At 38.9% G+C, this 72,089-nt stretch overlaps 2 protein-coding genes across 6 annotated transcripts; both read left to right on the plus strand.

Annotated features, from left to right (window-relative positions):
• The first annotated feature begins 12,584 nt into the window (after positions 1-12,584).
• On the plus strand, positions 12,585-24,485 carry IBSP (integrin binding sialoprotein). Of its 2 annotated transcripts, none has more exons than XM_081144855.1 (7): positions 12,585-12,672; positions 15,307-15,374; positions 15,469-15,519; positions 15,616-15,693; positions 18,696-18,758; positions 22,854-23,009; positions 23,474-24,485. In XM_081144855.1, the coding sequence occupies exons 2-7, from the start codon at positions 15,321-15,323 to the stop codon at positions 23,963-23,965; spliced, it is 894 nt and encodes a 297-aa protein (XP_081000981.1). In that variant the 5' UTR covers positions 12,585-12,672; positions 15,307-15,320; the 3' UTR covers positions 23,966-24,485. The 2 variants fall into 2 exon arrangements, with proteins under 2 accessions (XP_081000981.1, XP_081000982.1); XM_081144856.1 differs by having other exon boundaries at positions 12,599-12,672; positions 15,310-15,374.
• A 12,022-nt stretch (positions 24,486-36,507) lies between these two features.
• MEPE (matrix extracellular phosphoglycoprotein) lies at positions 36,508-48,635 on the plus strand. Of its 4 annotated transcripts, none has more exons than XM_081140774.1 (5): positions 36,508-36,626; positions 38,619-38,684; positions 43,779-43,832; positions 44,791-44,883; positions 46,831-48,635. In XM_081140774.1, the coding sequence occupies exons 2-5, from the start codon at positions 38,631-38,633 to the stop codon at positions 48,244-48,246; spliced, it is 1,617 nt and encodes a 538-aa protein (XP_080996900.1). In that variant the 5' UTR covers positions 36,508-36,626; positions 38,619-38,630; the 3' UTR covers positions 48,247-48,635. The 4 variants fall into 4 exon arrangements, with proteins under 4 accessions (XP_080996900.1, XP_080996901.1, XP_080996902.1 ...); XM_081140775.1 differs by having other exon boundaries at positions 36,583-36,626; positions 46,834-48,629; XM_081140776.1 differs by lacking the exon at positions 43,779-43,832 and having other exon boundaries at positions 36,592-36,626; positions 46,831-48,629.
• Positions 48,636-72,089: the final 23,454 nt, after the last annotated feature.

The following is a 72,089-nucleotide window of genomic DNA, read 5'->3' on the forward strand; positions in this document are numbered from 1 at the left end:
CAGTTATTGACATGTATAGATTACTTTTTGAGTTTTTAAAATGTCCTTTGCATATTGTAAAAGTAAATGTAAATTGACAAATTAGCCAACGTTAAATCCAGTTATAAATTAAATTAAATAGTTATAGCAAGTATATGTAAAAGGGCATGGAGAGTGATGAAGAGGCAGTAATGGAATATTATTGCTTAGCAAGAATGTTTTAGAAAATCGTAATTTTTTTTCAAGTTTTGGGACAAATGGCTAGATTATGTTAACCAAATGACAGAAATATGAATTTTACTTTAGGAAACACATGAGAAAAAGATTTTTCTCCCACTAGTGTCATGGAAGAACTCTGTCAAGCTCTGAATTTTGTGTGCCTTTCTTATGATTAGGCACAGTAAGATGCTTAATTTTTCCATCAAATCCATCTTTTTCTGTCACCATCTCTACTCCTACCTCCACCCCTGCCACCCCAGCTGGCCCGGGCACTATGCCTGTAACTTCCCCATGGGCTCCTCAGCAGGACGGCGGGTCCTTGTAATCCAGTGCTTCATTTGATACACCTGCTGCCTTCTCTGCACTCAGATCTAAATTTGATTGTTCTAAACTAACCTGCTCTTTTGTGAGATTCCCCTCTAGTCTCGAATATAATCTACTACCAAAGTTAAAATATTCAAATCCATAGGGACTTCTGTCTCTCATGGTGGCCAACACTCCTTCCACCACAAAGACCAGTTTTGGTTTCTCATGGGTGGTGGCTCCTCACGGTTTGACACTGTAGCACCAACAGAAGCAAAGACTGTGCCCATTTACCTTTATAAAGTATGAACTTGAATATGGAGCAGGAGCTTTTGAGCTATTACAGGAAAACATAATTACAAGGAAGACTTGAATCTGGTTTTGAATAAGCCTAAAATTTAGGCAAGTCCCTTGATATTCCCCCTCCCCCAATGTAAAGCCACAAGACCAAGGGAGGGTATCACCTCCTGATGCCAGCTCATCAGATTTAAAGAAACATAAGGAGTTCCATGTGTTTTAAAGATTTTTCTGACATTGTAGAGTTAAATGACAAAACCTGAATTTTAATGGGCTCTCCAGTCTACCATCCCACAGTTGTACTAACTACTTTCCTTATATAACTATGAAAATACTGAATCTGGCCTATTTTGGCTGTTATGTAATTTTATATTTATGTTAAGAAAAACTGTTTCTAGGTTTTTAGATATTTCTATCTAAAAGTGCAACCCTCTCCCATTTTTTACATATAAAGATTTTTCTTCCAAAAGAGAGACTTTGCCAGCCATCAGGAAAATGTAGGCATTTCAACATTTTTGATGGTGATAGGGATGATAGTGACAAAAGGTTATGTTTTCCAGAGCTGTAAAATTTCTTGCTAATCTGATTTACTTCTGACTTGTCCTATCATTTGACTTGTCATCACTTTATTCCATCTGATTTTATTATAAATTGTTTAATTTTTTTTTTTAGATTTTAAAAAACTGAGGAGAGACATGTCATCTCATCTTTTGGCTTTGAGCATGGAGAGCCATCTTGAGTTTAAAAATCCATCTAACAAATGCATTTCCTAGGCACTGAAAAATTTGAATCTACCTGCAACTAATATAATATTGTATGTCAACTATAATTAAAAACAAAAATTTATTTTAAAGAGAAAATAAAAATTTGAAACTAAATAACTGACATTTTATTTTTTGGGGCGGTGGGCAGGATTAGGAGGAGAAAGAAACTTATGCCCTAGCTCAAATTCTGGTCTCGAAGGAAGACTTCATCCTCAGTAACAGGGTCATATACAAGAAAATTAGTCATTCAGTCAGTTACTCAATATTTAATAAGTTCTTTCTAAATGTGCAGTACCATGAAAGCAACACAGAGTCATTTGGGAATAGAGAAAAGCAATGAATTAACTAGAATATATCAAAAGAAAAACACACACCTAAAACTAGAACTTTTTAAGACAGAGGATCTAGATGAAAGCCTAATTGGGAGTGGGGTGGGGGGCAGGGTGGGGATGGTGTTATGGGAATCAGCTGCAATAAAATGACACTTACATGTAGAGATTATTCCTCAAAAAGACTGAAACTTGTTTGGAATGTGCTAGGTCAAAAGTATCCCTAAGAATCCACACTAGATACATTAAAGCAGAAATAAACAAACTGAATCCAACAAATGTCCACTAAGTGACCAGCTGGCCTCAGATGTCCAATGACTATTGTAACTTTACAGCTGGTGCAATGGAGTGAGCCATATCACACAGAATTACAACAGACCACAAGTAAAGACTGGCAGTGATTTGTTTTTGTGGAATCACACACTGTTATTATTGCAGGTCATTGCAGAAGGTCCAAGGCAATGGAAAACCTAAGGAACACCAAAAATATAACCCCAGCTAGTAACTAAAAGACTATATTTGTCAGTTGTGGAATCCCTAAAATGATGATTTCTGAGAACACATTTCTCAGTTCTTCACTAAAGAATGTGCTGATTTGATAAAAATATTAGGCATTTTAACACCACAAAGTAAACACTCATGAAAGGTTAGGATTATTCACAAACTAACTGAATAATTAGGTAATAGCATGAAATAGAAAGATCTCTGTTACTGTATTCTGGTAAGTAAAAATTTGTTTTTAGCTGAAAACACAGAAAGTGTTAAAGAAAATCATTGAATAATGGGCAAGATAAAAATTGTCCTTTAGTCTATCCAGACCTCAACTGTGGCTGGTATAGATATGAACATGACAGCCTTCCCTTCCCAATTCATAGATATTACAATGGCTTGTGGCCCTTCAAAGCTCAATTATGTCCAACAAAATCTTATTCCATAGTATTAAATTTATCTCCTTAGGGAGATATTAAATTTAATTTAATTTTTCTCCTTAGTGGGCAATAATGAGAAAAAAAAAAAAAGGTTAAGAAACACTGTGATAGATGGCCTTTTACTCATTCATTCTTTTTTAAAAAGAAAATTTATCTTTATTGTTGAAAGTATTACAGATGTCCCCTTTTTCCCCCTTTAACCCCCTCCCCCCTGCACCCTTCCCCCCAGGCCTTCACCACACTGTTGTCTGTGTCCATGGGTTATGCATATGTGTATATAAGTTCTTAGGCTAATCTCTCCCCACCCACCCCGCCTTCCCTCTGAGATCCCTCAGTCTGTTCCATGCTTCTATGTCTCTGGATCTATTTTGTTCTTCAGTTTATTTTATTCATTAGATTCCATATATGAGTGTTACTCATTCGTTCTTAAGTCAACTATTATTTCAAGAATATTTATTGATTAAATGCCCTATGTCAGGTGCTGTGGTGAGTGACTGGAGATACAATGATAACTAAGACCCTGTCTTTCTGCTCAACAACTCCTAATCTATCAAGAGGGCATGAGAGACAGGCAGCCAGCCACAACAGAGAAGAATCGGTGTTATCATAGGGAGTGCTTTGGAAATATATAGAAGGTAGGAATCAGGACAGGCTTCCTGAAGGGTGTGACTTCAGAATTGAGACATGAATGGCAGAGCAGAGTTAGAAAAACAACGAAAGCATGTACAAAGGCTCTGAGAAAAAGATACAGGGCTCAGGGAAGGAAATTAACTATTTTAGTATGACTTGAACTTAGTGTGAGGCAGGAAGTGTAAGAGGTAGGGCTGGGGTCATATGTAAGAGCCAGATTCTGAAGAACTTTCTATGCAACTCTGAAAAGTTTAATTTTTATCCTGAAGGTATTAGAGTGATGGAGGATTTTAAGCAGAGATTAAAAATATATTATTGGTGTTTTAGAAAGTTTATTTTGACCATGGTGTGAAAAACCGACTGGAGAGAAAGACAGTAAAGATGTTCTTGTAAATAACCTTGAGACAACAGTGGTCTCAAGTAAGGAACAGTGGTAGTAGGGGTGGATAGACATAAGATTCGAGGAGTGTAGGACTGACAGTCCTACACTGATGTGGGGGTGGTAAGGGACAGATAGATGATAAGAATGATAGATGATAAGAAATGATCCAGATTTCTATCATGAGCAACAAAACAAAACAAACAAACAAACAAACAAAAAGCAACAAAAAAAGTAGAAAGGGCAATTGGGAAACTGAGATAATTTTGGAACTTCCAAGTGGAGATATCTACAGTAAGTTTGATATACAACCCTGAAGCACAGGAGGAAAGTCTGTATTAAAAAAAAAAAGAAAAGATAAGTAAGTGAAGTCATGGGAATCAAAGACATCATCCAGAGAGACTCTAAAGAGTAAGGACAGATCCCTGAAAACATAAACATGAAAAAGACAGCTGGAGACTTCTCAGTCTATATCCAAAGAAACCCAAAATACTAATTTGAAAGAATATATGCACCCCTATGTTCATTGCAGCATTATTTACAATAGCCAAGCTATGGAAGCAACCCAAATACCCATCAATAAATGAGTGGGTAAAAAAGCTGTGGTACATATACACAATAGATTATATTACTTGGGCATGAAAAAGAACCAAATCTTACCATTTGTGACAGCAAAGGTGGGGCTTATTTCATGCTAAGTGAAATAAGTCAGTCAGAGAAAGACAAATACCATATGATTTCACTTATATGTGGAATGTAAAGGACAATATAAATGAACAAACAAGACAGAAAGACTCATAGATAGAGAACAGACTGATGGTTGTCAGAAGGGAGAGGAATTAGGAGACTGAGTGAAAAAAGTGAAGGGATTGAGAAGCACAGACTGGTAGTTACAAAACAGTCATGAGGATGTAAAGCACAGCATAGGGAATATAGTCAATAACACTGTAATAACTGTGTACGGTGCCAGGTGGGTACTGGAAATATCAGGGAGAACACTTTGTAAAGTATATGATTGTTAAACCACTATGCTGTATACCTGAAACTAATACTAAATATTGAATGTAAACTGTAATTGAAAAAAAAATAAATTAAAAAAAAAATCAAAAGACAGCTGGAGAAATAGTAGTACATAAAAGCAATTGAGAAACAGCAGGCAGGGAGGGAAGAGAAAATCAGAGAATATAGTACCATGCACATGGTAGGAAGGTAGAGTTTTGGGGAGGAAACAGTCCATGGCACCAAGTGCTATAAACACCACCTAGGAAAGTGACTGAAAAGTGTTCATTCCAGTTAATAAGCAAGATCTCATGGCTTAACCAGAATGAAGTCATAGGTAACCTTTATGAGACAAGTTTCCACAGAGTTATAGGGCGAAAGGCCATATTTCAGTGGGCTGAGAAATGAGTAGAAGGTGAAGAAATTGGGTCATTAAGTATTGACAGCTCTCAAGAAACTTGGCTGTGAAGAGCCAGAAAGAAATATATGAGTAGCTGGGTGGGAAATGGATAAAGCGGAGTGTGTATTGTTTCTTTGTTTTGTGAAAGAGACCTGAAAATTAAATGCCAATGAAAGAAGCCAACAGGGAGAAGTAGACGATAATGTAGAGAAAGAAAGTATCTGGGGAGGCTAGAGAGAGATCCAACCAGGCTTAACCTTTATTTAGTCCTTCCAAATCTTCTGTATTTGAGGTTTGAATAAAGATTTGGAAAGAGAAAAGCAAATTGAGGATCTTTCCCTTGGAGACAGGGATCACATTACAGAGAATAGTCTATATGTGCTCTGCTCTTAGATCTGCTAACAGCAGTGTATCGTCACCTTTGCCTTCTCTTTCAGAAAGAGTAAAAAAAAATCACTTGATACATCTTACTGTTGTTCACCTGATGTCAGATTCTATGAGAAGGTCCAGTCTCATGTAAATAACTACAGATGTGGTTTTCCTGACTCCATATACAGTAATTTAAATAGATACAGTCCTTGCCTTCCAGAAACTCACAATAAAAAACAGATGACATGGACACCCATCCACCACCACCATTACCACACGAGGACACAATATTATAGTAAGAGAACATGATGGTTCTTAAATAGGAACTTATATTAGATACAAGTTTGGTATGTGTTATTTCTGGCTATGGAACACATGAAAGTTTTGCTGGGAAATTGGGTAGGGTTAGGAAAAGTGTTACTTGACTCTCATATAAACAGGAGAGGCCTGCGAGGGAAGAGAGGAGTGAGAGCTTGACTTGATTATAAACTCGGGGGCGGGGGGGATCTCTCTCTTTTAAAAAAAATCTTTATTTTTCTTTTTTTCCTTTTTATTGAATTTATTGGAGTGACACTGTTTAACAAAACTATCCTGGTTTCAGGTGCACAATTCCACAGCACATCATCTGTACACTGTATTGTGAGTTCACCACCCCAAGTCAAGTCTCCAAGGGACTACTACTCAGCTACAAAAAAGAAGGAAATCCTACCCTTCGCATCAGCATGGATGGACCTGGAAAGCATTATACTAAGTGAAATAAGCCAGTCAGAGAAAGACAAGTATCACATGATCTCACTCATATGTGGAATCTAATAAACAAAAGAAACACGCAAAATAGTGAAAGACTCACAGATAGGGAGCAGGCTGACAGATTTGGGCTGGAGAGTGGGGGAAGTGGAGGGATTGAACAGAAAAGAAAAAAAAAGAGTGACAAGACTCTTGGACACCAACAACAGTGTGGAATGCAAATTGGTGCAGCCACTGTGGAAAGCGGTATGGAGTTACCTCAAAAAATTAAAAATGGGACTGCCTTATGACCCAGCAATTCCACTTCTGGGGATTTATCTGAAGAAACCCCAAACACTAATTCGAAAGAATATATGCACCCCGATGTTCACTGCAGTGTTATTTATAATTGCCAAGATTTGGAAGCAGCCCAGGTGTCCATCACTAGATGAGTGAATACAAAAGCTGTCTCTTGTATTCTCTACCACCCAGGCCTACGAGAACTTAATCTGTAACAGCAATTGACTGACTGTGCACAGTCCTAGATCCAGAGACTTATTGATGGAAAAACTAGGCCAACATTGACCAGGTAAGCCTGGATGCAAGGCAGAATGTACTTGAACTCGGAGTAGGGGTATAAAACCTTAGACTAGCTAGAAAAAGTTTCCAGTGATGGACTTATCAAAGAGCAACCAGGTTGATGGTGAAACATCTCAGGAGAATACTGTACAGGTGAGGATTGGTGTCCATACCTTTTCAGAGAGAAAAAGTTTCAGAGAGAAAAAGTGGATGTAGAATACATGGAAGAAACTGTATAAGTGTTTAGTAATAAATAGAATGTTGGCATAGCAAAATTTTAGCATTTTTCTGATAAAGGAGAAAGTTTTTTTGTCATTTATTCCATAAAATTCTAGATCATTGAGCTTTCAATAAGAGCTGCAAAGAGAATTCACGTGAAAATGTTTTAAAGTATCTACATTTTAGATTTGGCTATTCATAAGTCTTACATAGAGCATATTCAAATGTATTCTAGTAGGCAGAAAGTAATAAATGATATTGGAAAGGAAAGTGGGGTCAGTCAGACTTTTTAGGTTGAGAAAATTTTACCCAAGGTCCAAAGCGAGGAGACAGCACCAGGACTTCACCTCAATATTTGATTCCAAATCCTGTGGTCACAGAATTGTTTGGAAAGGAAGATAGGCAACATGCCCCTGGTTGTAACATTACTACTATAACCTGGCAAGAAGTAATGAGGACTGTAACAAAGACAGAGGCAACAAGGAAGGAGGGAGAAGGTTGGATTCCAAAGAAACTGTGGAAGTAGTGTTCATAGGGTTTGACAATTGAATATATGTGGCAGGTAAGAAAGAGGGATACGTCACAAGTGTGACTGTTCTCCCCAGAAATAACATCACAAAGTGCAACTTGGCTGTGGCATTCCAGTGAGATGAACGTGTGTTCATGTGCCATCTAGGAGAATCAACCTATGACAACATGCTTGAATGGACAAGACCATTACGAGAATGAGATTGCAACAAAAAATGTTGGGACAGCCTTTGGTTATAGAACAAGCAAAATCAGTAAACATCTCTGACTTTCTGTCTCTAGCACTGCTCCTTAGAAATAATCTTTCAATGAGCATGCATGAATAAATCTAGTCAATTTAGAGGTAGAGTTTGATTGGATTAGCTAGAGGGTTGTTGGAAAGGATATATCAGGCTTAAATAACAATAAAAATAAGAGATTATAGAATATTAACAATTGAAAAACTTTTAGAGATCACTTAGTTCAATCGTTTACATTTTAAAAACTTTATAAACTATTTTAAACATATACAAAGCTAAGAGCATAGTATCATGAGTTCCCATTAAACTATCACCACTTCAATGATTATTAACTTATGGTCAACCTTGCTTCATTTTTCCCCACCCCAGATAACCATTTCATCCATAAATATTATAGTATGAATCTCTAAAAGATAAAAATTGTCCTAAAACACAATAATACCATAATACCTGCAAAATTAACATAATTTATTAATACTATAAAATATGTGGTTAGCATTCAACATTTGTCCAATTGTTTCATAACTTCTCCAGCTATGTCTCTCAGATTATTTTAATCTATTGTTTCACACACACCCCCTTTTTTTCCCTGCTAATAAAATGGAAGCCACATACCATATCTTAGAAAGTTTCCCACATTCTGGATTCTGCTGAATGCATCCCAGTGTTGTCATTTTGCACATTCTTGTGTTCCCTGTATTTCCTCTACGCAGGTAGATATAGAGACTTCATCAGATTCAAGTTTGATTGTTTGGCAAGAAATGCATCAGGTGATGGAGGCACACAGCTGCTTCTTTTTTTGGTGTGAAAACCCCTTATTTTTAAAATATGGGTTAAATTGAAGCCTCAGGGTTGTTAAGTGGTTATAGAATCACACAGCAATAGAATCAAGTCTTTCGATACTCAGTTTGCTACTTCTTTCATTCTTTAATAAGCTGTTAACAACTTGCTGAGTGATTAGAGTACACCAATTACTCTGCTAGGTATTGCATGAGATAGGGTCCCAGCACTCACAGAATCACCCAAGCTATAAATCCAGAAGTCATCCTAGGCTTCTCCACTTTTCTTACTACTACTATGTCCTACTAATTTTACTTATTTTTTAACATCTCTCTCATTTGTTCCATACTTTCCACCCCCATTGCTACTGCTTTAGTTCAGACCTTTATCATTGCTTTCTAAAATGATAAAGGTCTGAATAGCTTCTGGAAGCTCCTCTCTTCCATAATAATATTGCCTTCTTTAGCCCAGCTCTGCCTTGTAAACAAAATATTTTTTTTAATTGCAAATTTAAATATATTATTTTTCTGCTTTAACTCTTTGGTATTCCTCATTTACATGATGGAGTCAATGCTACTTAGTGCAACCTATAGCCCCTCCATCCTCTGGTCTTCGCCTATCCAATCACCCTCATTTGTCACTACTCCCACTCCTCTGTTCCAATCTACTGAATCCGTGAAGTTTCCTAAATGTGCCCACAAGGATATATAGTGATTAAAAGTAGACTCTAGAATTAGACAGACTTGACTTTGATCCCCAGATTCCCCCACTTATTAGCCATGCAACCCAGGGTATACTTACCATCACTGTGCCTCACTTACTTCACCTACAAAATGGGAATGATTTCATAGACATATTCTGTGTGTGTGAAGGATGACTGAAATAGCCCAAGTGAAGAACTAGCATGAGAATACCCAGCAAATACTAAATGGTGTTTATACTGTTCATACGTTTCCATGTCTTTTAAACCCATTCCAAAGAATGCTTTCCTTTCCCTTCTTGATAACCTCCCTCCTATTGATAACCTAGAAAATTCCTATTCTGAAGCTGTGACCCAGCTTCACTGCTCTTTTGTCATTTAGAACTAAACCTCCCTATTTCTGCAGCACTCTAAACCTTGTAGATATATATATTTTTAATTTTTTAATTTTATTTTTGTTTAAAATATTACAGATGTCCCTTTTTCTCCCCAATGACCCGTTCTACCCCATCCCATCCCCCTCTCCAAGTCCCTCTCCCTACCATTGTCTGTGTCCTTGGGTTGTGCATATACGCATATAAATTCTTTGTAAACCTTGTAGATATTTTGATAGTTGTGCCCTAGGGCTGTAAGTCTGTCTTTCTGTACAACGGTAATAATTTTAAATACAGGGACCAGATCTTTCTTATATTTGGCTATCTATGTCCTGGTACATTGGTTCTCCATTGCCCTGGTTCAGGACAGTAAGTGGAGAGCTTAATAATTTAAAGTTTGGTAAACTGACCAAAATGGATGGGGTTGAATTAAATCAAAAGGGCCTATCTAAATTCTCTTTTTATGAGTCTGTATTTTCCAGGCAACTCTTCTGAAATAAAAGATAATTTATTAAAAACATCTGTAGCAGGTTAGTAAGAAGCTAGGAAATTCCCTGGCAAGTGGAATGGGGAAATTGAGACAGATAGTTAAACAAACGGTTGAGCAATTAACAGACAGCTAATAAATTGCAAGATTTTATCTTCTTTAACCAAGGACACTTAGGAGCAAATGGTTTACATTTCTCCTCTCCAACCAGAGAGTGAGTAGCTCAAACCACTCTAAGAAGGGAGGTAGATAACAGAGGCCCAGTTGGTGCCATTAATGCCAGCCAGACCCCAGAATGGATGAAGTCAGGGGAACAAATAACACAAAAACCAATTAGAGCTAGACAGATTCAAGATAAAAGTAAAGCTGACCCGAAAATGATCCCCCACGCCACACACACACTCATTTTGATGCATCAGCATATTAAAAAGCCCATCTGGACAGCTGATGAATATTCTGTTGAGACCTTCCCATAAGACTTCCCCTAAAACTCCTGTCTTTAGGAAACAGATAAAAACCCTTGAGACAAAGGATGCTCTCCCTTGAGCATTCCTGTGCCCCTGTTTCTTTGCTTTCTTTCTCCTAAGCTCTAAGGATTCCCAGGAGACTTAGAACCAGGTAAGCAGCATGCAGGGGCAGCTCATCCCAGGCTAAACCCCTGATCCTGTTTCCAAGGGCCCTCCTTTTGCCTCAGTAGCTTGTTTCCTGAGTCTATGCAGCCCAGTGTGGTTCACTTCTTCTGCTTCTGTGACTTTCATTCTAAAAGAGCCAAGACAGGCCATGGTCAGTGTGGCTTAGTTGGTTGGAGAGTCATCCTGTATGTCAAAAGTTTGAGGGTTTGATTCCCCATCAGGGCATGTACAGAGGGTAGACAATCAGTATCCTCTCTCACATCAATGTTTACCGCCCCCCCCCCCAAATCAATAAGCATGTCCTTGGGTGGGGATTAAAAAGAGCCAAGGCAGCTCCACCTGGGCTCACTCCTGCTGCGGTGGTCTCGCCTCTTCTATCCTAAGCCCTTCCTTTATTTCACTGTCCTCAGCTTTAATAAACGTTCTCTCAAAACCACCTGTACTCATGTCTTGAAATCTTTCCTGCACCAAGTCAAGAACCCATGTGTGCCAGACTGTGCCAGGGCAGGCCTGCCTCATCCCAGTCCCTTTCTGGTGATACATCTAACAAGGTGATAGGCACACACACTTAAAAATGGTATTTATTGTCTGCCTGGAGTGAATCAGTTGGTTGAGTTTTGTCCTGTGCACCAAAAGGATGTCAGTTCAATCCCCGGTCAGGGCAAGTATGGAAGGCAACCAAACAGTCGATGTTTCTTTCTCACATTGATGTTCTCCTCTCTCCCCGCCCCCCCCCTTCGTCTCTCTAAGCATGTCCTTGGGTAAGAATTTAAAAACAAATATATTTATTAATTTTTGGTTTCTCAGGTAGAATATAATTACTTGGGGAAGATTAAAGTTACCGGACAAGGAGAATATACACACTATTAAGTTAAATTTCTCTTTGTAAATGAAAAAATTTAGCACTTTAGTTTATCAATCAGTCCCTTGTAAGTTTGGTTTTCATGAATCATTTCAGTAACAACAGATCACACTTGCCAGCTCTAATCATATTTTTCTATATACATAAAATATTAAATGTGAAAATGAACAGAAAAGAGGTATATAGAAACCTCTAGGGAAAAAAATAGGTTACATCACTTCTGCAACAAGAAAGGACTATATATATATCTAACCTAAAGAGGTTTATTTTACAAAACAAAAAATGAAGCCTTCCTATCAGTAGCATGATCCTCAAAAGTTCTAACTTTTATACTTAGTGATATGTTTTAGCGAATATATCTTATAAATCCTGATATTTAATAATATCAATTTTACCTCATGAGGCACTAAAGCATATTTCAGGAAAAATATAAGATAATTGATATTAAATATTAATTGTTATTCAGCTCCTTATTATTTAGTTAATATTTTTACTAGATTAATAATGTAGAACTGTATTTGATGACTAAATTTTTCTTCCTTTCAACATAGTAAACACTTGTATAATTATGACATTTTTAAATGGTTAAATCTTCTGCTATTTATTTTAATTCAAATCCAGTACATTATATATATTCAGAACACAAACTATTCATCTTCTTCTAAACCTTCAATTAAATTCCACAATGCAAACTTCTTGGCACTAGAACTGTTTCATGTTTATTCAACTGAGCCTGTGTCTTGAAAAAGTGTTGATGTTTGGGGGTTTTCTGGTGAGAATCCACATTCTGACATCACCTTGACTGTGACAGTGATTGGCTGTTGGAAGGCAAAGAAGAGTTTATAGCCAGCAAGAGCAAGTGAATGAGTGAGTGAGAGAGCAGGGGAAATACTCAATCTGTGTCACTCACTCCTGTGAGCCTGCCTCCTCATTCCAGGACTGCAAACGGGTAAGATTTAACATGACAGTTTCATTATCTTAAAATCAAACACTCCATGTTTTACATCTATGGACTTGGCTTTAAATTTCTAAAATTTAAATGTGGATATTATTGCACTGTATAGAATGGCTGTGTAATTTAATACTTGTTTAGCATTACACTAGTACCTCAGATTTTAGATTCGTTCCAAAAGGTTAAGCTTATTAACCCATGCATGTAAATTCTTAATATTATGCATATAAACTAGAAAATTATGCTTTCTACTTTCTATCTCTGCATCTCATAGATAACTGCTTATTTCCTCATTCTGAGGCATTCAAGATAACCTGACTGAAATACTATTTTGCATTTGCAAATCTGCCTCCGATATATGCAGAGCTCTCCATAAAGTATGCCTAATTAGTATTTCCATTATGTACAATATCTTTTCATTATGTTATACTTTCAGTTTCAAAGTGTTACTATTCTATAGTTCTGAAACCAGTTTGGAAAAATATGTAGTACTAGAGAAATCAATGATATTGGTAGTTCATAATACTTTCCCCAATAAAAACTTGTAATGAGAGTGGCAAAACTATTCTTTAAGAATATTTAAATTGTTGTTTGGGTTATTATGGTTAATATAGAGGTTTTTGCTTTTGCTGAATCACAAAGTAAATAAAATGAGATTTATGTAGGAAGCCAATTGCTGCCTACCTGAATCCTTGGTTCTTTTTATACTACCCCCCTTTTGTTTTCATCTAGTTGTTTTTATGGTTTGTTATAAGAAATGTATGTAATAAAAACTCTTTCTACAGTTCTATGTATTTAAGTTTTTAGGTCTTTAAGATGTTATAAATACCCCAACTCTTTTTCATAAAGCTACAGAGCAACAATCTTCCTGTTTGTGAGTAGACTAGATTATAGCTGACAAACTTCAGAGTACTATTCAGAGCACCCCAAGAACAATGAAAGCTTCTTAAACGGCCCCCTTCAGGGACGAAGTCTCTTTATCCCAATGTGATCATCAAGAACTTTTTCTAAAGTAGGGAGGACTGTAAGGAAGCGTGTAGGCATCAAAATCAAAGACCCACTCTGCCACAAATAGAGTGTGACATAGGACCCAAGAAGCTTCTTTGGGCCTCAAGCCTTACCTTATGTAATGTTTATTTTAGTGCCAGGTACTTGGTAAGGGTGCAATAAACTTAGGGTGAATGAGGAGAAAATGCAAAATCAACCTTCAGGGTACGGTGTACACATGGGTTTTATACATCTTAAATATTACTTTTCCAAGTATGTGTATGGGGAAATTGCCATAACCATTACATATTGCTTCTCAAATGTGGCCAAATACTTTTTCTCTAACCTCTTCCAATTCAGATTTGTCAATACTGTGAACTTGCAAATTTACAAATATGATTTTACCAAGGCTTAAAACTATCTCATGTTTTTCAATTATTTAGAGGATCAAAAACAATAAAATAATACGCCTTGCTTCCTACACTATTTTGGCTTAAGCTGCTCAAAATATCTCTGTAATAACCATTGTCAAAAAATAATAATAAAATGAACAAAATGTCAATAAATAGATAAATAAAATGTAGCCAAAGCTGTCACTCTGTATGAGAAAGCACTCACAGTTAAATGTGTATGTCAGTGCAAGTGGGAAGAGGGTGTTAATAGGCTGTCAGCTCAGTTTATGCAACCTCTATTAAACTGGATTTTATCAAATAGGATAAAATTAAGATAGGATTTCACTATCTTTCTTTATTTATGAGGAATCCACGTGGAACTGAGATCTTTGCATGGCTACCAACCCCAAGACTGTTCAGGAACTATTCCCACTCAGAGTTGCATCTTCAATTCTTCCCTGACTTTGGAGAGCCCTTGATCCATCTCATGACAGCTTCCCACACTAGTGATGGAAAGTTTAAATGGAGCTGGAGAAATACCTAATTTGAGGAAATTTGCCCCTGATATTCCAAGGTGAAATTCTGATGACTTCTTCCCATAGAATCATCCTTAGACATGGCTCTTGGTGCAACATGCTATGAGAACAGTATTTTACATATTATGGATCACTTCACACATATAAAAAAAATACAAGTATTCTAAGATATTTATAGGAAAATGGTGCCTACTCTCCATTTTACAAATGATCTTTTAGTTCAAAAGCTACATAGAAGCTGGAAATGCCTGTAGGATTGTTGGCATTAAAACAATCATATAAATGTATTCAATTTTTGCTTAGTTTTAAACCATAAACAAAAGAAACAGACCCCATAACCACACAAACCATTCAATTCACTTAGCTGCTATTCCTACGTCAGTGATGCTAGTAGGCCTCCTAGCCCCAGAGTGGGGTATGCTAAGCACTCTTGCCCTTTGCAGTGATGAGACAGTCTTCTAGTGACAGATCATAGCAGAGAGGTTAAGACCAAATACGGAACTCAAGATTATTTAAACAGGAGGGTAAAGTCAGTCTTCTATGACTTAAATAAAAGGAACCATTTTTAAACAACAACAGAAATTTGGTCTTAATTACTCACAACCATAATTGGGCGGAAATAAAAACAAATTAAATACTTCATTGTCTAGTATGAGCAAAAAAAATTACACTTTTAGTTTTAATATTTGTTAACTTTACTACTTCCTTCATTCCAGAAGCAATCACCAAAATGAAGACTGCTTTAATCTTGCTCAGCATTCTGGGAATGGCCTGTGCTTTCTCAGTAAGTTCTTTAGTAAAAACCTATTTTTATTTCCATTTTTATCTTTTTATGTCAAAGAGAGGATATGTAGTAATTAAATATTTTTTTTAAACAGATGAAAAATTTTCACAGAAGAGCCAAGGCAGAGGATTCTGAAGAAAATGGGGTAATTAACTTTAATGTATTTCCTTGGCCTAACTACACTTGTTCTGGATGTATGTGCACATCAAACATGACTATATCATCTATTTTGTTTACGCAGGTCTTTAAGTACAGACCACGGTATTATCTTTATAAACATGCCTACTTTTACCCTCCTTTAAAACGATTTCCAGTTCAGGTAAGTATAAAAATTAATTTTTCTTTTCACCCATTACAATAGAAAGAGAATCAAATTTAAAGGTGAAACACTAAATTGGACTCTCACTGAAATGCAGCCAGAACGATCACTTACTACAAAAAATTTGTTTTTAACATAATAAAATAAAACTTATCCTTCATTCTCCTTTAAAATAGAGATACACCACACAGAGTAGAATCATTTTGGGTCCGGTCTAGAATATAATAAAAGTAAATACCTTGGCACATTGAATTCAGGTATTTTGGCTAACTCACTGACAATTAAGTCAATGATAAAGCCACAAATTGTCATGTTATAGTTGATTCAATACAGTCATACAGCTGTTTCACATCCAATAATTTTAGAGTCCTTTAATTGGTAGAAAAAATTTGATTTTATAAATAGTAGAGATCATTTAAAAAGAAATTCTTGATAATCAATGGTGAGTACTGAAGATTTTCTGAACCTCTGACCTGTGTAGGTCACTAGAGCAATAAATATGTCATACACTGGAGTGTAATTTTTACATTGGCTCAAGATACGCAGAAGAAAGAGAGAACTTCATGAAGTAAACCAACATGCTTATGAGAAAAACATTCTTAAAATTTGAAAACAAAAAAGAAAATAGCTAAACTAAAAATAAGAGTTTCTGTTTTTATTGGGTTACCTGTGAAGAGGGCCTTTGAAAAGTGGAGGGTGTGGTGTTGATTTTAAATATACAACAAACCAGAATTGCACTATTTTTATTCCTATAAAACGATGCCTCAGCACAGTGGCTTGGCATAGCATCCTACCATATGTCGGGCTAACCCATGTCTAACTCATACAATGATAGGAAATGATAATTTTAAAGTATTTCTAGCACCATAATAATTATGGGAAATGTGTGTGGCCAAAGAAATATGAGCACAAATGATACAAGAGCTGTGGGTTTTCAGAATTGTGTTCTATTCTTTGGTTCACTCTCAGGCCCATAAATAAACATTGCTCATTTGAAAGTTTCCTAAATATTAGGTTCTTAAAGATATCCCCACCTAGATGCTTATATATATTTTAATGAATATGAAATGATATTATATGAATGATATCATATGAAATGATATTAGGAAATGTTTTATTTTTCATTGATAGACTCCAAGTTCATAGATCTTTAAATATACCTTTAGTATACAAAATTTCCACAAATTATATGCAGATAGGTCCATCTCAACTAATTAAGAATTTGTAAGTAGGACAGTTGTTTTAAAAAGAATCCAATAAAACATATCTCCTGATCTAACAGTCTAACCCAGGATTTATGATATATTCTTCTATTTTGCAAAGTTTGATTTCTAGGACTTTTTTCTTACATGTCTACTTATATATTTTTCATAGCTCTTATATATTATATATATATAAAAGACTTTTGGAAAATCCATAAGACTTAGTGACAAATTGGCAATAAGGCATAAATGAGAGAAAGGAAAATAAGAAAAAGCCAAGGCTTCAAGACATTACATGCAGTTTTAAAATTGTTCTCACTGCAGATATTAATTGAAGAGTGATGTGGTTGAGGTAGGAAGAAAGCTAGACATGAGGAAGTTTGAAAAATGATGAAATACTCCCAATATGCTGCATAAATATGCTGTCCTCTCTATATAATTTAACTAACAAATAAAATAAAAGTAGTTCAAATATAATGTCACTCTTTATTTACTCTCTGGGCTGGAGAAAGCAACAACCATTAAGGTCATGGCAGTGGAAGAGCAGGTCTAATTATTCTCTTTTCCACCCAAGGTTATTCTTGGCTAAGGGGACAAGCATTCCCTTTCGTTGGGTGGGTGGTGTGGCCACCTGAAGAATGAAACCAGCAGGGATGGCCCTGAGCAGGATTGGATCTTGACTGTTTCCTGAAGTCTGATCTCTAACCTGGGGTTCTTCTGAAGCTGTATTTCTAAGACCCATGGAACTTAACTGAGTCAGAATCAAAGTTAACATCTGCAAAGTAGAAAATGACAGAATCATACGTTGGGTGTCCATTTGTATACCTGTTGCCATTAAAAGTGGTGGCAGGAAAAGAAGGAAAACTCCATTTGGATCAAAACTGGGAGAAAGATGAAGAATCCTCTACTGTCTTAAAGGCTCTGAAAGCAAAAGTTTAGATTTACATTTTCTTTTAAAAAGTGGCAAATCTCCTTAACTTATAATTATATATTTATAACAGATTCCTTTGTTTAATTTATTCTCATTCAATATTCAGCTCTCTAGAGGGCTGGTACTGTAAAATCTCCTAAATGAGTAAATGAATTAATTTTTCTCTTATATAACTTTTAATATACAGGGTGGGCAAAAGTAGGTTTACAGTTATGAATATGTGAGATTATTCTTGTATTATTATTTATTATTATATTATTTATTTGTATTACAACTGTAAACATACTTTTGCCATTCCTGTATATATATTAAAATTTTAGGTATTAGTTTTAGATGGAAAGATATTAAAAATTATATGCAAATTTAATTTCAAGTCAAATTCTAATTTAAATTCATCAGGAAAACTCATTATTTAAGAGAATCACTGAGTAACAATCACTTTATAATAAGCCTAATAATTTTATTCATATTTTATAAAGAAATGAAACAATGTATCTATGCCTAGCCCAAGATTTGCCTTGAACTGGTTGACATCACAGCCATTCTGGGCTTCAGATTCCTTCCTGTACAAGAAAGAAATTGGACCAGATAATCCTCTTGGTCTCTCAGAGTTAAGCAATTTTGGGATTCATTGCTTAAGTTTTTACATATGAAGTATTTTAACATATTGTTTATGCTTTGGGGTTAAAAATGTAGTATCTCATGCATATCTTGATCATTGTAAAATGCTTTTTCCTCTCACACCTCATTCTATATGTGCTCAGTCTCCTCCTAGCTTTCTCACATTAGCATGAGAACTGCTCTAAGTAAATAAATGTAAGTCTACATATATATCCACATATGTATGAATTCATGGGTATGTTTTTTAGAGCAGTGACTCATCTGAAGAAAATGGAGATGGTGATAGCTCTGAAGAAGAGGAAGAGGAAGAGGTAAGACATTTCTGTGGTTTTTGTCATAACAAACCAGGCAGCACAAAAACAAATAGGAGACTAGTTTACCATAGTAGGGACTCAGCAAACCGCCATTGCCAGCTTACCAACTGCCCACAGTCTTCTATTTTGGACAAGTAAAATGTTATTTAAATTAGAATAAACTAAAATATCTTGTTTAAAACATTATTGCAGTTTGGGGTTGAAGTTATAAATGGTACACAAAATCAAAAGTGTCTCCATTTTAAGTGGAAGAAGTATGAATTCTGATAAATAGGAAAGAAAGCATTATTTATATTTAAGTGGATAGAATATGGTGGTTTGTAAAAGGCAAATACATAGTGAAATGCTTATTTTAATGACTAAACTTAAAAAACTTAATTTACTAAGTGAGTAGTATTGTATGCGAAAGCTAATCTTATGCCCTCTACAGTGTTATTGTGAGTCATCTTCCTTTCTTGACCCACCAAAATAGGTTGATCTTTTTAATAGGAATTTCATGTATTTTTTGTCTAATGATAAAATTCATGTTCTTACAGAAATGGAAATACTCAAGATGTAAAAAATACCTTCTGATATGGTACTACAAATCAGTGTAGTTTTGGCTAAAATTCATCTATATATTTTGGAAATTGTGCTAGCATGTTTATAACTGACACTCTTGCCCAAGGAAACATACTAATTAGGTACATTTTCCTGGATTGTCAATTATAGCAATCCACTGGTTTGGGAACCTTCTAAATTCCATTATTCATATGTACTATTTATGAACAGACAATGACAGTCAAAAATGGCTCACGAATAAATATCTGTTGTCTTGAAAACAAAACAGTGTGGGAACTTTAAAAACAACAAATAATTAGTGTAATTTTTTTTAAATGTAAAATTAACATTTCCAGTACAACGATTTACCCTAATAACTTAAAGGAAGGCCCTAACAAGAATGTCAAGCCAGTACCAGGAAAAATGCCACCTACTAAATCCCACACATTTTTGCCTGTAGTTCCACATAGTAATCTTACACAAGAACTAACCTAGGGTAATCCATTTAACTACCGCTGTTTGCTGTACAGCGATTGTAAAATTGCCTTGCAGCTAGATTTCCCAATTAGATTGTATACCTTTTGTCAGTGGTTCTTGTTGTGATAATGGTTGGGGGTGGAGGAAGAATAGGACTCCTTTAGGATTCTAATGAAATCACACACACTTAAAATTCTGCCAACAGTCTCTGAACATTTACGGTCCTTCAAGAAGTTATCTTCAAACTCCCCATGACCCAGGAAACTTGGAAACTATAAGTTTCATTCTTCTTCTGTATCTCCTCGGACCAAGTAGCACAGTTTCTTATACATATATGGTGTCCAGTAAACATTTGGTGGTTTGGTTTTGATCCTTCAGAGGAATAAATGCTCCAAAGATCATTCGTTAAAAGTGATCATGGAAAAGTGGATGACTAAACCTGGGAGTCTTCCATTCTACAGAGATTCTATAAGCACTTTGCCCCCATTTCTTCCCTAAAAGTTCATTGGCAATTCAGGTTAAATACAAAGTCACCAGGAATTGTATTCACACGAGAAGGTGTTTAGGCACATTTTCTATTTAGAAAACATACATATTTTCCCATTTCTAAACTATCCAGCCTCAAAAAGTATAAAACATCTATTGAAATATAATACACATAACACAATTATCATAAGCAGACAGACTACTGAAATTTCAGCAATTGACACACCAGTGTAACCAGCACTCATAGCAAAAAGCAGTACATGCTTTGGGCTCCATTCCATTCATTAACCAAGCCCCACCAAGGGCAACTGCTATTTTGACTCCTATCAGATTGTTTTACCTCTTTTTGTGTATTATATGTATATACGGAATCACACAGCATATACTCTTCGTGTGTGTACTGTTCTACTCTCAACTTCAGAGACTAATCCATATTGTTCAATAGTTGTAAATTATTCATTCTCATTGTTAGTATTCATCATATGAATTTACCACAATGTATTATTATTCTGTTTATGGGCATTTGGGTAGTTCCAAGTTTGGGTTATAACAAAAAGTGCTGCTACGAACACTCTAGTATTCCTTCTGGTGAACATATGCATTCATTTCTGGTGTCCAATTTACCTAGAAGCAGGTAAAATGCTATGCATATGTTCAACCTGAGCAGATGCACCTGAGCAGCTTTCCAAAGCAGATGTGAACTCCCACTGTCAGTATGAGGGTTCCAGTTATTCCATGTTTTCACCAACACTTTTTCCTTCAGTCATTTTAGCCATTCTAGTGGGTTAATAATACTTTTGAAAGCACAAGTCATTGCTAATTTTTTTATCCAATAAGACATTTGAAGCCTAATGCCCATCAACAACAGACTGACCTATTTTTCCTTTTCAACTTATTGCAGCAGGACATCCTCAAATAAAATATCTAGGAAAAGAAAGGGTACTGTAGGACAAAATGTAGATATCTATAAATTGGGAGTTTGGGTCCATATTCATAACTCTGCCACTAATTAACTGCTGTCTATTTGACCTAATATGATCCATCTATTCCATTGGACCTCAGATTTTTCACCTGTGAAATGAGGGTACAGGACCCAACTTGTGTATCTTCTTACAGTAAAGATCTTTCCTCCTCTATGCCTGAAAAATTTAGTCTGTTGGACTAAAGCATAAACATGAAAGAATAGATAAACAGTATGGTGTTTGTGGACTATTTAACACAATTAGCTTGGAGATGGTTTGGGGGTTGACTCTAGTATTCCCAAGAGTACATTGAAACAGTGGAATTTACAAATTTGTTTTAGTCACTTGTTTTAATAATAAGGCAGGCTAAATATGAGTTTTGTTTGTTTGTTCTTCAAGTCTTAAAATATAGAATCCTTAAAGTAATCTTAATATCACAATATCTTTAAAAATATATTAAAATGAATTCAATTTTCGAGGACTTAAATAGATTCTATGTGTATGAATTCCTGATTTTTAATATTAGCTATGAAATACTTTGTGTGATTAGTCCATTGTCTAACAACATGGAGTAAAAGAAGAAGACTAAAATGTTAAAAGATTTTAGTAAGCATTCATTTGAGGAGTGGGAATTTAAAAATATATATATTCATGCAATAGCATAATATATTACTAAGGATTTCTTGGAGAGCTTTGTTTCCTCATTGCACAGAAAAATTGTGTGTCAAATCCTGACATCTTTTGAGTACTGCATACGGCACAGAGCTGGCTTACATATTGGCAGATGGATTTTGAATTAAATATATCTTTTTTCTTTTAATAAGTTAATGAGATGTGTTTACTTCTTTTGGTGGTGAATAAGACATACAATCAATTAGAAAGGAGTTGGTTTATATAAAAAAATCCCCTTTTGAAAAACATATCCTAGGTGTAGTGTGGACAATTCACATAAATTCTAATCATCATCTAAAACTTCATAATACATTACAAAGGGCTCAGCTTTTTGAGTTAGAAAGATAATAGCTTTGTCACTTACTAGGAGAACTTTAGCAAGTTATTCAGCTTTCCTGAGCTCAATTTCTTTCTCTAAAGAGGAAGAGCAATACTCCTACATTACAGGGCTGCTATAAAGAACAGAAGAAAAACAGGTACCAAGTTCTCAGCTTATTTGTCAGCAAGTACACGAATTAATTTACTACCACACTGCAGTAGTTATTAAGACCTTTGAATTTTCAGTATTTAAATTAAATAATTTTAATCAACTTCAATTTCATGAAACTTAAATATAATTAATGAAAAAGACTGTAATGGATAGACTTTAAGAGCCTAAGCCCTGCGTGATGATGTGATACCTATAGTAAGATACGCTGACATTATGACACACATATTTTTGCATCGATTAAACAGAATGTAGAAATACCTAAAACACACTAGAGTGAGGTCAACGGTGTGCGAGTTCTTAGAAGTTAGAAGCGCCAAAGGCGTGAGAGGAAGCAGAGCTATCCACACTGGGCGGTGAGCGGGTTGAGGGACACAAAGACCCCCCCAGCAGTGCTTCATGACTCCCACAAATCGTGAGTTATCCTCCCGCTGGAATAACTTTCCTTGCTCTGGGCCCTTCTCCCAGGAGAATTCAAACGAAGAAGAGAACAACGAGGAGTCTAACGAAAACGAAGACGAGGCCGAGAACGCCACCCTCTCCGCCACGACGCCCGGCTACGGCGAGGGGACCACGCCCGGGGCGGGGACCGCGGGCCCGGCCGCCCTGCAGCTCCCCAAGCAGGTACCGCGTCCCCCCGCGCCCACGCCGCCCAGCGCCCCGCTGCGGGCCAAGGCCGCCCGGCCCTGCGGGAGGGGGCTCTGAGAAAGCAAGGCCAGGCCCAACTCCCCTGTTTGCAAAGAAAAGCTCTTCCCCCAGGCAAGCCCTCTGCCCGAGCCATCGCAGCGCCTTTCCACGATGGCAGGACACGAGGGACACGCACCTTAGCGAGCAGAAGGCGGGGAGCGGGGCTGTGGGGCGTCCCCCGCAGAGAAAGCGCGTTCACCCAGTGCCTTCCCCCCTGAAACGCGCCGGGAAGGCCCTGGTTCCGGTTGAGCCCCACCAGCCCCCTGCGCGTCCGTCGGGCTCCCGCAGGAAATGGCGTCCGGAGGCGCCGTCGAGCAGCCGCGCCTGCGCCGGCCGGAGGGCGGCCCCGCGCCCGCGCGCTCAGGCCGAGGCTCGGATTCTCCGGCGTTCTCCCCTTGCAGGCTGGCGCTGGAGGGAAGACGGCGACGGAGGAGGAGGAGAGTGATGAGGAGGAGGAGGACGAGGGAGAGGAAGAAAACGAAGCCGACGTGGAGGAAAACGGGCAAGGCGTGAACGGCACGAGCAGCAACAGCACGGAGGCGGACGCGGGCCAGGGCAGCAGCGGCGGAGACCACGCGGAGGCGGAGGAGGGCGAGGAGGAAGGCGCCCCGGAGGCAACCACGGCGGGACCCACGGCGGCCGGAGGGCAGGACGAGGGCGGGCCGGCGCCCGGCACCACCCCCCCGCCGCCGGGGGGCAGCACGCCCGCCGAGTACGAGGCGGAGTACGAGCCGACGGGCACCAGCGAGTACGACGCCGCCTACGAGGTCTACGAGAACGGGAACGCGGAGCCCCGCGGGGACAGCTACCGCGCCTACGAGGACGAGTACGGCTACTACAAGGGGCGCAGCTACGACAGCTACGACGGCCACAGTTACTACGACCCGCAGTGAGGCCCGGCCGGCGCCGCCGCCCCCTCCGGCGCCTCACGGGCCTGCGGGCTCCACGGTTCAACTCAGGAAGGTGCAGGAAACACGGGCCCTGGACGGTGCGGGGCGGTGCCGCCGGCGAAGGGGTTTGCCGGCGGCGTTTCTGCAAGTGCACGGGCTTCCTGTCGCTTTTCCAGCTGGCATGCTATTATCGAAAGGTCGTTGTCAATCAGGGCGAACTTTAGCAGGTGGGAAACCAATCCATGAGGCCAAGTTCGATGGGATGTTTTGAAGTTGTAGTTCTATCAACAGTATTTTTAATGTGTTCGCTCTGTTACCGCTAAAACATACTTTTTGTGCAAGAAGTGCTTCTCAGAAGAAACCTATTGATATTAATGACACTGTATACGATAAATGTGTACTCTTTAATCGTACTACCTATCCAACACTGTATAGTTTAATTATCATCCTCATGTGTTTTTAGGTGACCTGTATGTCTATTCTATTATGGGTTTTTATCACAAATAAAAATGCAATCCTTAAACTGTGTTATGTGAAAAAAAAGTGAGAGATTCAGAGTGGGAAAAGTGTGAGACAAGTAGGGGGACAATTCAGCTGAAGGATAAAAGTTTATTTCCACTATGGTTTAAAATTCAGCAAAACTGTAAACATTTTCTTGTAGATAAATCAACATATCTAAGACTTTGACATGGTTGTCAAAGGGTCAGCCATATACATCAGGGGGAATACATGGCTTTTATTAGAGTTGCCATATTTAACAAATAAAAATATAGGATTTCTTTTTAAATTAGAATTGCAGATAAACAACGAATAATTTTTTAGTATAAGTACATTCCATGTAATATTTGGCCTTCGTAAAATATTTGGACCATACTTATACTAAATAATTCATTACCTGAAATTCAAATTTAATTGAATGTTATATGTTATATCTGGCAATTCTACTCCTACTTAATTTGGTTTTAGGTACAGTAGGGAGTGGGATAGAGTATAAAACTCATACACACGTGTACACACACACGTCACACACTCACACATACACACAAAGAGGGTTGATATGCAAACCCTTAACTGCAATTTATGCTTTAATTTAACCCTAAAAACAAATTTCAAGTGGGAGTAGTGAAGTAAAAAGGAGGAAGACAAAAATGTATTCATCATTTTATTTATTCATGTATAAGATGTATTGAGCATCTACTATGGAGCAGGACAATGTTTAGACATCAAGCATATGGAAACAAAGAATCCTGTCCTCAAAGTGATTTTAGTCTGATAGCTAACAATTGTAAACTGTCACATGAATCAAGTTATTGTCTCCTCACTTTTTAATTTGAAAATATCAAGCCTTCAGAAAAGTTGGAAGACTAGTACATGAGCACCCTTATGCCTTTTACTTGGATCTACCAAGGGTTAACATTTTGCCATATTTATGTTATCTCTTTCTGTCTATTTCTGTGTGCCTGTCTTCATATATGTGTATATACTTCTTTGCCAAACAACAAGAGTGATTGCAACATCATGAACATTATGACTTTTCACCCCTAAATACTTCAAAATTTAGTGTAAGAACAAGGAATTCCTCTACATAGCCACAATACTGTTCTCTTTCTCAAAAAGTTTAACATAGATGTGATATTTTCTATTATACAGTCCATATTCAAATTTTCCCAATTATCACAATAATTTCCTTTATTAATAATTCATTTAATTCTTGCAAAACTCTATCAAGCACAAATATGTTATCTGTGAAGTTTATTTATTTATTAATACCCCAAAGTTATTGTATATAGAAAAATTGGTTGATCTTTTCCTTCATGGTTTCTTCCTTTGCTTTTGACTCGTGTAGCATGGGTAACTTGTCCTATCTCAGGGATTTGAGCTAGCTCGCTTCCATCCTGAGTGCAGAATGATAACTGTTTCCACCATTGCTCCAAGCATCTAGGAGTCTCTTTTAGACTAGTGGGGTTGGTTAGGAAAACTGTGGCAAGGCGTTTCTTAGAGTAGGCAATGTCAGCCAGCAGAGGGAAGATTCATGGCCACCAGCATGAATAGGCAGGCAGGTGGTGAGGCCGGTAGACAACCAACTACCCAGAGCCTAGATGGAAGCAATGTGAAAATCTTAGATGAAGACAAAGGAGGGGGCTGGTGAGAGCTGTGATTTAGCACAGTTTCTGGGCATCCCAATAATGCCTCTTGGAGTAGTTCTCTCAATCATACATGCAAAATCTTCTGCATAGAAGGCCCCCTCTTGGAGTACTTATCCTACTTAGGATCACATGTTAGAGTTCAAGCCTCCTTCTTCCATCCTAGCTAGCTAGCCTTGCTGGCCTCTTGCTCCAAATTCCCTTTGACTTTCCCCACCAAAGCTCTACTTTCTGTATTCCCCCATTGATGGCCCATCTGGAAGAAATTTGATGAGAATGCAAATTATTAGGGGGGGAAAAAAGAACATTTTTATTCTAAGATAATCCTTCCCTGAGACTGAATCAAATGACTCTTTTCAATGGAGAAACAATTAAAAATGAAATAAGCTGTGCTCGTATTTGGGGGAAAATGATGTATATTTATATTCTCTTAGCCATAGAAAATTATTTTGCCATTGTTCACAGGTAGGAATCAGTTTGTAGCTGTGAAAGATCTCCTAAATGCCCCTTAGTATCTGTTCTCTCTTCTCTCTCTGAGTAATAGAACCCTGGTTTATTAGCTGGGTCTCTGGCTACAGAATAAATCTGTATTTCTTCCACTTCACTTGGAGCTAGATGTAGCCATCTGATTTATGTTCTGGCTATGTGTACATTTGATGTGTACAATTTCTTGGTTGTCTCCTTATAGAGAAGTGTTATTCTCTTCTTCTTTCTTCAATTTCTCTCTTCTACTAGCTGGAATTCAGCCATGGGGGTGTGCCATCTATAGCAGTGTGCATGAAGCAATAATCTGAATGGCAAGGTGACAAGATAGAAAAAGTCTGATTCCAAGGAGTACCACACCAGTCGTGGACACGCAAGCTCTAAGAATAAACTTCTATTTTCTTTAAGCTACTATGATTGTGGGTATCTGTTACTTACATGCAAATAAATCCTAACTCAGTAGTTCTCAAAATATAGTCATCAGATCAGCATCATCTGAGAACTTGTTAGAAATGCAAATTCCAGAGCCCCACCCAAGACCTACTACTGATTCAGAAACTCTGGGGGTGGAGAGGTGATCCCAATGTGCCTTATAGTTTGAGACCTACTGTTTTTATTAATATCATAGCTAATGCTTATTATACACCTACTGTGTGCCTGTTCTGTTCTAAGCATTTTACATATATTACCACGTTTAATTTTAACAATTACTGGAAGTTGACTCTTTTATAGGTAATGAAACTGAGTTATAGAGACATTTAGCAACTGAGATGATATGGCTGGTAAGTGGAGGAAAGGAGGCTGCTCCAGGCTCCACACCCTATATACCTCTCAGAGCTCCTTTCTTTTTTTATTTTTATTTTTAAATATGTTTTTATTGATTTCAGAGAGAGGAATGGAGAGAGAGAGAGATGGAAACATCAATGATGAGAGGGAGTCATCAATCTGCTGCCTCCTGCACGCCCCCTACTGGGGATCGAGCCCGCAACATGCGCATGTGCCCTGACTGGGAATTGAACTTCGACCTCCCATTTCAGTCACTGAGCCACACCTGCCGGGCTCAGAGTTTCTTTCTTTATATGGAAAGGTCACTCTGCTAAGATAAGTGAATTTAACTGGGAATCAGAAGAGACAAATTTGGATGAGTACATATAACCCTGTTTCATATGAGTAAAACAAAAGAAGTTTTACTCTTTTGTTCTTTAGAATTAATAAGATGTAATTTTCCAGGTTTCGTGTCATGCTCAGATGATCAAATAAGAATCTCTTTGAGAACAGAGACTGCTAATAAACAAGAGAAATATCCTTTCATGCTGTTGCCAAACTAGGACAACACCTTGTCCCTTGTCAAGCCATCAAGCATTCCCTGAGTGGCAGTGTAATTCACAACATGGACACGAGGATCTCAACTGCAGCGGTTAGGTTTGCACACCACAGTTTCATTGATTTAGCCACTAGGGAGACAATGAGCTGAAATAGAGTCAAACAGTTATTACTTTTACTGAGAGCAAAACCAGGATCAGCATGGTGTCAGCAACCTGCATCTAGAATCCCACAGATGACACGGAACTGAAAGGGCCAGATGACAGACAGCCCAGGTGGTAGTTCACTCTGCTGTTGAGGAGCCCACCCCCAGCTCTAGGCGAGTAGGTGGACTTACACAGAAGTCTGCGGCTGAACCCTAAGGGGGGCGAGGTTGAAAATTTCATGCTTAAGTGAAACTAGGAAGATCCATGAGAAATGGCCTTGTGACCATCTCCCATAAGAGAGAGGGGAATGAGAAACTGCCTGTGGCATCTCCTCCCTGGGCTGCTTATCCCTCCTTGCTCCAGGTGGAGTCACAAAGCACTTTACCCAGACTCAAACAGGACTGCCGTCCATCCTTGCCCATGTGTCATCTGGAAATGGGTCAGGTTGTCAGAAGTGCAGCAGAGCTCCTCCCCTACATACCTCTTCCAGATTCCAAAATTTCGGAGGCCTATGAGTGTCCTGGGCCATTGTAAAGGAGGTGGCCACACAGGCTGGTTGAGATGAGCTAAAAAAGGTCTTAGGTTATAAAGAAGATTACTTCTGGGAAATGACCCATGGCAGACATGCCGGCCCTCACCAGGCAGCAGTGTGCTGAAAGGCTTCCAGCACTGTGGGGTGGATGGCCTGTAGGTATTAGCATCGCCTCAGGGAAGCTGCTTCTCAGAGATGACTGTCCTCTCTGTGGTGTCACCCTAGTTCCGGTTCCTTCATTTTAAGTCCCCAATCTCCTTCAACATGATGCTAATCAATATCCTCCCCAGCTGGTAGCCTGGGGGGGAGAGGGGCATATTTAATCTATGGGAAACACTGAATACCTTCCCTCCTCTTTCCATTTATTATGTGACATAAAGTCTATACCCTGCTTCTCTCATGGCTGACCCTGTTAATTTCCTACCACGCTTTCTTCTCTTAAAATTTAGCCTTGAAAAGCTAAAGCTTTGGCTTTCAAAATGATTGAGTCTATTGAGAGCTCCAAGGGCCTATTTCAGAACTAAAGAAACAAATATTGACTTTCTTTCCATTTGCATTCCTCTTATTAAAACAAAACAAAACAAAACAAAAAACAAAACTTAATCCATCTCTAGGCAAAGAGAATCACTCTGAGTGATGAGAAGAAAAGTGAGAGAAAAGCAGAAAAATAAACACTTTTGAAAAGGATAATCTAACATCAAGAAAAGTTAGTCTCACTTAGAAAAAGAATCAATATTAATTAAAAGGAAATAATGAAGCAATCAGTTGGACCTTTTGTTTATCCAAATGCAAATATTTGTAAATATATTCTGCCCTTAGATTTTGAAAATACTTTGTGGGTTAAAAACTCATTAAGTTGATTTGTTGGTTTAAGAATAAAAGTTCCCATGCAAATTACCTTCTATTGTATTCTGTTCTTTTTCACACTGTTCCCCCTTGTATTTCACCACACCCAGGGTCCAAGAAGATAAGAACTCCATCAACATGTTCACAGCTTGTCCTATCTCTTTTTAAAACACAAGTTCAACCTTAACTATTTTAGTCAGGGGTCCTCCAACTTTCTCTGTAAAGCAGGAGTTAGCAAACTTTTTTCAATAAAGGAACAGATAGTAAACATTTTTGGCTATACAGGTCATATGGTTTCTGTCACAACTACTCAAATCTGTCATTGTAGCAAAAGCTGCCAAAGTTAGGATGCAAACAAATGGGCTTGGCTGTGTTCCAATAAAACTTTATTTGTAAAAAATAGGCGATGGGCCAGATTTGGCCCACAGGCCATAGTTTGCTGAATCTTGATTTAGATGATTGACTAAAATCACAACTTTGAAGAACTGATTAATTTAAAATTTTAGCTGTTTAATCACTTAGGATATAAACAAACTATCAGTGAACTTACTACTTTTTTTCTTTTCTTCCAACTTGAAACTTGGTCCTTTGTTTTAAACTCTTAAAAAAATTAGTAAAATTTCTGGTGTTTGATATAGTAATCTGTGAGTGTCTCCTTTCTGCAGATACTTAACAAAATGCTTCCTATAGTCTCTGGACCTAAATACACCAATAAGTATTATCCTTGATAAATAATATTTAAGGATAATTTTTTCACCATATTAATTATTTTTGAAATTTCATGAAAGAGATTGTCAGGTAAGCCTCAACCTTTAGCCAGCTGAAGGGAAGCTTGATCTTGATTCTAGCTGTAGGATAGTTATATAAAAACTGCATAACATAAATCATTACTTATACTGTGTAGAGTGGATTATCACCAAATCCAGTATTGTGATAGTAAATCTATGAGTCAACTTGACTGGGCCAAGAGATGCCCAAATTAAACATTATTTCTCAGTGTGTCTGTGAGAGGGGTTCTGGAAAAGATAGACTTTTGAATAGTGGACCTCAGTAAAGTACATTGCCCTCCCAATGCTGGCAAGCATCATTCAATCCATTGAGGCCTACGTAGACAAAGGGCCTTAGAAAGGAAGAGGCCTCCTGAAGAGGAACAGAGGATAACAGAATGTAATTTGCACGGGAACTTTTTTTCTTAGACCAACACATCCAGTGAACGAGTTTCTAACCCACTGAGTATTTTAAGTATCAAGCCACCAGGTAGGAAGCCCCGCCTATTCTGCTGAAGAGACAGGTCATGTGAAAAAACCCCAAGGTGCCATCTCGGATGTGCAGCTCAGTCAAGTCTTCTGGTAACTTTTACACCTGCCCTGCTCTGAACGTCCTAAATGAGGGATTCCGCCGAGTGAGGCCCTCACAGCTGAGCCAAGACAACCCAGAGAACCTTGAGAGATAATAATAAATTGGTGTATTAAACCACCAAGTTTTGAGATAGTTTGTTATATTGCAATAGATAACTGAAACAGGAACTGACAAGCATAGAGAAAATCTGAGTTCATGAGAATTAAGGAAATCATAAGAGAAGAGCTAAAATAAAATAACAATGCAGATAAACATGAAGTTAAAAACTAAAAACTGAGAAGACTAGATATGCTCCAGTTTGGTAGGAAAACATTAATATGTGTCCCACACAATGAATAACTAGCTGGTAAATGCAGTCATATTTTGTGTCCTAAGGAGAAGATTCTTGGTTCCGAAAAACAAAGAAGCAGCCTCTGGAAAAGACTATTTTGAGAATGAGAGATATTTCCCCCTTGAGGTCACACAACAAAGTTTTGTAGTCACTTCCAGCAATGTCATCATGTCCCGAAGGAAAGGGTTGGTATCATAATTACATTTTAACTACATCCTCTGAGTTACATTTTAGGGTGTAACAAGACATCTTTCTAATATAAAAATAAAATCAAATTATATTGACATGTCTTCTCTTTGCTAGTAATAGCTGAATGAGTAAACAAATAGTCTAGAGAAAAGAACACAGCTAGCTTCACACTGTTCCATGACCCTCCATGGTTCTGTATCTGGCTGGAATTTTTATGTACTTCTGTTGAAATCCCCAAACACTGAGAGAGAGAAAGAAAAACTAAAAATAAAAATAATTTTGGGGTAGATGAGAAAGTTGGTTTTAAGTGATGTTTTAGAAAAAAAATGACCTTTTTAAAACTTAGAATGAATATTGATACTTATGAATAAACATATTTAAAACAGAAACATTTTCTTCTGCCAAAAACAGAGCAAGACTCCTAGTACACCGCACTCTGGACTCTATTCTGGAGATCAATGGGGAATAAACACTTCTGTGAAATGCTTAAACCTTGACAAATGTTTAAGAATCTTTATGAGAAAGAGAAGATTGTTCAACAAGGGCCCCTCTTTTCAGCTTACGACACTGTAAAGATTCCCTCATTGGTTCCGAAGGGGAAATGCTGTGTATTTGTTGTGTATATAATTTAGTAGACAAAGAGTTATTTTATGTCAGAACACACAAAAATATATACAGTATGTGTTTATGTCTAACTGCCTAAGATGATACAGAGAAATATGTTATCTAATAGTGTTAAGAATAAGTTGGGACAGAGGATTAAAAGATTGGCTACAATGCTAAGTTTAAAAAAATGTATATCAAAGCAACTGGCCCTAGAGCACAAATTCAGAGGAGATGGGTGAGAGGTTCCAGAAATAGGGGGAGAGGGGGAAACAAAACAAAATAAAACAAAACAAAACAAAACAAAACAACAAACAAACCCTTACTCCTCGATGAGGGTCTGATAGCTGAAACTTGTAGCTTGCTAGTTAGCTAATATTTTAAATTATTGTTCTCACTCAAGTGAAGGGTAAGAAATGAAAAAGCCACCCCAAAGTGAAATGTGTTCCTTGAACTACTTTTATGTAAAAATCTCTTTGGGGAGCAACTCTACACGTCAGCCTGGCCCAGGAAAGCAAGGCTAGAGCATCACTGGTGGAGATGTCTGGGCTTGAGCCATGAACCAAGAGCCACAAGAATGTTCCAGTGTCCATTTCTTGCCTTTTTGTATTGCTCCCTAGTTTTGTTTTATTTTGTTTCCTAGTTAAATTGAGGTGGTGTGAGGGTAGATATCCTTTGTTACAGAACCTTGATCTCTATCTATGCTTATTGGTTCCTAAGAAATTTACAGCAAAACTGATTAGACAAAAAATTTACACAAAATCTTTAGAAAACTTACGTTGAGTGTTTGAAGCTGAAGCTCAACACAGGGAGCAAGCTACAAGAGGGTGGAAGTAACACTTCTTTGCAATTTAACAAATGATCATTCCCAGGTTTTTCTTCCTGGATTTTCTTCTCTGCAATCTTCCAGTCAGAATAGGCTTTTCTTTTTTTTCTTTTCTTTTGTCAATTGTAGGTTCTAAATTTAGGGCTCAAGTAGATTATATTTTTTTTTTAGTTTTGAATTCATTTTAGCTTTGGGAGCATATATATTTAGCTACCTCAAGTTACTCCTTGGTAGGGCTAGTAGCTACACCAACTTTTTTCTGTTTAAATTTTCTCTCATAGAACACAGCTTCATCTAGATAGAATTAACTGCTCTCTCATTCCTTAAATGAAGGGGAAATCTCTTTCATATACACTAAAGTTATTTGGGAAAAAGGAAAAACAATATCTGAAACTATAAAATAAATGTATGTTGAAAAAAATCAACATTTTCCAAGGCTGTACTATATATGAAGCACATACCAGGTGTCTACTTTATCTGGATTATTCAAAAGCATAAAGTTAATATTATGGAGCAAAGTACAACCTTAAAACACTGCACAACTTGCTAACTGTTCTAGACATTCCTGAATTATTCATTGCCTTAATGGGATGTTGAGATGAGCATTTACATGGTGTTCATATCTGTCTACTGTTTAGATAGCTTTATTTTTCTGTTCAGTCTAATAGTTGACTGAGCACTCTTTCTCCTGTGGTCTCTTTGCTTTGCATTTCCTTGTTAGTCTCTTTCTGTGTCATCCAAATTCTTCACACTGTGCTGAAATTCTGGTCATTAATATTTATGATGTCTAGAGAAATAGCTCTTAAACATCAACTCTATTATTTTTTTCACTACTTCATTGTTGTTTCCCCCGTACCCAATAAGTCACAGAAGAAGACATGGTAGGAAAACAGAGGACAGAAAGAGATACAGAAGGATGTTGTCTGAATACCAGATTATCATTTAATGATAGGAAGACTAGGTGGGATGGAGAGCTATTATTTATTTACCATTTAATTAATTTTTTAAATATGTTTTTACCGATTTTAGAGAGAGAGGAAGGAAGAGGGATAGAGAGATAGAAACACTGATGAGAGAGAAACATCAGTCAGCTGCCTCCTGCATGCCTACACTGGGGATCAAGTCCAAAACCCCGCCATGTGCCCTGACCAGGAATCAAAGCAGGACCTTTGATTCAAAGCAGGGGACTTTGAATCAAAGCAGGCTCATGGGTTGATGCTCAACCACTGAGCCAGACTGGCTGGGCTATTTATCATTTAATTTAGAATTAGGTACTGGGCTAAGCACCTTGTAGACATTTGTTAATTTAGGGTTTACCCTGACTTTATGAGATAGTATAGTGCTGTGGTTTTCAAACCTCACTTTGAGTCAGATTGGCTAATTACAAATTCTGGCTTTTTTATAGTTGCTAGATATGTGACTCTAAGCAAGTCACTTAACTGCTTCATGTCTTGTCGCTAAATCAGGGTGATAATAACAGTACCTACAATATTGAGTTCTTGTAAACATTAAATGAGTTAATGCACCACATTTAGAATAATGCTTGAATCGGAGTAATCACTCAATGAAAATTTAGCTTATTACTTATGCTCCCCTTGTTTTCAGATGGAGAAATTGAGGCTTACAGAAGCTCAATTTAATTGCTTAAGCAACTGACCACAGCAAGTCAGTATTTGAACTCAGGTAAGTTTGACTCCAAAGCTAATAAGGTTAAAGGTTTTCATTGTCAATGACAATGTCTAAATACTCCAAATCCATGGTTGAATGATTGCGAGTCAACAGTGGCCCCAGCTCAGTAGCTCAAATTTTAGTCTTGGCAAGTGTTTTAAAAACCAGCTCCAGAGACTGAGGAGAGGAGCTTCAGAATTTGGATGAAGCAAAAACAGGGATTAGCTTGAACTAGAAAAGACACCATTCTCTCAGCTAAAGCTGTCCAAGGGCTATTTGTTTGTTTTCTTTTTTTCTTTGCCTGTTTTGGAAGAGAGGAGAAATTGGAGGTTTACACCTAACTCTCATTAGATATCACAGTCTGTTAAAGTTGTGTTTACAGGCAGTTCTTATCACTTGGTATGAGTTAAATAATTCTCATGTTATCTATTATTGATGTTTTACATATATTTCTAATGTAAGTTACCCCTCAAGGTAGTACTATAATATTTTTAGACTGACTAGAACCTCCTGAACTATTGCAATCATGATTTTGGCAGCCAGATTAGGCAAAGCAGAAGAGCAAGCAATTGCCCTAGAAGGGCTTATCCCAATATGGTATGCTATGTCCACATACTCAGAAAGTCAATGTCCTCCATTGGCCACTTTATAACATTCACATCCAAACCCAAACTCTCAATGTTTCCCCACAAACCACTTCTTCTGCAGTTTCCCTAATATCTAGAAAAGGCAGTGTCATTCTTCCAGCTGCTCAAAGCAAAAAACTTGGTGTCAACCTTCATTCTTGGTTTTCTCTCCTGCCCCACATCTCGTGCATCAGCAAATTGCACTAGCTTCCCTCTGCTACCCCTCTGGGTCAAGGCCCAATCAGCTCTTCCTCACAGTCCCCAAAGAGCTTCCTAGTCAGTCTCTGCCTGTTCCTACTCCACACACTCCCTCAGTTACTCATCTGCCCCAAACCTCCAAGGGCTTCCTTCTCACTCAGGATAGGGCCAAAGCCTTGCAGTGACCCTTAGGCCCTCTATCATCTGCCATCTGATGCTTTCTGACCTCATTTCCTCTTATTCCACTTGTCAGTCCCTTCAGCCAAATAGATCTCTTCTCTGTTCCTGGACCAAGCCAGCAGGCTCTTGCCTCTGGGCTCTCCTCTGCCTCTTCCTTCTGCCTAGAATGCTCTTCCCTTGGACAGTCCATATGTCTACAGGTGTTTACTCAAAAGTCACCCTCCCAATGAGCCCTTCCCAGGATTCCCTATCTAAAATTTTAACCTAGTGTCCCCACCCCCTCCCTGCAATGCTTTTTCTTCTTAGACTAAGTCTGTGTCCCTACCTAATGGAATATATTTTACTTACTTATTCGGTTTATTATCTGTGTCCCCACCAGATTATAAACTCCATGAAGACAGGGATTTTTTTTTTTCTGGTTTGTTCACTGCTGTTTCACCAATGCCTGTGATACAGTAGGCAATAGGCACTCGATATTTTCTTTGCTTGCTTTCATTTTTGTTAATCCTCACGAAGGACATTTTTTCCATTAGTTTTTTTTTTTTGGTTGGTTTTTTTTTTAGGGAAGAGTGGAAGGGAGGGAGGGAGGGAGGGAGAGAGAAGGAGAGAGAAAGAGAGAAAAAGAGAAAGGTGAGAGAGACACATCGATTGGTTGCTTCCGGCAAGTGCCCCAACTGGGGCCTGGGATGCAACCAGGAACCCAGGTACAGGCCCTTAGTCATGAATCCAACCCTTCAGTCTGATGTTCCAACCACTGAGACACACTGACCAGGGCTCAATATTTTTTGTTAATGTTGCTGAATTTAATTAAGACAAAATTGAAAGCTTATCAACTTTCTACATAAAATGATTGCTGAAATGTTTTCCATTTATAAACTTGTTATTAAGTCAATCCTAATTAATAGTTCTGAAGTAAATTTTAATGATCTGACAACATGATATACCAAACTGAGGTATTTATATTTTCTGTTTATCCTGCTTTCTGGAACATTTGATAGCAGCTTTCCACCACAAAACCATTTTTAGATTAAAATTACTTTGCCCCCTATGGTTATCTGTGGGCACTGGTAACAAATTGTTTTTGCTAGTGCGAAGTGAGCCAATGCTGATTGGCCATTGGGAACTCTAACAAACTTTAAATTTCAGCAAAATGCCCAGAAACTACTAATCCTGCAGAAGAAGCCAAGTATCCTGAAGGTAAAAGATACAGGTAATTTGGCTTTCTTGATGTTCTTGATAGCTTTATAATGTAATTGGTTACATTTTCAGGATGCATGCCAACCAGGTAGAGAAATTTTGAAACTAACTGCAAATCGAAGGTATTCGCTACTGAACACAACTGTGTAATATTTAGTGCTTTGCTTTATAAAACAGAAAGTACATTACCAAGCTCTAGAAATTATCAACTAAAATTGATGGCAATATCTTCTTTGATTTGATTGACAGCATTATCGAGATCCACAATAACCCAAAGACTCTAATACTACTCTATCCCTGCACTTATAACCAGGATGAGGGTAATGTGATATTCACACTCCCCAACCTCCTTTCTGCTGGTATCATCTGTGCTGATATTTCTCAGCATTAAGTCGTTTAATAAGTGACTTGTATTGTCCTCATCTTTAAAATGCTTGGGTGGCTACTTTATAGTTAGAATTAAGGTTCTTAAAATTGCATTAATTTTGAAGAGAATAGCCTAGAATTTTAGAATATATTTAATAGTTATATTTATTTCCCCAAATAAAAGGGTTTTTTTTAACCTTGAAATGCTTAAAGATTGCAACAGTATTTAGATTATTTTTCCCAATAAAAGTGCTTTTCCCCCAAGTATTCTCAAGAAGTGGTATACATTTTTTATTCTCATATTGGTTGTTATATGTCTGTGTGGTAGTTAGTAAAATACTTAATGCTTATCAAAACCAACAGATTAGTAATCTAAGGTTGACTTTTTTTCCCCTTCAATTTAATGGCCTCTTGACTTCAGTGAGCTAACTACATTCTCTTAGTATATTTACCAAAGTATAAACATGTACCTTTATCCATAGCTAAATGTTAATGTTTTTTAAAATTTATTATTGATATTATTATAGATGTCCCTTATTTCCCCCCTTTACCCACCTCCACCCAGCCACTGCCCCCTCCCCAGGCCTTCCTCACACTATTGTCTGTGGCCATGGGTTGTGCATATATGCATATATGTATTTTGGTTAATCTCTTCCCATCTCCTCTACTCCCTTCCCTCTGAGATCTGTCATTCTGTTCCATGCATCCATTAAATGTTAATATTTCAAACATAATTTTGTTAAGCCCCATATAAAATATGATTTGCCTTTAAATCAACTACATGTAGATTTTTCTGTAATAAGTAAAAGAATAAAACATTCCAGGTGGCATAAAGTTTGGATTAAGAACACTGGCTCTCTAACAACGTTGCCAGGTTATTAATCTCAGTTCTACCCTTTAATATCTGGGAATTCCGGGACCAGTTATTTGACTTTCTGTGGCTATTTCCTAATCTATAAAACAGGAATAGTAATGCCACCTAACTCATAGGGTTATCAGGAGGCTTAATTAATTGAATACATGGAAAATGTTTAGAATAGTGCTTGGCTCATTTTAGTATTCAGTAAATGTTAGCTATTAATATAAGTATTATATAAATTGTTTCACTCTTCAGCCCATGGATGGATACTAGATCAGGTACTTTGCTAATGAATATAACGTATATTGGGGTACCAGCCTGGTAAGGGACACAATTATATTCCTCACCATGGAGCCTGCTCCACTGCCAAATCATTTAAAGAGTATGTTATAAGCTGCTATACTAACTTAATGTTATTATAAATTATAAAATATCTAAATTAAATGATGTCTCTCTAAAGACAAAAGGGAAAAGTTTGGGCTAACGATAGAGTGAATAAATATATCTTTAAAATTCATTTCTACCAACTGACTTCATTGCCTTAATAATATTGGACAATTTTCATTTTCACATTAGAATAATTAGACATATGAAAGCACTTTCATTAAAGTATCCACACTTGGGTATAAGTAAATTATACATAGGGTTTTGGTTTTTTTCTTATAAAAGGATTGCTAGGGGAAGGGTGTTTGTATATACTTTTGTGTTGTATTTATTTTTAAGGTTGCAGTTCATAATTGGCAATGCTTTAGGGTAGTGAAATATAATGTCTTTTTACAGAGATTCTCAAAGATGCAAATCGTCTATTTGGGACTGCTTCTTTTCCATCTGACCTGGGCAGCATCAGTAAGCATTTCGGATTTTAATTATGCATCATAAAATCTATTGCTTTCTTTATCTGTTTATCTTTTAAGCAATGCCTTTTATTTTATTTTATTTTATTTTGTGTTTAAAATATTACAGCTGTCCCTTTTTCCCCCCAATGACCCATTCCCCCCCATTCCTTCCCCCTCCCCAGTCCCTCTCCCCACCATTGTCCATGTCCTTGGGTTGTGCATATATGCATATAAATTCTTTGGTTACTCCCTCCCCCTCTACCTATCCGCCCTCCTCCATCCCTCTGACATTCGTCAGTCTCATCTATGCTTCCATGTCATTGAATCTATTCTGTTCATCAGTTTATTAAGTTCTTTAGATTCCATGTATAAGCAAGATCATGTGATGTTTTTCTTTCTCTGCCTGCCTTTTCAAACTAGTAACACCTAGTTTGGTGATAGTGAAGCAAAAAGAAAGCCTCCAGCACTTGACACCAAAGCCTGCCACCAAGGAGCCTTCAATGAACATGTGTTGAATTACAAGATGTCCACATGTTGCCTTTTAAAAAACACCAGAAAGAGTACTTTTGAGAAAAACCAAGAGCCAGCCACAGTGTTTCAAATCAGCTAACGCCAATGAGTGAATGCTCAGAGACCCAAATTATAACATGTCAAAATAATTTTTCAGTATTTTACTAAAAACTGGGGGAAAAAATGACTTGATTATTTTAAGGCTAACCAACTAGATTTTGTAAATACATGGCACCACAAAGGGAGCAGAACTTTCCTGTGATTCTTGCAACACCTCAGCACTGTGAGATCCTAGTGATGATTTTCTCTTCATTGCTGAGGCTAGCGATGGGAGGGAGTGCCCCCAAGCTTAACCCAAACCAAGCTCCAATTTCTTTTGTGTCTCTTTTCCCCTCTGATTCACCCAGATGAGCACTCAGGATGTGACTCAATGATCCTGTGAGAATGGAGTGTTAGCGATATTTTCTGCAATGCAGACGCAGTGCCAATTAGATAATGTCTGGAAAGCATTCTAACTTCCCAGAGTAACCTTTCCAGTTGGAGAACCATGGAAACGAGTGACCACTCTGTTGCCAGAAGTACTTAAATATAGGTCCTGAGCGAGTGGGTGACCAGTTGGGCAACCCACTGACAAGCATGAACCATGTCATCGGGTGAGGACAGCAGAAGTTGAGGAAAGCTTGTTTCCTCTCAGCTCACAGCCTCTAGCAGTCTGTGGGGGCTGCACTGCTTAAAATAGACACCTGCCAGGCTCCGTGCACATGGTTTACCCCATCACGATGACAGCCGGTGGGTCCTGCTGACCCAGCTCAATCCCACCAGCCTAGAAGGAATCTATTTTGAGCAACACGGTCCAAGGAACAGTGGGAGTGGCATTCTCCAACCATTTTCCAGTAAATGTGCTATGTCAACATCAATGCGGTGACCACTGGTCAAAAGCAGGTGCCAGCGTTCCTCCCCAGGGGGAGACAATGCCATCAGGGCCACATTCAAGCAAGGGGGAACTGCCACGTGGGTACGGGGGGGAAGGGAAGGGTGCATGTTTCAAATGGAAGAGGTCCTGCAAAGATATAAAGACAAAATTTGGAATTATAAATGGCTAAATATGTTTTCTCCCAGATATATAGAGTCTGAACATTTATCAAAATTATTTAATAGGTTGGTGGTATCAGAAATTGGTGTATATTAAGTCATTTACATATGTTTGGGAACTAGAATCCAAGTTCAAATTGTAGGGGAGCAAAACCTTTTTCTCAGCCCTCTTAGGGTCCCTGGTTGAAACTGAAATTTAAACTGACAAAGATATGTCAACAGGAGTAAAGCATACAAGTTTTATTGAATTTTTACATGTACATAGGAGTCTTCAGACGAGAATAAAGACCTGAAGAAGTGACCAGGGCAGGAAGCTTTTATACTGTTTAGATAAAGAAACAATAAATTTGTGAAGAATTGATAAGACAAAAAGGTTTGGGCTAGTCCACCTAGGGCTAGGGAGTCCTTACCTTCCTCAAGTAAGAAGATTAGGGTTAGTTTAACAAGGGTTGTTTGCAGATTCCTCTGGGGTGGTTTCTGGACTGGTAAGAGTCTGTCTCCAGTTAAAGAATTTATTTCCTGCCATTAGGCAGAAGAAGAGGAATTATTCTGCTTACTATTTTTTAATTGGCTTCAGCTCAAAATAATTTTTATGTCAAAGAGGCATATTTGGGGGTTACCTTCTTGTTTCCTTCAAAAACAAAAATTAAAAAATGAAAGAAAATAAAAGATGATTGATTATTGGGCGATGCAATTTAATTAATATTCATCAATATGCTATTAGAGTATAAAGACTTTGTTATAAGTTACTCTGTTATAAGTTCATGATTTATTATTGTGAACTATATTAAAGTACTCTATTCTAAGCATGTTTTTAATACATGAGCATGTATTATGTTCTGTAAGAAGATGCCAGATACCCCAAACTGACACTTCTTTTTAAAATTAATATCTACTCATCTAATTTTTATGTTTTCTCTTTCCTATAGCCCCATTTCCAGATGTTTTCACATTTTTGTGAAATGAGGCAATGATCTAAATTTATGTACAAAAAATCATATATGAACCAACATAAAAAAGGCAATAAAAGATAAAATGATAAAATATGCCTGAAGGTGCTTCATATAAATTACAGGCACATTTCCTCTTATTATTAAATATGTTTTTTCCATATATCAGGCCATTTAAAAATTTATTATTTTAACCCTGGGACTTTGAGGCAGAGGATTTAGGTCAAAGTATCTCCTTTACTTGTCCTGCTACCACCAGCTGTGTAGGTGTAGGCAATTCTGTTTCTCTACTTCCTTTCTCACAGGGGTTATTATGGGACTAAGACGAGATTATTTATATGAAAGAAGTTTACAAACTGTAAAGTGCTATATAAATATAAAGTATCATTGACAAACTATTTTTTCATACAAATTTGTACTTTTATTTTTATGGGCAAGATTTTTACTTTTATTTTCTATAATAGATTCCTGAGCAGTATTGAGTAGAAGAGAATATGTATTTTTTCCATAGATATTGCCATATTTTCTTCCCCAAATGCTATGCATCTTAACATTCTCACCACCAATATGTACCATACTACCTTTTCCTCTAGATCCCCACCCAACGAGTATAAAGTTAATTGTTATTTCTTTAGTGTGTATTTCTCTGTCTTTTTAAAGTTGAAGTATGATTGACATACAATATTACATTAGTTTCAGGTTTACAACATAGTGATTCAAAACTTTTATACATTATAAAATGATCACCACAGTAAGTCTAGTTGCCATCTGTCCCCATACACAGTTATTACAATATTATTGACTATATTCCCTAGGCTGTTCATTACATCTTTGTGAGTTATTTATTTTATAACTAGAAGTTTGTACCTCTTAATCCCCTTCACCTATATTGCCTGTCCCTCTCCTCCCTCCCCTCTGGCAACTGCCAGTTTGTCCTTTGTATCTATGATTGGCAAAATATTTTTGTTTCTAAAATGGACTGGAATGCCAGGCAGATCTGCTTTGGAGCTCAGCCAATAGAGCACTTTTACTAAAGTTTTGAGTTTATTTTTAAGATGATTTCAGCCATGATAGGAAGTTCAGTAAGAAGGGTCCTAATTGGAGAATAGTTATAAAGTACAGGATGAACAGAAAGGGCAAGTCAAGGGGGTGATGAGGCAACATGAACACTGAAGCCACTGCCGTGCCTCGGGCTGGGGGGACAAGGAAGGAGCGCCTGGGGGTGGGGGTGGGGGTGGGGGTGGGCAGCAAGGACTAGGGCCACAAAGGGGATGCATCCAATCCTAGAGATGCCGCCCCAAATGAAAGAGCAGGCAAGGACAAGCCTTGGCTTTCTCCTTTTACCTGTCAGTCTCAGGCCGGGTCTCCCATCAGCCAAACCCGGACTGGAGCCAGATGTCAAAGGAGCTCAGGAAGTGTTTGCAGGGACCGTCACAGAGAGAGCAGAAGTACAGTATCTGAAAGCAAGCAGGATAATTGCTCATATCTTATTGCTAGGAAATACAGAACTCTAAGGTTTAGTCAGGCATAATATTCTCTAGGTGGATAGGGCCTTTTAATTTAATCTTTCCCTTGTGGGATTTTCTCTCTTATATGACTAACACTGCCATGATGCCTGTTTTCATTTTAGCATGCTCATTTAGACACAGACCAGTCCTACCCGTTGATTCCTCTTGCCACATCTGAGATAACCTAGGAATTTCAAAAATAAATGAGAGAAAAAAATACTGAGAATAAAAGACTTGTTACGTCTGTTGCTTCCATGGCAAGCTTGCTCCAGGATTCTCAGGTCCTCTTCTGTAAGCTCTCCGGTGACACCTACATTTTAGCCTAAAAGCTTGGAACAAGATGCCTGGCTCTGTGTCTTTTTAGTTTCTGGCCTTTCTCTAATTTAATAGCTATCCTGAGTCTCCAGGTACCCTCAAGACACTTTGACACTTCCATGTCACATCAAGAGAAAGTCTTTGTCCCCATCTGCAGGTTACCCTGTTTTCCTTTCCCTGAAAGAAATATCTGCCCAAGTGACTGGCAACAAGAAAGTCCCATCCCCAGGTGTGGTACTTCCCCTTAGGTGCAGGGCTATGGTTTTTCTCTTGCAGGGTAATCAGAGCATCGTATCTTAACTCACACAGCAGTTTCTGAATTTATGCAATTAATGCACATGAAGTCCTCAGTGTTAGGTGAGCTCTGATTTTGATGCACTGACTAAACAACACCCAATGTTCCAGTGAAACCTTCTTTTTCAGTGGATAGCAATGACATCCAAGCTTTTTCACTGGAGTGCCACCCTGCCCGGCCTGGCAGTCCTCCAGCTTGAATGTGGCTCTGTAATGGAGATGGCGTTGCCCACCGCTGGGGGCGGAACGCTGGCACCCTCTTTAACACTGAGACAAATATTAATGTGGGAGGTGTGGCTACCAATCGTTCTGGTCAGGGCGATTTTCCACACTGACTAGTATAACCCAGTGAGAGAAAAAGAAAAGATTTGTTGTTTGAAGACACGAATGAAAGGATGAATGTTTGGTGAAGCTTTATTTCTTATTTCCTTTCAGGCGGTTCAACCACAGACTGAGGGAACTAAGCAAGACTGTGTGGAAGAACAGGGGGTAAACAGAGCTATTCTTCTCAAAGAAATCCATTTCAACTCCGTAAAGGAAAAAGTCAGTCAGAGGAAAATTTCAACTGTCAAAAATATTCTTGTGTACTTAGAATGAAAATGCAAAATTAAAACATAATTTTGGCACTTTGATTCACACGATGTGTGAGAAAAAAAGGAAAAGCATTCTAAATGGAGATTTCTCTTCAATATGATTTATTCCTTCGGAAGGATAACTGCATAGAAATCCTGGGATATTGTTATTAGCAAATACCATTTTTCTACACATGTACTGGAGAACAAAGCAATAAATGAGGGAGAAAACAAAGCAAAGAACATTAGTGAGTCTTAATGGGGAGTTCTGTTTACGTGGAGCTAGTTTCCATATGCATCCAGAAAGTTAAACAAGTTCCCTCAGCTTTTCAGGTCACCAAATTGCAGCTTACTCCTGCCTGCCACGGCTGCTTCTGGCAGTCTCAGAAAATTCCGTTCCAAGAACTAACAATCTCCTGCTCTCTGTCTCTGTTGAAAATTACAAAGGCAAAAACTGCAAATTTAAGAGCCTGGATTTTCATGCTGAGAGTTTTGCCAACTTGACATCAGACATGTATACTATAAAATCTGCCTTTCTCCTAACCCCCCTGCCCCCTCCAACCTGAAAATATTTCCAAGTGCTCCTTTTCCATTGAAATTTGGAAATCAAACTGATACCCCCTGGGTGGGAGGGCAGTTGACAGTCATCCTAATGGAAAACTAACTTAGAGATACGTAGAAAAGAAAGAAACAAGCTGCTGTCCTCAGGGGCTGGTGAACACACACCCTCCTGTGGTTACAGGAAGCACTACCCTTTGTTAGATGTAGAATTAGACTTCACTCAAGTTTTAAAATTATCTGTACTACCAACAAGAGAGCCAGGAAACTTCTTAGTGAGAGATAAACCCATCTTCACGTAATGTTGTATTTTGTAGATAACATACAAGGGTCACCATGAGAAACATGGGCATTATATTTTCCAGTATGTTTACACACCACCTGGGAGGAAAAATCGAACGAACATAAAGGTAAGCTGAATCTCTCCGCGATGGCCCTTACCCTGAGTCAAACGTGGACTAACACTCGGGGGAACTCCAAGGGAGACAGGCTTTACTTTTTCTGGCTCTGGGGTTTCTGTCTGTGGCTGTGCCTTTGTCTTTTCCCCACATCCCAGGCTCCTCATGCATCTCTGCTGTGGAACTCTGTGTTCTGGAGTCTTCCTGACACAGGTGGGCCCCCCGGGCCCTGGCCCACATCCTGCCCTACTTTAGGACCTGTCAAGGCAGGTGTGGTACTGGTGGACCCTAAATGCCCATGAGTATTTTTTTTTCATTTTATTGCTTCTGATTAATGTTTGGTGCTTTATAAGGATGTTTTCTGGACATATTCTACTATATCCTCTAACGGTGAGGATTAGATGTCACTTTGGCCTAAAGAGTGACACATTTTAATGCCCCTTAAATTCATTCCACAGAAGATGCCATCTGTGTCAGGATGCTCAGAAGAGAAAGAATAAGGGCCTTGTCACTGGAATGGAACAGTAATTCTTTTCATTCAGCCCCTTGCTAATTCATTGGCTAAAGAGCTGGACACAGCTTACAATGCCATCAGCAAAAAGGACTACTTACTTCTTCCAAATCTGGCTTCATTTCCCATGAGAGTTGTAGTTCCCCTTCAGAATGTTGTTTTGTTCAGCTTTATATTCTTTAGAATGCTTCTCTAAGACTAACTGCCTGTTAAACTTATTGGTTATAATAAATATGTATTGAGCTCTTCTTACTGCGCAAGATATTATGTGAGATAAAATAATTGAGAAAACTTAACTCTCTCTCTCTCCAGGATGCTAGACTTATAAAAGAAACAAATGGTACTTACAAAAATCATTAACCCAAGACAGAATGTGCAAAGTGCTATATTGATGGCACTTAAAATATTATGCTTTAGGGATTGGAGCAGAAAAAGATTACTTCCTAGTCTGGTGTTCAGGGAAAGCTACATAATGGAAATAATTGAGCTGTGGAGGGTGGGAAGGATTTGAGCAAGCAAGTGGGTTGGAGAGGCCGTTCTCCATGAAAAGAATGATATAAGTGAAGGCATGAAGACAGTAAAACAGAGCAAAGCGACCAGCCAACAGACACGGAGATCATCACACAGTCAACAATCTTATTGTCAGAATATACCTGTCGAACAAAAGATTAGTGAGTAATGATGTCATAACTCCCACAAATAAGTCATTTCATATTATCTCTTAAAAATATCACAAGTTGGAACTCTTGTATATTGCATATTAGCCAGCTTCATAAGAATAGAGGGGACGTCCATAAACCATTTTTATCTTGAGATTCAAGTGTGAGCTGACTCAACAATTTTCTCACTGCTTCTAAGATTAATAAGACACATGTATAAAAACAGGCAGTCCTTCAAGTAGAACAGTACTATATTTGAGAGAGAGAGAGACAGAGAGAGAGAGGCAGAGAGAGAGAGGGATATGAGAATGGGAGAGAGAATACTTTTAAAAATATGAACCCTGTCACTTGCAATGACTCACTAGTCACAAAATGAGGACCACACTCTGTCCTTCAAAATCAGGCCCTAAGCATCTACATTTCCAAATTTATGTCTTATTCTTTTTTTAGGATTTCTCCACTACATACTCATAGTTGTATTCATATTATCTTTCAAATGTTTCCTGGTTCCAAACATTTGAACGTGCCACTCATTCTGAAAAGATCCTCACCACTTCCCTTCCATGTATCTGAACTTACCCCCCCTTCAAACAGTGCTCATTCTTCTTTCTCCAGAAAACCTGCTTCGGCCGTCCCAGAATGAGTTCTTCTAACAAACCTCTATTGAGTGAATAGAGTCTTATTATTAAGTATCTGGATGTTTTTAAAATACATGTATATCCTAAGAATTATTAGATTTTTAAGAATTTAACATAAAATAATCACTTTTTGTTAAACATTGCACTCTAGCAGGAAGACATAACCAAAGACAATACTGCTCTTCACCACTCTGGCAAGAGAAGACATCAAGGGCCAGCACCTCAAGAAAACAGTGTCCAAGGAAGAGAGAAAGACTTGCTCCTTCTTGGAGTCGATAAAAAGAAGCACATTAGTAACAGAGAAAATGCCCACAATGACCTAACGATGCCCATTTGCCCTGACTCTACGGGGAACAACGGGCCTGGGGATGGAGCCGATGTTCTCAGCAGACTGCGCGGCCAGGAAGAACACGGTACAGCTCTCACCAGAAATGACATGCGGCGTGTAATGGAGCCAGGAGCTGTGACTGAACTGCTGGGGGCAGAAAACAAGGCGCTCAAAGCCAGGAACGGTCTAAACAAAATTCTATCAAGTGCGAATCATGCCAAGTCCCCCTCAAAAGGTAAGAAGAATCACCAAAGAGACCCACAAGCTCCAAACATTCCAGTAAAAAGCAAAAGCACCCACCAGATCCACCACGACACTGACTCCCTAAAACAGTTCCCCAAACTCAAAAAAATCCCCAGTGATTTTGAAGGCAGTGGCTATCTAGATCTGCAAGGGAGGGGGGACAATGATATCTCTCCTTTCAGTGGAGATGGCCAGCCTTTTAAGGACATTTCTGGTAAAGGAGATGCTGTCGATCCTGACCTAGAGGGCGCAGATACTCAAACAGAGGTTTCTGGCCTAGTTGAAGCTGAGACTGTTAATCCTGAAGCGGGAGGCCCGGGTATTAACGACATCCCAGGGACAGCAGAAAATGGCAAAAACACTATTGGAACCAGGGACGGAACAGCGCAAGAGGCAAACGCTGATGTGAGCCTAGTGGAGGGCGGCAACCACATCGCGGGGAACACCAAGTTCAAGGAGCTCCCTGGGAAGGAAGGAAGCAGAGCGGATGCTGGCAGCCAGAATGCCCACCAAGGAAAAGTCGAGTTTCATTACCCTCATGTGTCCTCAAAAGAGCAAAGGAAAGAAGGCAGCAGGGATGTTGCTGAAAGCACTAATTATAATGAAATTCCGAAAAATGGCAAAGGGAGTAGTAGAAAAGGTACAGAACATTCTACCAGGAATCAAGTGACCTCGAGTGAAAAGCAAAGATTTCCTAGTGAGGGCAAAAGGCCGGGCCAGCTCATTCCTTCTCGTGGTCTTGACAATGAAATTATAAATGAAAGAGGTTCCCATAGTGGCCCCAATAATGAGGGGACTGTAACAACACACAGTGGGAAAAATCATTATGTACCCCACCGACAAAACAGTGCCACGTGGAGCAAGGGGGTGCCACAAGGAAAAGGCTCCCGGGCTCACCGAAAATCCCACGCCAACAGGAGGGTTAGGCTCCTCAGGAAGCACGCCAGCAGTGAGTCCTCCGACAGTGGCAGTTCGAGTGAGAGTGACGGTGACTAGCCCGCTAGCCATTCCCAGCGGGATAAAGCTTTGCACGCCTAGACGTGACTCGACGGTGAAGGGCCGCCGCCCGGCAGCGGACCAGCTGGGGGACAGGGCGGGGAACTGAGTGGGCCCCGAACCCCGGCCTCCTGGGGAGAACTGTGGCTATTTTTATGGTCATGGTATGAAATTCTATTCAAAGTTGTGATGCTTATGAAATCCTATTTAACGTTATGATGCTTTTTTTTCTTTAAGGAAAACATTCATTAAGGATTTATGGAATAGGTAACATTTGAATAGGTGCCATTTAAAAATAGTTTGTGAATGTCAGGCTTCCCTTGTTGCTCTGTAGACATGGAGACAAACGGTATCTCTCCTATAGTCATCTGTAATAAACGATCCACGAGAAAAGCCTGTGTCTGTGGCGCTTCATTTCAGAGGCAACAAGATTAGTCCTGTGCCTGGCAAGGGCAGTGCTGTGCAGTGAATGTGCTGAGCAAAGCCTGAGGGCGTTCCCTCACCCCTCTCTGCCCAGCCAGCACTTCTTTCCTCGGGAGCCCCTCTGCTCTAACAGACACAGCCCCCCTCACGGCCTTCTGCACTCTTTCCCCTGCAGCACAGTCACAGCTTCTTACAAGGCAAGTTTTATTTCCAGAGACAAATCACCACGTTATCACGTTTCTCAATTCTACTTCCTTCTATACAAAGAGAAAGAGAACCGAAAAGAAATGCTAAGTGAACCTGAAAACAGGGATTATCTTTTTCCTCTAATTTACTCTCCATCTTCCAAGGATAAGAGAAACTGGTACCAATGGAAATACTTAACATATCACCTAATAAATTAGCCAGCATCAGGATTCCAGAATAAACTATTCCTGGTAATTTTATTTTTAAAAAATAAAAGACATTTGGGGCATACACATACACAACACACACAACTAAAATTATATCAGAATTTAAATTGCATATAAATGAATTGACATCAACCTGCTACTTATATAGCAGATTATATCAGACTTATACATGTGAATGGTCTTAACACATGAAAAGCACTTGGCATTCTAAGGGGGTAAAAAAATGAGCTGCTAGAGATAATGAGTATTTTCTTTGGGTGATTACAGGAGGACCTTCCAAAGGCCATCTGTCCTTGTCTGCTATCTAGTGGAGAAACTGCATTTCAGTTCTCTGGTCAGATATTATTTCCTCTTTCCCAGCTTGAGTGTTCATGCATATTTATTCAAATTTTCTTCATCCTTTTAAGGAAAACTCAATGTTTCAAAATCTGCAATGCATTACTGTGGGATACAGACATGGAGGGTGAGTCCAAATGAGAAAGAGCAGAGATCTGGAAACAGTCTGTCCCCCTGCAGCGGGTCTGTGCTTTAGCTAAACCCAGGTTTCAGCCATCAAGCTGCACTAGCTTCACTCTTTTTTAAAAAAAATAAACACGTATTCCCAAAATAGGGCAGAAAATTTCAGCTGCACAAAGCTGCCTTATATGTGGTGATTGAAATGGGCATAGTCTGCCACCTTGTGCCCAAAAAGAAAAGATCCCTCCAGGCTCTGGCATTAATTTCCACACCACTCCACCCTCCTAGGTTTCTTTGCTTGTAAATATCTACCTTGAGTTTACAGCCCTAATTAATCTGTTCTTGACAACTCCAGCCAGCCAGGGCAATACATCTGGTTCTGTTGGGCATAACATTCAGCTCAGTTGAAATAGATTTACTGAATGATCCCATTTTACAAAATTCCATGGGGATTAAAAGAAGAAAAGAAGAGATGCTTCTGGCTACTTAGTAAGATGACATTTTAGTCAAGGAAAAGGGCCTAAAAAAAGATGCATGGTAGACTGTGATAAGTTCAACAACAGAAATATAAATAGAGTGATTATAGGAAGGAGATAAACTCTAGCTAAAGGAAACAGCAAAGATACAGTAAAATCTATTTTCCTTAAGCGTATTACACATTCAAAGGAGCTGCAAAAAGTAAGTTCCAACAGGCAAATGAAGGCTTGATGGTCGATGACCTTAAATGATACTACAGGTATTTTAGCGTTGAAGAGGGGTCACTCCAACCAGAGGATGGAGAAGTGGTGCTGGGTGAGATGGGCTGGGGGAGTTGGAAGGCATAAGCCTAGCAGTAAGGACACCCAAAGGGCTAGTGCTATAATCCAGAAGAAACATGATGGTGTCTCCTCGCTTAGTCTTTAGCACCTGCACTGGACCAGGTAGGCACGTAGGATCAAAGACACTATGGCGCTTTCCCAGAAGCCCATGTTTCAAAACAACTTCTAATAAAGCAAAGTCTGCCAGTCAAAATACTGATACCTAGAAATAGGTGTTAAAACATAGCATTAAATGGCCTAAAGGAAAAGGAGAAGATATAGGTGGGTTAGGTGAAAGTCATGGAAAGGGAAATTGGGAGCAGAAGGGAAAGAGTGTGGAATAAAAGCTCTTTAGAAAAAAAACACAAACAACGTATGAAGAAATCTGGAAAGAAAGTAGAACAAAACTTCAATACAATCTCAAGGCCAGAAATCCAGATAAAAGTAAAAATGACAAGTGGATTCTTTATACGTCGACAAGAAAATCTACATGAACATATATGGTTCAGACTTTAGGTAATACGGACAAGAGGAGCTGCAATTGGACTTGTTTTATTAAATAAACAATACTTTATATGTTCATAGGGGTTATGTAGAATAGCATATATGTGTCCTATTGAGAAATATGGTTATTGCTATATTTGAATTTTAAGTAGAATGTTACTATTGTTAGGTTAATAGATTAGTAATAGAACTTAAAGAATTTTAATTTAACAATTTTCATTTAAAAATAAGATAGAGAAGCCTCTGAAAGACCTCACAGAGACAAAGGAGTAAATATATTTAAAGAAAATGTTAATGAAAATAAAAATAGAACACCAGGTAGACGTTTAACATGTAAGATAATAACAAAAACAATTTTATGATTATAAATGAGAACATTTCTATGAAGTAGTCTTTTCTGGAAACATAAATCTTGAAAAATTTTAAAACCTGAATATATTATTAACCATAAAAGAAAATGGAAAATATAATTTTAAAATTACCTATCAAAAAATCCTCAGGGCCAAATAGTTTTACTAGTGTGCTCTGTCATACTTTCAACAAATAGATAATTGGCATGATACGTGCACTGTGTGCTGTTTTAGAAATAGTGGAAAAGATGGAAAGCTGCCCACTTCATTTTATGAAGCTAAAATGACTTTGGTATTTGATATCAAGCCCTAAGAAAAAGAATGAAATAAGAAGACCATAGTACAAACATCACTTATGCACATAGATTAGAAAATCCAAGCACATATAATTGCAGAAATGCTTTTAAAGAGTCATTCAGTATGATGAAAAAGGGTTTGCCCTAGAAACACAAAGGCGGTGTGATATTATGAAATATAGTCCTATAATACATCACACCAGTAACTCCACTCCCATCCCAGAAAATGACAATGCCATTCATTCAACAAATATTTGAGTTGAGTTCAGTTGAGATCAGTTGACTGTCTATGTGCCAGGTACTATCACAGGTGCTGAGGATGCTCTGGTGGAGCTTACAGGCTAATGGGAGAAAGATAGGTAATATATAGGCACAAAGAAAAGAGAGTAGGCTAGATGGTGATAAAAAGTGGAAAAAAATAGAGCATTCAAATAGGATGACCAGAGAGGCTGCACTGAGGTGACATTCAAGCAGAATCCCGAGGAAGTTGAGGAAGCCAGCTGTGTGGATGTGAAGGAGAGAAGCGTACCAAGCAGAATTAGCAGCAAGTGTAAAGGGCCTGAGGCAGCATCCTGCCTGGTGTAATGAGGTCAGCAGCCAAGCAAACATGATTGAGTGGATGTGCAAGTGGGGAGTGGTAGATCTGATCAAATCCAAGCAATGGAAGCAAAGAAGACGGAGCCTTGTAGACTAAGGAATGAGATGGAAACCCAACAGATGATTGTGAGCAAAAGAAATGAATGGCCCGATTTATCTTAAAAGGATAAGTCTGGCTACATGGAGAAGAACGGAACGTAGGTAAAGGTAAGAAGCAGGGTAAGGTCTAGAGCCTGCTGCAATAATCCCACGGGGAGGGGAGAAGGGGTCAGATTCAGCGCGGGTGAGGATGCATGAGCTGGCAGCCTCTACTGATGACTGGGTGTGAGGGTTCAAAAGAAAAAAAAGGGGTACAAACGACTTAAAATATTTAGACTGAGAAACTGGAAAGATGCAAAATGTCATTCCGAAATACTCAACACCCTTTCTGATTGTCAAATTATTAGTATACAAGGAATATCAGGGAGTAGTATACTCTAAATATGATAAAGAATGTATAGCTTAAAAACAGCTAATATTATGAATGGTGGTGAAATACCAGTGGCACTCAGATTTAATTTTTAAAAACAAACAAGAGTCTATAATGGAAAAAAATTGGAAAAACTCTAAATATCCTTCAATATCATTCAAATATCCTTGAACAAACTGTGGTAAGAGTTATATAATGAAATCTTAAAATAATTTAAAAAATATTTAGTAATGTGGTGAAATGACCCATTAATAGAACAGGATACCAGGCAGGATATAAAGTATAATACCAATTTTCTTAAAATGTATATAAATACAGGAGGAGGACTGGAAGGGAAAATGCGATGCATCTGTGATTTTTTTTTCTTTATATTTTTCTATATTCTTTGTAAATTTACATACTGAATTTTTATTTTCTTTTATGATCAGGAAGACTATAAATATTATTTTGGAAAAGAAATACATGCAAACTGATTCAAGGCTTACTCTCGCATGCTTTTAGTAAGTGACAGACAAAGAAGCAAGAGTCAACTGAAATAATGGTGCCTCCTCACTTACTCGAAACTGCATAATTCTTTGAAATCATATCGGAGAGTTGGAGTGGCTTTTGGAGGCTTGGGGAGGCCTGAGGGAGACTTTCACACCTACATTCTCCAGCTTCATGGATCCCTCCACTCTCCCTCCCCTTGTTGTAACACATGTTGGCCCCCTTCCTGGAAGGAGCACATTCCTTCCAATAACCTAGGTGCCTGTGAAGACAAAATGCCAACATTGAACAGGTCACAAAAGCTGACTTCGTAGAACACCACAGACTCATGGATTATTGCTCACAAATTCCACTAGCTGAAAATGGTTTTAACAGGGGACAGTCTCCTAGAACCCAAACCCTGGGGAAACATAAGGCAGCAAACACACCGTAGATCAGCCCATTATGACCTCTGCTCCTTTTGCACTTTCAACTCTTGCTCCTTTGGTTCCTTCTTTGTTCCTTGTCACACTTTCTGTTCTTTCATAGAGACATACATTGCAGTCACATCCTGTTAGAATGACTGATGTGTACATGATCCAACGGCTCGCCACAGCTCTGTGGCCACCACAGAATTTTCCACATTGGGGTGAACTGGGGAAGCCACACCTACATACTGGGAATGAGTTCTGTTTTGAAAGAGCCTGTCTAAAGGTCCATGTTTGAAGGGTGTCCTGTAAGTTCACTTTAAATTATTATTTTCATTATTTGTTGATAGAGATAATCCACACGGTCACACAGTTTCTTCATCATAGACTGAAAGCATTCCCACGTGCCAGGTTAACACAGTGAAAGACGTGGCCATAGATCTAGAACAGTGATTTTCAATGGGTGTGCTGCAAAAAATTTTAAAATATGCAATACCTGACTATTTAACCAGGGACACTGACCTCTTCTCCCTTAGATAATCAAATAAAAAAGTGACAACAGCCAACACAACAATAGCCATTCAGTGTGAATGAATCAAAATTATACCTAATTTTTGTCAAATTGGGGAAAAAAATAGTTTTTTGGTGTGTCACAGAATTTTAGTCATTAGTTTATGTGTGTTGTGAGTTGAAAAGGTTGAAAATCGCTAATCTAGAGGACACCTAGGAGGCTGGTTTGAGGATCACTGGGAAGATGCCCATGTTAGTGATTTTAAATTTTGGTTTGTACTAAAATCATTTGAGAGCCTATCAAAATGAAGATCTCTCTGCCCCTTTCATGCCCTCATATCACAAATATTACTCTGCCTACTCACTGATACAGTGTTTCCAAGATCAACTCCAAACCAGTTGCATTAGAATCACTTCTTTGCTGAACAAGCAGCTTGCTTTCTTCACATAATCCATCTGGGATGTTAGCATCTACAGAACCACTCATTCTTTTTAAAAGCTTGCACAGAATTTCACTGCTTGTATTTACTGTCATTTTTAGCCATACCCTATTGATGAACATTTAAGTAAGTTTTAGTAAATGTTATTAAAACCAGTATTACAATAAACATCTCTGACTGTGTGTCTTTGGGTACAGCCCTAGGGTACATTTCAGCGGTGCCAGGCCTATTTTGAGTATCAGAGATATAATGATGCAACACCAAGTTGCATATGCCTGAACCAAGGCTTTTAAGCAAGTAGGTAAATGCTGCATTTTATACAAATTTGCCTCTGTGATGCTTCACCGCCCCCTTCCCCCCCCCCCCCCCCCCACACACACACTCAATATGTCCACAGGGCAGTTAATTTCAAACACTGGTGGTAGACTAGGGTGAGGTAGAGTCATCTGAAAATTTTAAAAATGCAGCAGAACTTCTGGAGCCCCATCTCCAACAATTCCAATTCCAGCCTCAGGTGGATCCCAGGAATCTCTAGTTTAGTAAACTTCCAGGTGATAGGAATGCACAGCCAGGTTTGAGAATCACTGCAGTGGGGACCCATATTCAAGAGCCTCTAATGTTAAAAACCAGAAAACAATCACTAGATGGCAACCTAGTTCACTTTTCATTTTCAGTCACAAATAAAATTAAGCAGAGTACTTGAGAGATACAGATAGAAATAGAAATAGAGACAGAGACGGAGAGGGACAGAGAGAGAGAGAGACAGAGAAAGAGACAGAGAAAGAGACAGAGAGAGTGGGGGAAGGAGAGAGAGGAAGAGAGTTCTTGTTCATGATTACATTTGGAGACATTATCTCCCTATAAGAAATCTTTTTTTTTTTTAAAGACACAAACAGGTGCCTCTCTTTTATAATACCCATAGCCCATTACTTTTGAACTCTATAATAAAAAACAATGGCGCTTTTGTTTGAATAATAGTCCCCGTGGAAGTTTTTAATCCAGCCCTTGTTTGCACACATATCTCCTATAAAACCCTAAATTTTCTGTTTCCTAAGATAATAGCTGAAATGTATCATAACTAAAAATATCTCTTTCCTTTCTTGCTAATGTCTGGATCTCATTAAAGCCAAAGACCAGCTGTGGGCCGTTCTGTGAGGCTAAACCCCTTGACATTAATATCATCATCATCATTTTTTTCTTTTTCTTTTTCTAATCCTTCCTACAGAGGTGCATAGATTCTTGGAAGGAACCTTAGAGGTCATCTAGTCCAGGGCACCTAAATCAGGAGCACTTCCTTTCATCCCTACTAGCTGGTCCCTTTGCCACAGCTTATTATACTAATGGGGAACTCACTATCTTGCACTTCTGTTTCTAGGCTGAATGATTCATTCCTTTTCCACATGACATCTTTCATGTTCTCTACTCTTCTCCTCATCAAATTAAACATTTTTCAATGACCTTTCATGTGACCTGTCACCATGCTTGTCACCTCCAATTATTGTCTACAGATTGTTCACATATCTCAGCACATAATGTGACACCTCCCTTATCTGGCCACTTACTCCTGTTATTATAGCCCAGGATTGTGTCAGATTCCTTAACATCTACAAAATTCCTGTGCCAGTGCTTGGCCCAAAATACAGGCTGAATTAATATCCATTTCCTTTGCTTCTTGTTTAATTTATAATTATATAAGTACTACCTCTTTCTGTATTATGTTTGCTTACTGCTTGTTCCATAAGGACCAGTATTAGGTCAGCTCTGCCCTTTGTATTATGTAATGTATTTTCTGAATCAAAATGCATAATGTAATATTTATAATACTATTTTATCAAGGTTTTCTGAATCTTGATTTTAGGATCTTATGCATTAACTACCACTCCCAGTTTTTGAGATTCAAACATATTATTATCTTTTAGTCTTTCATCTCAGCTATTTGTAATAACTTTGAGCAGAGCAGAGGCTGGGATGGTGACCTGCTGCAGGCTGATGTTGGTTCCCCTGCATTCTCCAGCATCATCTAAATCTACAAGCCCAAGAACACTATTAAGGTCAGAATAGTAACAAAACTGTACAAAATACTGTGATAAAATAATATCCCTTCTTACCACTTCTTCTTTTTTTTTAAATCCTCACCCTAGAATATTTTTTCCACTGCTTTTCAGAGAGAGTGAAAGGGGGAGAAAGAGGGAAATATCGATGTGAGAGACACACCTCAATTGGTTGCCTCCCACATGTGCCCGGGACTAAGGATCAAGCCTGCAATTGAGGCTGACTGGAATCGAACCCAAGACCCTTCAGTCCTTGGGCTGACACTCTAACCACTGGGAAAACTGGCTAGGGCTCACCACTCCTTTTTAACATCCACTGGAAGTCCTTGCTAATGCAATATGGCAAAAAAAAAGGGGGGGTGATATACATACTGGGGAGGAAGACATAAAACTGATTTTGTTCACAGAGAGCCTATATAGAAAACCCAAGAGTAAACAAAACAAACAAAACATACACATAAAAAAACAACCTGGAACTAATAAGCAAGACAGTAAAGCTGCAGGATACAAGTTGATATACAAAAGTCAGTTGCTTCCCTATATACCAACAGTGAACAAGTGGAATTTGAAATTTAAAATACAATACCATTTACATTAGAACTCCTTAAAATTAAGTACTGAGGTATAAATCTAACAAAATATATAAAAGATAAAAGATCTCTATGAGAAAAACCATAAAACTCTGATGAACAAACTCAAAAAACTAAACAGAGAAATAGTCCCTGTTCATGGATGGGAAAACTCAATATTGCCAAAATGTCAGTTCATCACAACTTGATCTATAGATCCAGTGCAATCTCTATCAAAGTCCCAGCAAGTTATTTTATAGCTATCGATAAGCTGATCCTAAAGTTTATAGAGAGAGGCAAAATACCCAGAATAGGAAGCACAGTATTGAAGGAGAAGACAAAGTGGGAGGACTGACACTACCTGACTCCAAGACTTACTAGGAAGCCATAGTGTGGTGTTGGTGAAAGAACAGGCAAAGAGATCAATGGAACAGAATAGAGAGCATGGAAACAGACCCACATACACATATTTAACTGATCTTTGACAAAACAACAAAAACTATGCAATGGAGCAACAAATAAACAATGGAGCACCCACATGCAAAAAGCTGAAGCTAGACACAGACCTTACTTCCTTCTCAAACATTAACTCAAAATGTATCATAGGCCTAAATATAAATGCAAAACTATATAACTGCTAAAAGATAACACTGGAGCAAACCCAGATCACCTTAGGTATAGTGATGATATTTTAAAAAAATATATCTTTATTGATTTCAGAGAGAGGAAGGGAGAGGGAGAGTTGAAACATCAGTAATGAGACAGTTGTCACTGATCGGCTGCCTCCTGCAAGCCCCTGACTGGGAACTGAGCCCAAAACCTGGGCATGTGTCCTGACCTGGAATTGAATCGTGAGCTCCTGGATCCTAGGTCGATGCTCAACTGCTGAGCCACAGCTGGCCGGGCAGTGATGACTTTTTAGATAAAACACCAAAGGCATAATCCATGAAAGAAATAATTGATAAGCTGGACTTCATTAAAATTTAAAAACTTCTGCTCTGCAAAAGACAAGGTCAAAAGAATTAGGAGACAAGTCATAGACTGGGAGAAAATATTTGCAAAAGACACATCTGATAAAGGACTGTTTTCCAAAATTTCTAAAATTCAGCATAAGAAAACAAGCAACCTAACCAAAAAATGGGTTGAAGACTTTAACAGACACCTCACTGAAGAACATATAGAGAGAAACAAGATGGTGGCGTAGGTAGCAGCTGCACCCGCCGCCTCCCGCAACCACATCAAAATTACAACTAAAATATGGAACCACCATCACTCAGAGTCTCCTGAGATCTGGCTGAACAGAGCCCCACAACCAGGGAACTGAAGGAGCATCAAGACCAGTAGGAGGGGCGGAGATGCGGGCGGATTAGGGCTGAATCAGAGACACGGCTGCGGGCCCACACCTGGTGCAGTGGGTTAAACCCGGGAGGGAATCTCGGCAGCGGAGGTTTCCTGGAGGAGTGAGGGATCCCAGCCCCACAACAGGGCCCTAGCCCTGGGCTCCAGGGCTCCAGGGCTCCAGGGCTCCAGGGCTCCAGGGCTCCAGGGCTCCAGGGCTCCAGGGCTCCAGGGCTGGGAAGAGACGTCCCCACACCTTTGGGCTGTGAAAACCAGCGGGGACTGTGGCTGAGAGTTGCAGAGGCTACGGGAGCCCCAGCAGCTCCTCTTAAAGGGCCCACACACAGACTCACTCAGACGCTCCCTCTGAGCCCAGCACCGGGCAGCAGCTTGAAAGGACCTGGGACACTTGGGGAGGAACTAACTTGCCTGAAATTGGGGCGAGAGCTGGAGGGACAGCAGCTGGAGGGGCGGCTTCCTCCCAGGCAGAAGAGCTGGCAGAGGCCATTGCCCCTTTGGTGAGCCCTCCCCCCACACAGCCGGCAGGCAGGCGCCATATTTGAATCTCTAGCACCTGACTCACACCTTTGGCTCCACCCCGAGATTCCCAGAGGCCCCTCCCCTCCCCACCTGCAGGCTCATCCAGGCCATTTCCAGTCGCTTTTCTATGCAAGTGGCCTCTCGAGCCTCATGCTTAGGAATTTTCTAAAATCTCTCAAACAAGCAGCAGCGGCCCCATACGGTTTAAGAAGTGACTCCAGGCCTGGCACTAGCGGCAGCCTGCATTGGCTCATAGCTTGACCTCTCCTGGACACCTCCAAGCCCAGCACAAGTAGCAGCCAACTATGGTTTGCTGTGTAGCTCGTGCTGGGTGGCCCTGGGCAAGGCACTGGCACAGGCTGACTTTGCACCTCCCGGGAGGCCCCAGGGACAGTGCACCTGGTGGTCAGACTCAACACGCTGGATTACAACCCTACCACATCCATGAGTGACACACTCAAGGGGCACACTTGGTGAACACCAAAGCTCCACTGAAGTAAATCCTGCTCCATAGGGGTGTCTCCAGCACAGCAGCTCTTTGGCTGTAGTTGCAACTGGTACTCACAGCTGATTGGCCTGGGGGTCAGTTCCTCCCAGGGACGCCAACAGCAACCAAGGCTCCACTACAACAGGGAAGTTCACACAGTCCACACAGGGGAGCACCTAGAAGGCTCAGCTCAGGTGACTAGAGAGGCTGAGCCACTGGACCCCACAGGACACCTACTACACAAAGCCACTCTACAAATTCCAGGAGACATAGCAGCTCTACCTAATACATAGAAACAAACACCAGGAAGCAGCCAAAATGTGGAGGCAAAGAAACATGTCACAAAGGAAAGAACAGAAGAAATCTCTAGAAGAGGAACTAAATGAAATAGAGCCAAGCAAGCGACTAGATACAGAGTTCAGAATTATGGTTATAAGGATGCTCAAGGATCTTAGTAAGACTATTACAAAAGCAAGTGAGATCATCGATGACATAATAAAGTACCAATTTGAAATGAAGCTCTACACAAACTGAAATGAAGAATAATTTACAGGGATTCAACAGTAGAGTAGAGGACACTGAGAATCAAATCAGCAATTTGGAACATGAGGAAACAAAAACCACCCAACCAGAGAGCAAAAGGGAAAAAGAATCCAGAAATACAAAAATAGCGTAAGGAGTCTCTGGGACAACTTCAGGTGGCCCAACATTCATATTATTGGGGTATCAGAAGGAGAAGAAAGAGAGCAAGAAATTGAAAACCTATTTGAAAAAATAATGACAGAAAACTTCCCCCACCCTGTGAAAGAAATAGACTTACAAGTTCAGGAAGGACAGAGAGTCCCAAACAAGAGGAACTCAAAGAAGCCCACAGCAAGACACATCATAATTAAAATGCCAAAGGCTAAAGACAAGAGAGAATCTTAAAAGCAGCAAGAGAAAAGCAGTCAGTTACCTACAAGGGAGCACCCATACGACTGTCAGCTGATTTCTCAGAAGAAACCTTGCAGGCCAGAGGGGAGTGGCAAGAAATATTCAAAGTGATGAAAAACAAGAACCTACAACCAAGATTACTCTACCCAGCAAAGCTACCATTTAGAATTGAAGGTCATATAAAGAGCTTCTCAGACAAGGAAAAGCTAAAGGAGTTCATCCCCACCAGACCAGTACTACATGAAATGTTGACGGGTCTTCTTTAAGAAGAAGCTAATGAACAAAAAAACTCGACAAACGAAATAGATCCAGAGACATTGACGCATGCAACGGACAATCATATTTCAGAGGGAAAAGGGAAGGGGGGTGGAAGGTGGGCAGAGATTAACCAAAGAAGTTATATGCATATATGCATAACCCATGGACACAGACAATAACAGGGTAAAGTCCCGTGGAGGGTGTGGGAGTGAGGAAGACAGGGTAAATTGGGGGGGAAAATGCGATACCTGTAATACTTTCAACAATAAAGATATATTAAAAAAAAAAAAAGCATATATTTAAATGGCAAATAAGTATGTGAAAAGATGCTCCACACTATATGTCATCAGGAAATGCAAATTAAAACAACAATGAGATACCACTACATACCTCTCAGAATGGCCCAAAGCCAGACACTGACAACAGCAAATGCTGGCTAGAATGTGGAGCAACAGTAACTCCTGTATATTGCTGGTGGGAGCACAAAATGGTACAGCCCCTTTGGAAGACAGTTTGGCAGTATTTCACAAAACCAAGCATACTATTATTATATAATCCAGCTATCATTCTCCTTAGTATTTACCCAATAAAGTTGAAAACATGTCCACATAAAAACCTGCATGGGGATGTTTATAGTAACTTTATTCATATTTGTCAAAACTGGGAAGCAACCAAGATGTCTTTCAGTAGGTGAAGGGATAAATAAACTGTGATATACCCAGACAATGGAATATTATTCAGCACTAAGAAGAAATGAGCTATCAAACCATGAAAAGACATGGAGGAAACTTAAGTTCATATTACTCAGTGAAAGAAGCCAATCTGGAAAGGCCATGTACTGTATAATCCCAACTATATGTCATTCTAGGAAATTCAAAACTATGGAAATAATAAATAGATCCTTGTGGAGGGTGAATCAGCAGAGCAAAGAGGACTTTTAGGGCCATTAAAATATTCTATATGGTGTATAATTAAGGATATACATCATTATCCATTTGTCCAAACCCATAAATGTACCCCAAGGGTGAACCTTGTGTCAACTATGGACTTTGAGTGTTTATGATGTGTCAGTGTTGGTTCATCCTTAGTAATAAATGCACCATTCTGGTGAATGATATTGCTAATGGTTAGTCTATACATGTATGGGGGCAGTGGGTATATGGGAAATCTCTGTAGCTTCCTCTCAAACTTGTTGTGAACCTAAAACTGGTCTTTTAAAAAAAATGTTTTAAAAGATGTACAGCTGCCCAACTGCCAATTCTAGAACTTTACATCTTTGCCTAAGGTTTCTTTTGCTTTACCACCCAAACTGGCTGGAAGTGCCAGAACATTATGCTCTTCCAGGAGTGGCTGTCAACCAGTAACTGACAGGGGTCAGGGTATAAATACCCCCGTCCCCTTTCCCTGTGGCTAGCATAACTCTGAGGCTTGTGTTTTACACTGGTCCCCAGAATTCCCCTGGCAGGGTCACACTCCATTTGCCCATGAAACAGCTGGTTTGATAATAAAATCTTTATTGGATTTCACTCCTTTGTCTCACTTCCCCATTTTCTTACTTCATCTCCCCTCCTTCAAAATAAAACATAATAAACAAAATATAACAACTAAAAAATCTGCTAGTACTTGAATCCTTTCTCAAAGTCTGATTCTGGTGCAACTGAAACTAAGAAAATACCTATTAGACACCCAAAAGGCAATACCATGGAAGCCGATGGCACCCGGTCTCTGAGATTTATGGAAAAACTGGGCCAGGGATATAACTTGGGGAGTCATCAGCACAGGGATAGTTTAGGAGTCCTGGTGTGAATGAGGTGGTCAAGGGAGTGAATGAAAATAGAAAAGCCATCTAAGAATGGGCTGGAACCGTAGGTCACACTAAAGTTTAGAAGTAAGAAAACTGAGGAGGAACCAGCAAATATGCCAGGGTGAAGCGGCCAAGAAGGTCAGAGGAAACTCAAGCAAATGAAGAAAGTATTTCCAGGAATTAAAATAAAAGTATTGATTCCTGGGACCCACTACAGATCAAAGGAACCAGAATCTCCATCTGTTCACATAGGAAGTCTGCATTTATGAAGGCTTCTCAGATATTCCTTAAGCGTAATAAGGTTCAAGGAATGTTGACCCTTAGAAACTCCTATAGTTCCCCCCCCCTTTTTTGGAAGGGGCAGTATTTTAGGTAGCATGACACAGATAAGCTTTTATTCTTTCTTGGTAAGTTCACAACAGAAAAAAATTGACTTTTCAAAAGCTCATCCTGCTACCTAAGCAAATATTGCCCTTGTAAAGAGGTGATATGTATGTACAATTTTGAATTTGCTGGAGTTGAGGTTATCCTGAGTTGATAATGTTAGTTGCTGGAGTTGAGGTTATCCCGAGTTGATAATGATAATTCCTGAGCTGGATCATTAACCCAAAGTAGGTCTATAAAAAATTTAATTCTTTTTAAGATGTAAAATCAGATTAGATAGCAAGGTTTTAGCTTTACTTCAGTTCTACAGATTTTTTGCAATTATGATTAAAAATTATACTAATAAAACTGATTTTATTATCAGTACTTATGCATCCAAGTGAAATCGTTCTGATAGTCATCTTGGGAAACTATATGCTACATTTCTGAAAATCTTTTAGAAATACCTTCAGTATCCATGGCAACTACACTTGACTAGAACACCCTCATTCTTTTTAGTCTTGATTTTAGAATTATTAATACTGATACTAATAATAGCGAACATCATTTCATGATTGCCATAAACTGAATGTGTGCCTCCAAATTCCGATGTTGAAACCTAATCCTCAGTATGATGGTATTGGAGGTATGGCCTCTGGGAGGCGATGAAGTCATGAGGGCAGAACCCTCATGAATGGGATTTAGTGCCCTTATAAATGAGACTGCAGAGAGCTCCAAACTCCTGCCACCACGTGAAGTTCCAGAAAGACGTCTGTCTATGAACTAGGAAACAGGCCCTCACCAGCCACTAAATCTGCTGGTCCTTGATCTTGGACTTCCTACCCTCCAGAACTGTGAAAAAGAAATTTTTGTTGCTTAAGCCACCCAGTCTATGGTACTTTTGTTATAGCAGCCTGAACTGACAAAGACAACAATTCTCATAAACTGACTCCTACGGAGTAATCTCAAGAATATTTGCAACAAAGTGTTATGATACAAGTTTAATAGATGGACAGGAACACATAGGAGAAAACTCTCAAAAGGGAAGCTATTATCAAGAGATTAAAAAACTGTAGAGATCCAAAAAGAGACAAGACCGGTTACATAATTTGCAAAGCCTGGTGCAAATGAAAATGCAGGGCATCTTGTTCAGAAAGCAGGGGGAAAGTGCTGTTGAAAGTACTGAATTACAAAGCTCCTTCCTTCGGCATGTCCCATCTGCTCCAGCACCTGCTCTATTGTCTCATCAGACTTCACTTAAAAAACACAAGTTCAAAGATAATTATTAAGAATTTCAAGATGGCACCAGCAGAGCATTAAACCAAGTGAGGGCCCCTTCTTCTGAGTGTGGGGTCTGGGTGACAGCACAGGCTGCTCACTCGTGGAGCTGGCCCTGTAGAGATCACTGCTCTTCGGCTACTACCAGTTCCCACTGATGCATATAAGTTACAACTTAAACCTGGCAGATGTTGTTCAGTGGTGAGAGCAGCGTCCCACGCACCGAAGGGCTGTGGGTTCGATTCCCAGTTGCAGGTTGGATCCCTGGTCCCGGTGCATGCATGAGGCAACCAATCAATGTTTTTCTCTCATGTAGATGTTTCTCTTTCTCTCTCTCCCTCGCCATTCCTCTCTCTCTAGAATCAACGAAAAACATATCCTTGGGTAAGGATCTAAAAAAAAAGTTATAAATTTATCTTTACCTCTTTATTTTTGCTATAAAAACTTCTTGTATTATTCATGTTTGTTTCTTTGTAGGTAAAAGAATAAGATTCAGGATGCCAAGAAGAGGTGAGCTAGTTAGGGCAACAGAAGCAAGATGCCTACAGGGAGGGGAGAGGGGGGGCCCGTGGAGACGGCACCTTCCTGGCGGGTTCCGGTGGCCGGCAAGTAAGTCCAGGAATGGCAGCTTATTTACCTCAAGTTCAATCAAAACAACAGTCCCCCTGTAGGTGGGTTTCAGCAAACATCCTAAAAGCCACTTTCTACAAAACTTCATGGAAATACAGTAGGACAAACAAGCGCCACCCCTACCCACTCTGTCCTACCTCATTTCCTCTGCTCCCTGTGGCTGCCATGTCTAATTCAACGGACAGTCACCAACACACTGGCTATTAAACAGCCGGAGGTTAATTTACACTCTCATCATGTTCTAGGCTTTTGCTAAAACACACTGGTGATTTAAAGGAGTATACTAGCTCTGTAAGTTTCTTAAATTCCCTGAAGCAGTTTCATGTGAGTGCTTCCTTAACTTTTCAATGGTAATTTTCTTCCTGGCAGAAAACCACTTAGTTCTTTTGTATCTCCTATATTTTTTATTACAGCACTAAGCATGAGACTAATTACTCGTTGAATAAAGTTTAACTATATATTATAACTGAAGAAGAGTGTGAAGCAACTACATATAAATGTTCCCTCACCTCAAATGCATCCAATTTTAAATGCAAATCTTAACATTGATGCATTTTCCTAACTACCATGGTATAGGGTAATTTACAGTGTTACACAAACCTGGTATATGCCAGTGGTGAGAGTATTAGAAGGAGGTTCCTACATTTCTAATCCATTAATCTCCAGGCCCATTTGTGGTACATCACAGATTTCCTTAAATCACTTTGAGATACTTTCTAAAATTCTTGAAAAAGTTTGAAAATAAAACAAACTTTATTTTAATTGATATTAACTCATAGTATTAGGAGAAAGTGGGGATACAAAATCCATTTTTAAGTATCAGATATTATTCCCAGTTCCACCGAATTCTTCTGCCACTACTCCAAGTACATTGATATCATCTAAATTGAGGTGTGCCGGCTGTATTACCTCAGAATTTAGGCTTAAGCAATACAGAACAACATTTATTGTGAGGGAAATAGCAATTGCTAAAATGAAATTTATATAATACAATGAAATTTTCCAACCACCCTGAGGAAGAAACTCTTAGACAAATGAGTTGAACTTTCCATGAAGCTTCTCAGACGGCTGAGAAAAAGGCAAATTAGTGCAGGAAGAAATTAGAACAGTAAGGACTGAAATTTCCCCAAAGTGAGCATGAGGTAAAGGACTTTCCAGTCACAATGAAAATAGAATTTGCTGACAAGGTCATGATCACATCAGGCAACTCACAACTGGGAAAAGAAATTTACAAAAAACAACATTTATTTTTAACTACACAATTGGAATATTTCCAAGCTATGTCTGGGAAGTGCCTGCCTGCCCTTGACCACTATATTGCTCCCTTTTCTTTCTTATATCTCTCACTCCTTGATCAACACTCATAGGTCAACTTAAGGGTAGTAAGGAGTCCACTTATATGAGGTATCTAAATAGCTTAAAAAAAACCCTCACAGAAGCGGAGTAGAAGGGTGATTGCCAGGGCCCAGGGAGAGGAAGAAATGGGGAGTTGTGCTTGATGGGTATAAAGTTTCAGTTGTGCGAGATGAGTAAGTTCTAGAGATCTGCTGTACATCGGGCCTATAGTTACCAACACTGTATTGTGCACTAAAGATTTATTAAAGGGTAGATCTCATGTTAAATGTTCTTGCTACCTTTAAAAAAATAAATAAATAAATAAAAGGTAGTAAGGAAGCACTCAATTGCATTTAATTTTAGCCATGATTTGTTCCTTTCATTTGTATATTGATTATATGATTCAGGTGTTTATCATTGGTAAGGTATTCCTTATTAAATAAACTGGAATATCTGTGCTCCTACTTTAATGCACAAGCCCCATGCTTTTCTGGCCTTTGGGGTCTGGCATTTGAGAAGTCTAGCTTGATATTTGTATTTTAATCCATTTAACAAACATCTTCACACTTTAGTACAGTGCAGTAACCTTCCCCGACAGTGGGAAATGGACCATATTACTGTTCATTTTAAGGAGAATTCTATTATTTTAAGCTAGTGAATGGAACAAGGTAGACTTCACCTCATTTCCTAAGAATGACATTGATTTTCAGCAAGGTCTCTGAAGAATCATTTCTCTACACCATTAGAAAACATAGCTCCTTCCTGAGGACAAGATAACACTTAGGATGCCCGGTTCCTCTGTAGGCACTCTGACACTGGATCCTTGGACTTCCCTGGACTGGTGGCATCCATGTAGAAAGGTGTTCAGAATTGCACAAAACACATTTAATGCCTTTAGGCCAGCTCTAAAGAACTGAAACACACACTCCCTCAAGACCATTCAGCCTAAATGGCTTCCAGAATAATTAAATAAACTCTACAACCCAAATAAAATCCAGGGTTCACGAGGCCCAGTCTGTTCAAGTGCTGCTTTCAACAAACAATTGAGTGTTGTGGCTTCTAAATAATACGGGCTTAGGGAGCTATCTTATTGGAGGGGTACTAGAGAACCTATGATAGCAGCATTTTTGCAGCATTTCACATAAGATTGAAAAAACATGAATTATTCATCTCAAAGAATTGACTTTCTTGATGCCACCACACAAAGTAAGTGTCATTATAATACTTACTTGCTCCTTTAGACCAACGTCAAAGGAAATTCTATTCACAAACTCATTAATATTTTTTAAATTCCCTTTCCACATTTCTGTTACATTCATTTCTTCTCTCCCCACAGCTGTCCTAGGTCTTTCTTGACACACTCCCCTGAATATTTTCCCTGAAGCCCACTGACTTACAAGTTCCCTTCTGTGTCTTCTCATTTTTTTCCTATGCGTAGTAAATCTGACCTTTTAATTCACGATCTCTCCCCAGCCATACCTTCTTCTCAGGTCTTTGCTTTCTCAATTACCCTAGTTTACACTGGTGTTTCTCAACCTTTCTGTTATTGCTTCCCCTACCCCAAGGACACTTGTTTAGACATATTTTTCCTAACTCCCTCCCATGAAATTTGAAAGCCATGAATAGACCATATACTTGCTTACATATTATGTAAATGTCTCTACTGCATAAATAAGAAGAGCATGATTTTTTTCACACTCCTTCCCCCCAAGAACCAGTCTCTTCCTTGGGGGCAATGTCATCTCAGCTGAGAATGCATGGTCTACAACAGGTGGGACAGCAGAGGGGAGCAAGAACTGACTGGCAGGCTGTGCCAGCCAACTGCAAGTTCCTTTGCGAGAGCTCCTATTCTACTCCCTTTATGCCTATTTTTTAGCCACTTGAGTGCACACACTCTAGCCAGTGCCATCCTAAACAAAACTGTGTAATCTGGCCTCTCCTCTTAGCTTCTGCCTTCTCTTGTTTTCCCTGGGTGACTAGTCACCTGCAGTGCCTTATTAAAAAATCATTCTTACTATTGCCCCCAATAAGCTCCTGGGCATTCAAGATCTCACCCCCTAGCTGTCAAATAAAACTTGCTAATCTGGGATAGTTCTTGCATGCAAAAGACTAATCTATAAAACTGATGTATTACTTTTCTGGAAATCATTTGTATTTTAAAAGAGCACTTCCCTCAAAAAGGAAACTATCTTCCCTACCGAAATTAAGCTTTGCTAGTAGTTCAGGCACATAGAAAGCCGGCAGGGAGGTGGGCTATGGAATAAAAGCATTCTCTAAATATCCCTAAAATAATTTTAAAAAGTCACTCAAGTGCCACCTACTCTGCCTGTTCAGAATACATAAGGATGCCTCGCTTGCCCACCATCTCTCTCGCCACTAATCTTACCTACTCTCTAGACTGGAAGCTTGGGGGAAAGGGAGAGCATTGTTAATATCTCTATATTCTGACCATAGCATCGAGTATGGAATGTTGCATTACTGTCACTCGGTGAAGCCAAGCTGAATTCCCAGTTCCATATATTTCTCATTTTAAGAAGTAGCCCTGCTTCACTTCTGGTCCTCAACCTCTTCATCCATCAACTAAAGAGATACATCTCTATTTCTATCTCCTCCACAGTCCTGATAAAGAATTTTATGAGTGGCAGCACAGTGTGGCTGTGCCTTTCAAACATTTTTGCCTCCAACACATAGTAAGCCTTACATTTCACCTCATGACCCAGTCTGTCACCAAGCTGTCATCCAAAAGACCTTAACCCTTCTCAATACTTAAACTACGTTATGAGCTATGCTTGCTTACAGGAACTGAAAAGGATTCCCGACAGCAAACTGAAGAGGGCTGAGCTCAAAGGCCAAGGTGCCTGGTGCAAAGACTCAGATAGTGATGGGGTGTCGTGTACAAAAGGTTGGAGCACAACAGAAGAGTAACTACCCAGGCCTAAAAGAATCACTCCAAGCCACAGCTTATAAACGCAGGCAGCTACAGCCTCGTGAGGGAGAAGGTGTAGTTAGAGCGGGAGCTCACCCTTCCCCATTCCTTTATCAAAGACTAAAATTTTCTGCTCTGCTTTATAAACTCGGTCTTGTTCTTATTGGCATGAACAGGCACTGGGCAGAGGAACCTTGGTTTGGGTCCCCCACATGGAAGGGTGGGAAACAAGTCCACTTGCAAATGCACAGACACTGAAATTTCATAAAATAATATTGTGTGGGATATGCTCTAATACAATGTATTTAATTTTATTTCTTAAAATTATAGTTGTGACCCACTAAATCTTTCTCATGACCCAGGAGTGGGCTGTTACCTGCAGTTTGAAGAGCAAAGGGTGCAGGCACTAGGTTCAAGTAAGAGATGTGATGCTGAACAAGTGACCAAGTGATTTAGCCTCTGTAGGCTTTAGTGTTCTTTAAGGCAGAAATGACTCCAGTACTTATCTAGAAAGATTATAGTGGGGGATTAAATAAATAATGCCTCCAAGGCTCTATGTTCAGCATAAGGCACATAGTAAGTGTTAATAACTGCTCGCTCTTATTATTCAATCTTTGAATTCTTTCGAGAAACTTGGAGAAAATAGTTATGTGAATGTAAAATAATATTCTTATATTTCACTCACTGTGCACTTAATTATGTTCTATAATTTTATGCCCTTACTTCATTCAATAATTTTTATATGCCTATAAATGTTGTTTTTCTAGGCTGTGTTATAAACTCCCTATGCTGGGGTTGCTCATGAAGTTTTTCTTCTACCACATGTAGCACCGAACCCAGAGCTGAGGTGCAAGTACTAGTAAAGTTCTCATCCAGCTACTTTTTTTGCAAATGATTTCTTATAGCATGTAAAGGAAAGGATAATGTAAAATAGATTGGAGAGCAGGGAAAGAAGAAATTACTGCAACTTGCACATTGCCTCCAACAATGGCCAAAGTTTATCTTAAAAGAAGACTTAGTTTTCATTACTGTAATATGGAACTTTTCCCAAACAGTAACTTAAAAGAAACATGAGAACCTCAAATCATAGAATCATGGTTTTTTTTGAGAAGTGCCACTTAGAGTGAAATGTCTTATGAAAACAAGCACTCTTTACTTGCTTTGCCCTCATAAATCAGGAAGCGGTATTCCAAACTGATGTAGGAAAACACTGAAAAGCACTTTCTTAAGATTACAAAACCCCATATTGCTATACTCAGAGATCTAACAAGATTCCTCCCTGGGGGAAGAATATGACGCTCTTATACCAAAAATGCATTTTTACGAAAGCACCTTATACAAATAATAATAATAAAACAGATGGTAAAATAAAGCTGCTCTAAATAATGCAAGAAAGAATAAAACGAATAATTATTCTTTGAATACCTAAACTAAAAACCAGGAAGGATTAAAAGAGTCGAGGTGCTCAAGAAGTTAACATCTGCTTGGGCAACCAAGATAAATACATGTAAACTTCATTATCAAAATGAGTTAAAATACTATGTTGGTATTATTTTAACATGAGAGATAGCCCAGAGGAATGTCTGGCTAACTGAACAATGCATGACTGCTTGTGCGAGAGAGGCGAAGAGTGCTGAGGGGAAGGCCAGTGAGGGAGAGCATCCTAGAGGGAAATTTAAGGCTTCACACCAACCGCTCTCCCCGCTCGCCCCTGCAGAAAAGGACTGGCCAGAATAAGCCCTTGCCAGGGGCTAGTGAAATGGTTACTTAGTATGTTGAGTTCACTATGAATTCAACCCTTGGCTAGACCTGGGACATAACAGGGCAATGAAATGTTTGAAAATTCTGACGACTTCCGTTGTTTACAAATTGGAGAAGAATTATATATCTTACAGTCTGTGGATGCCACTCTGGCATCCACTTAGGATCCACACAACTCCCTCCCTTTTTAAATATAGTAGTTGTGTATTTAGGATTTGGGGTTAGACACGCTAAAATATGACACAAGTCTTTCCTGGTGGATACCTCAGAACACCCAGTTATAATTATGTAAACACTGACAAAATGTTACAAAGGAAGTAAGAGGTTTACATATTAAAATGAACGCTAGCATTACCAATGGTGCGCAAATATAATTTAATTCTATTCTAAGAAAATGTTCAAGATTTATTCCAGTTGTTTCTGCCAAATATTGCTCTTACTTTGTGTGGCATTTTTTTCAGAGTAGAAATGTCTCAAAAAAAAAATTTGTATCTTATATTACCCAGGAAGGTGATTCTCTGTTAATAATGATTCTCCCCGGTGACATGCGGAGGCTTGATAAAAGTAACGAGGACAATGAGACTAGTGATTAAGCATTATTATATTAATTTTTCAATTTATTTTCCTTTGATTAAGCTTTCGGTGGACTTCCTGAAGCTGACAACCACAGCAACACATCAAAGAGGAAATGATTTAGAAAACTATCAAACCCAATGCTAGGGAGGATAATTTGCAGTTAAATATAGTATATGTGTGTCTAAAATTACTCTAAACATCCTTAGAAATATTAACAGCTAAACAAACTAATCAACAAATTTTTTTGGCCTTGGAGTAAACATAGACTCTTCCAATTTTCTTTTTTAATTTAGTTATTTACTTTGGTGACTCAGAGTAAAACCACAGATGAAGCAGCAGCATCCCCCCTTTGAAGGCCTAAGGTGAAAGCAAACACGTCGTGCGTGCCTACCGTGAGTCCACACTGACGGGATCACAGGCGCCCTGGGCGGCAGATCTTGTATTCACAAAGCAGATGCCATAGAAGGACGTCAGGAAGCTGTTCCTCAGGGCTGGGGAACCTTTTTTCCGCCAAGGGCCATTTGGATATTCATAACATCATGCGAGGGCTGTACGAAATTATCAACTTAAACATTAGCTATGAAAAGAGCTCCTAGATTTAATGAATTTCAAGTCCCCCTGCGGTTGCCTTGGCAGGGCCAGACTAAATGACTTTGTGGGCTGTTTATGGCCTGTGGGCTGTATGTTCCCCACCCCTTCTCTAATTGAACACACGGGTATACCACAACTGTGCCCTTTAATTTAAAATCTAGGAAGATGAGTTGAACATAAGCTCAATATGAACCAAAGGTGGAACATGTATTAGAAGACTAGGAATTATCTTAGCCTATTAAAAATATACTCTAG

This window comes from Miniopterus schreibersii, assembly GCF_964146895.1.
Source record: "Miniopterus schreibersii genome assembly, chromosome: 1".
Taxonomy (NCBI): Eukaryota; Metazoa; Chordata; class Mammalia; order Chiroptera; family Miniopteridae; genus Miniopterus; species Miniopterus schreibersii.

Coding starts and splice junctions, on each gene's coding strand:
- IBSP (XM_081144855.1), top strand. CDS start 15,321: ATGAAGACTGCTTTAATCTTGCTCAGCATTCTGGGAATGGCCTGTGCT. Junction 15,375..15,468: donor GAATGGCCTGTGCTTTCTCA/GTAAGTTCTTTA, acceptor TTTTTTAAACAG/ATGAAAAATTTTCACAGAAG. Junction 23,010..23,473: donor CCCTGCAGCTCCCCAAGCAG/GTACCGCGTCCC, acceptor CTCCCCTTGCAG/GCTGGCGCTGGAGGGAAGAC.
- MEPE (XM_081140774.1), top strand. CDS start 38,631: ATGCAAATCGTCTATTTGGGACTGCTTCTTTTCCATCTGACCTGGGCA. Junction 38,685..43,778: donor ATCTGACCTGGGCAGCATCA/GTAAGCATTTCG, acceptor ATTTCCTTTCAG/GCGGTTCAACCACAGACTGA. Junction 44,884..46,830: donor AAAATCGAACGAACATAAAG/GTAAGCTGAATC, acceptor ATTGCACTCTAG/CAGGAAGACATAACCAAAGA.